The 72,089-nt window shown below is 35.4% G+C and overlaps 1 protein-coding gene across 3 annotated transcripts; it reads right to left on the minus strand.

The window, feature by feature from the left end:
- Nucleotides 1-11,481: 11,481 nt before the first annotated feature.
- On the minus strand, nucleotides 11,482-46,088 carry LOC145690395 (transcriptional adapter 3-A-like). 3 transcript variants are annotated; one of them, XM_081765236.1, is made up of 3 exons: nucleotides 45,932-46,066; nucleotides 22,545-22,590; nucleotides 11,482-13,769 (listed from the first exon to the last, which is right to left on the minus strand). In XM_081765236.1, the coding sequence occupies exon 3, from the start codon at nucleotides 13,216-13,218 to the stop codon at nucleotides 11,845-11,847; it is 1,374 nt and encodes a 457-aa protein (XP_081621362.1). In that variant the 5' UTR covers nucleotides 13,219-13,769; nucleotides 22,545-22,590; nucleotides 45,932-46,066; the 3' UTR covers nucleotides 11,482-11,844. The 3 variants fall into 3 exon arrangements, with proteins under 3 accessions (XP_081621362.1, XP_081621360.1, XP_081621361.1); XM_081765234.1 differs by lacking the exon at nucleotides 22,545-22,590 and having other exon boundaries at nucleotides 45,932-46,088; XM_081765235.1 differs by lacking the exons at nucleotides 22,545-22,590; nucleotides 45,932-46,066 and adding an exon at nucleotides 37,354-37,464.
- Nucleotides 46,089-72,089: the final 26,001 nt, after the last annotated feature.

Below are 72,089 nucleotides of genomic sequence, written 5' to 3' on the forward strand. Positions count from 1 at the left end.
TAATTATACTATAATTTTTCTTTTAAGAACGGAAACTGTGAAGGTGAATGGGTATATTCTCTGTGGCTTGAAAGGATAAGATTATGACGGAAGTTGGAAGAAAATACTGAATAGACTGATCGTGTTTAGAAAGAATGGACAAGGGCTACTAAGTGATGCAGCTGCAATTAGTGATGTAATGCTAATTTTCTAGGTGGGTATACGCTCTATCCCTTGTCTTTCTCTCACACACATATATTATATATTTTAATACTATTAGTCTTTGCACTATTAAGATTTAAAGTTCACAGTTCATAAGAAAGTTATGAAACATCCTTGCTTATAGGTAACTCACAGTGGCTCTCCATGCGTATCGGTTGCATAACAAACAGGATATATGAAGTAACAAGTCTGAATGGAGAGCTATGTTTTGGAGAACAGGTACCGAACCACTTAACCTATCAACCAGAGACTAAGAAAAAGATTACCTATAATGTTATAGATTAATTTAAGACCTTATTTAGCTCTCTGCGTTAAGTAGATCAGGCTGTAGAAGGGGTTGTACTTGTATGACTTATAACTATAAGAAGCAAAAAGACTTGGACCAAAGTTGTTTTCACCACCTTGCTCATTCCTTTGGTCCTATCACTATGACACTTTCAAAGGATGTATTTAATGTATAGTCATTGAGGGGAAGACTGACAGTTGGGGAATACCGACACTTCTAAGCTTACAGCACTGTTAATTCTACATGGGAGTGAAGATGTTGGCGTAATCAGTACTAAATGAAACTGTAGGGATGTGTGAAATGTATATTTGTAAAAGTTTAAAAATAAGTAGAATAATCTGACCAGAAAAGTCGAAGTTTATAAGGTAATGTGTGAGAGACATGTGCAAAGTTAAGGGTCATTATAAAATTTGGGTCTGTTTTGCTAAGCTCTTGTTTGAAAGTAAAAGCTGTATTGTTCAGTACTTACAGTGGACAGTATACGTTTGAAAGGTGTGCAGTCATAGGTAATAGGCTCATCAGTGTGCAGTGTTTCTAACTTGCATAAAATATAGTTAAGTGGAACATATGCATTCGGGATACTTCAGACACTCACATTTGGGACACTTTCGACAGGTGCTTTTTGTCCCTTTCGTTGTGATTTTTAATAACGATATATCACAAATACTAAATTAGTATTAACATATAGATAATAGAACGTCTGCTTCCTGTTTCCATTGCATGAGATGCCCCTGGAATTTCAACAAATTGTCAGTAACCATAGAGGCTGTAAAGAAAGCAATGCTACTTGCTACTGCTTGAAAAGATTTGAATCCCTCGGATACGTTACGTGACAAGTTATTCAGTTACCTGGAAGAAACATTTTGGAGAACATACAATTGCTAAAGAAGATATACATGCACTAGAAGAAAAGTTAATTATATCAGACGCTTATGGGTTCACTCAAGAACATATGTAAAACGAAGGACAATAGTTCCAAACTTTTAACATCTGCACAGAAAATTAGTAAAATAGGAAAATAATAAATAATACACATAAAAGAATGAACATATACTAAAAATATTGCAAAACACAGTAACAAAAATGAGAAAAATCAATAAGAAAATTATTGTGCTATCTGCTGAAGTTGGTTTTAGGGCAAAAACAATTCCCTTGATTGGTTTCAATGTGTAAAAGATTTTCAGCAGATTAACGAGACTGTGCTCCTCATCCAGACAATTTCCTTCTTTGTGTGTCAACAGTGTGAAATCTCGGACAAATATGAGTATAAATTTTGCTCTTTCCTCTATATGAAACTAACACTAATATTATAATCTATAACAATACTTTTGATAACATATGATTAATATAAATTTATAAATAATCTTCATGAAGTACAGAATTTTTATGCTGTCTGCACTATCTCACATTTAGCATATTACGTATTCTTTAAAAGAAATTCTTGTTTCATATATTTCTAGTAACTGAATAAATTTTTCGATTATTCTTGTCCTCGCTTGTAACTCGGTGACATTTTAAATATTTTCTGTAGCTGTAAATAACGTTATTCTACATTGTAAACCTATAGATTCCCGTGTTTAAAGCCCATAAACTACTTTACGAAGAGTAATGTGCGTTGTGGAATTATTAGTGACATCATCATAGTACGTAAGGTTTTAATGTTGATGTCTATATTACCGCAACAACCTGTCGGTCTTCCCCATAGAGTTGGGGAAGTCCCACACTTCTTCATCGTTCATTCCAATTGTGGCTCCATAGCCACACATTGCTTTTGTGTATCATGTATTGTTATCTGTGAAGTAGTTGAAATAGTATACTTGACCATGGGCTATAATTAGTCTATTTAATAATTCGTTACAATCTTGTAGTAGTGCAAATGTCCTTAGAGTGTCCGTAATGTCCCAAATGACCATACACACAAATACACATATCTCGTTTGAGTTAAAATGTTGAGTACATTTGGAGTAATTTAAGATTGAAATTTTGAATTTTAACATTGTAAATCTGTCACGGACCGCAGCCTACTGGCAACTGTAATAATCAGGGCCATAACCAAGAAGAGATTAATCGCCTTCAATCTGTAGTTTGTCCATCCTGCAGCTTACAACCTCTCTCTTTCTCTCTCTCCCAAATTGTGTTTAGTTGTTACTCTTTTGCCCGGAGAATGAATTTAACTTTCTTTTATCGGATCATAAATGCATTAAAATAGAAAGTTTAATTTTTGTTCGTTGCCGTATGACCGTTTCAGAATTGATGTCGAAATCAGTATCCGTATTAATACTAATATCAGCTGTTGGTACTTAGGCTACTGTGTCACTCAACTATTTAATTAAAACAATGACAGCTATGTCCCAATGAGCAAATAATTCATGACTTGAAACGTTAATAGCTAAGTATAAAGAATAGACAAATAAACAATACAATAATGCGAAGACAACCTATTTTCATGAGCTACCACACCTAGAACTTAGAATTTTAGATGTCTCGGAAAAGCAGTTAAATAAACTTGGATTATAGCACTGCCATAAGTACAAATCTAGTCCTTGTTGCGATCTTCAGACACGAAGCTTTATTTTGCTGCTTTTAATGCATTTCGATGGTTCCGGGATTCCACCTTAAAAAGTAGGTCAATATGTCATACAGCCACGGTGTTCAAAACTGACGCTAAACTTCAACAAATTCGGACAAAGGGGCGGCTCTTGAGGGAAGTCCATCGGGTCTAAGCAAATTTCAAGACAAATTGAAACCGAATTACACATATAACGTCTGCAGCGGCGTTATGATCGAATATTTTTCGTGTTTGCAACTTGGTCCGATAAGTTTTTTTTTTTTTTTCAATTAAATGTGTAATTTTTTATCAGAAGTGATTCAAATGAGCCGCTTCAACCAAACAGCAAATGGACACCTTGGAGAACATTTTTGAGGCCAATTTATGGTTGAATTAAGCCCTGATACCAGTGCCGAAGTTAGAGTCGGGTAGTATCGATATACCTATGTAAAACTTTAGTCCAATATTTTATTTCGATTCGAAGTTTAGATTTCCCATCAAGAACGATTTTTAAAAACCACAAACGACAATCTTTCCGAGAGAAATAGCTCAAGTGGTAAAGCATGGCTTCGCATTCGGTAGGTTATGGGTTCGATTCCCGCTGCCAACTCCTGACTGTGGTTTTCCTCAGTCCTACCAGGTAAATGCCGGGGTAGTACCTACTAAACAGGCTCTGGCCGATAGCTTCCCAAATCTTTTCTATTATTATTGTTGTTGTTGTTGTTAGATATCCAGTGTAAAAAATGGCCTCTGAGACGTATCTGGTGATTGTTAAATAAATGAAATAGAATAAAACAAATACGCACCCTGGAGAAAAAAGGAAAAATAGATAAGACAAAAAAAAAATGCTCTTTTCCTAAAAGTATTTCTTAAAAGAACTGAGTTCAGGTAGGTATCCAAAAAAAAAAAAAAAAAAAAAAAAAAAAAAAAAAAAAAAAATCTGCACACAATTCGTATGCAAAATTTTAATATTGATATATTGGAAACTAAGGGTGTTTTTTTTTAATTGCCCTTAACAAGAAAATAAAAAGTCACACCCCTCTGCCCTCATTTGGCATCACCATCCGGATCCAAAACGCATCTGGAGTGGTCTATGGTCCATGCTTGACTTGTCTAATAATAATAAATAAATAAATAAATAAAAAACGGGTTCAATGCATGTTATGAGCTTAATAAGCGTTTAAACACAACACTACTCCATGGTAGCGATTTGTACCATAAATCCCCAAAACGCTACTAAGCAAATGTCTTCGAAGTGATGGCTGTATTGAAATGATCGAAGATTGCAGTGACATGCACATACGCTACAAGTCTTTCCTGACTTTTGTTTTCTACCCCTTCCTTTTAACAAATTTTCTTTTTTTTTTTTATTTGAAAGAAAATGAAACAACGAAGAAATTGTTTATTTTTAACCCGTCCCGTTTTTGTGTAGTAGGTTGAAGAAAATCCATTACTAGTATCAGCTGCTGACTATTTATCCAAGTCAATCGCTCTTTTCATTGGTCAATTGCGGCTACAAATGCGGAGTACTAATCCGAGGTTCGCTATTGTATTTGGTGCTATTGGGATCGACGGTGAATGCTTCAAACTAGACCGATAATAGGGCATACGTTTTGTTATTTTTGTGGAGGTCAACGATTTCTTTGCTCACATATATTCATTTAATTTCCTCTGAACTCTTTAAACTAAAGACCACATTTTTTCTTAACTTCCTTCCGCGATTAGAAAGGAACTGGTTCCATCCCATATTGCCTTGCTCAAATTGTATCCAATCGATAGACTTTGAACTGAATTTGGAAGGTACAGAACGCATGTGACATCTTGAGGAAAAATCGCTGAATGTTCAGAGCGCCGTTTTCCATTATAGAAGAGATTCTCACAAAATTTAATTCCCAGACCCCGAAAACGCAAATATTTTAAAAGAATTTAGACATCATTCGCGGTAACAGCCTGACGACCAGTTGTTTAGTGATTTTTTCCTTTTGAAATAAAATACATGAAAAGCAGTAGTTGCTTGTTCCAATGAAGTGAGTATATTATAGATCGAATGTAGCGTATACCCGCGTACTTCCTAAATTTTAGGTGATTATACGATAGTTTCTAAAAATTAGAGGTTGATATACGCCGTATACCCGTGTATACACTCCATTACATCCCTGGCTGCAATGTATTCGACATGCAAACCAAGGTGGAAACTCATTGGAGAGGGCGAATCTCGCTAAGAATTTAAGCACTCTACTTTGTGGGCGAATAGTATATTCGGAGGGAAATTGCGCCCAAGTAGTTGGAGAGATGGGTTCCCCTTGGCCGAGAGCGGGGGAGGGCTGCAATTCATATGTAGTTAACTGTTAGCCCAAGATTCAAGAGTCCCCTTCCCTCTAGAAATTTCGTAAATAAAACACTGACTTAGCCTAGAAAATCCCTATTAAACAATGGCAAGCGTTGTCACAAGAGAAAACTATACTTAAAGAGACAAAGGAAAATATTCAAACCAGTTTTGGCGGTAATGTACCTTTAAAAATGTAGGTAAATACAAAACAATTTAATTTAATCGGTTATTTTATGATACTAAATGATGAATATTCTTGTCGGGATTTCGACGCCAAATACTCCAGTGTGTCTGACAAAACATCAAGACATTTCATTATTATTTTCTATGTTTCCAAGAAATACCTGATGACAAAGAAACTAAAACTTCTATCCCAAGTTGGCCAATGAAAAAAGAAAAAAAAAAGACCAGAGATACTCCCTGCTTACCTATGGTCGTTTCACAGCAGGCGTTATCCTCAGATAGCGAAAAAGCTTTTGTGTAGATAACAAAAAATCTCCAGTTTTCGAATTATACCTCTTCCTAACAAGGTGTTTACTTTGATCCAACCTCACACTCACAAACTCATTTCGACCTCACACTCACATCATATCTGATGTAACCTCACACTCACAAACTCATTTCGACCTCACGCTCACCTCAAGCTCGCTCAACCTCACGCTTATATAACAAGTCTCACCTCACGCTCACATCATTCTACCCTCACGGTCACTTAGTGAGGTTGAGGTCAAATGAGCGTGAGTTCCGAACTCGTGAGCGCCAACCTCATGAGTTTGGACACGTTTGCTCTGGTCACTGTTCGCCTCAATTGCTGCCTGAAGATAATCATTTTGTACTTGTGTTGTTCTTCCTGCATGTGGTGCGTCTTCTATTGTTTCGCCGGTTTTCAAACTTATTAAACCACCGCTGTACTGTTCGCGTAGTCACAATACCCTTACAAAAAGTATGGCATGTCTTCTACCCCGCCGTAGCAGCGTTTGATTTGTTTGAGCTCGTACAGCATACACGCACTTGCGACGCTCTGTAAAGGTCCCAGGAGTAACTAGGAGTATAAAAGTGCGGGGGAACGCGAGGGACGCGTCCCACCACCTACAAAAATATGTACGGCTTCCTCCGTAGTACTGAAAAAATACAATGAGCAAAGATATGCAGGAGGACGGCGGTGAAATCATGCCGCTACCTACCGTACCCCTACGTCTAAGAAGCATAGAAAGTGTTTCAAGGCAATAAAGTGCTTTCAATAAGAAAACCCAGAATGAAAGATTATTATATTTGTTCTGAACATATACTAATTTTTCAGAATTTTCTAAATAAAAGACACGGTTTTCATGGAAAAACATGTTTTTTGAACTCGTTTTTGAAAACAAACGAAGTCGTTCACATAAGGATATGAAAATTCATGGACTTGTTAAGATCGAGAAAATTTTGGGGACAGGTGCTTAATAGAAAGGCCGTGTCCAAAAGTGCATAGTGCACACTTCGAGGATGCACACTCGAAGTCTACAAAAGGAGTGCACACTAAATAGTGTACACTTCGTAAAATTAGCTTTTGATCAGCACTTGGTTACAGCGCCTCGTTGTGGTGGAATATGGAACATTGATGACAAAAGAAGGGAGAATTTCGCGTACTAGAAAAAATTAGCATGCTTTTTTTTTTCTTTAAATGAATGACTTTCCAGTTATATTAAAGATAAATAAACCGTACAGATTGACTATATGGGGTAACCATAAAATGTTTTAAGAGTTTTTTTCATGTATGCCAACAGCTTCAGCTTTGCCGTGCCTGCAAATATTTGTCATTTTGGGTATTTCACGCGCAGATTAACAAGAGCGGAGCATAAATGCAATACATATATAATATATGTGTGCGTTGTCTTATGTGCACAATAAACTCGTAACAGCATAAAAAACACTAAACTATTGGCGATATTCTACTTTATTAGGCATGCTTGCGGAGGGAATATTTAATAATCTCCCGAAAGAAGAGTAGCACTGGTGATTAGGGCGCTGAAGACACTTTTGCGAATTAGATTAGGAATTTTATTGCAACTGAAAGTAGGCAACGTACAAGAGCGTTAGGACACCGAGGGGAGCGGTATTTACAATAATGTGGCACAAAACTACTTTGGGAGAGGGTTGATACTGAGCATAATTGCTTCGTGTACGGTAGATTACACAACAATGACAGTATAATTGTAGTTCTACTGTATTCTTTCAGTTCAGGCATACTGATTGAACTCTTTCTACCATATTGCGCTAATATTGAAGTTCCTTAGATGTTATTCTTTCACTGTGAATTTATTGATTTTACCTGGAAATCATCGAAATAGTGTCTCCGTATTCTTAATCTACAGCAAAAGTTAACACATAGAAGGATGACAAGGAAAGAAATGGTAAAGTTGAACAACATGAGGACCAAAATTACAGGAAAAAGCTATTATGTCGCTATGAAATACCAATTTATAAGGATAATGCATACTCAAGGCGGATAACCATAATTAAAGTAGTATGGTAAAAATAACAAAAAAAAAGTGAGATTACTATCTTATAAGCCTGCTTGAATGGAGTTCTGTATATTGTATACACTTCAACATTTACGTGCATTTTACTACGCTTTCGGCGCCCTACATCTCTCTTGAAATATACTCTCCTACATGCTTCCCACTGCGAAAACGGTTATTCAGTAACGAAACAAATCCCCTCGTCCAAATATAAACGTAAAATAAACTACTAAAAATATAATAAGAATTTTATGAAAATTAAGAGACGGTTTTATGAAAAAATACAGTATGTAATGTAATGGCTCTCATTGTTCAACTATACGGAAGAAATTATTTGTTCATAATCTTTTAATACTGGGTACAGTAATGGGATTATATGAATTAAGAGGAAGGCAAGTCTTTACTTTGGACATTTCTTTCAATGAATCGTTCAATGAACCGATTCGTAACGAAGACGGAAAAGAAAGTGCTCTGCGGGGTTCCAAGCAGCCTTCACTCGCTAACACTCGCTCGTCAATATTATGTGAATTAAATATTATACTTTGGTACAAAAAGGAACCAACCTAGCTACTACCTTATATACAGTATATGGGTGAAGAGGCAACTTCTTAAAACCGAAACCGAGAGATCAAATCGCTAAATCGAAGAATAAAAAAAAATGAAATGGCAATAGTAAAGACTTACCAGGAGTAATTTGTGAAATCTTTGATAAACGTGGAGAAAGGAATTTTTGATCTGTATTTCACTTTTCGGTACCTGTCAAAAATACACAATGTACGGTAATTGGTATATTACAGTCTCTCTCAAGTGCAAGGAAATATGGTATCGTTGAAAGGAATTCGTTTAGAATTAAAACTATAAAATTAGGCTTATGTGTCTATGAATTAACATTTGCGGCTGCGGCTGTAGCTGTAGCTATAGAGAAATGAATAATCTATGTATACTATGCTAGAACTTAATATATTCATACACCATTAAAATTTGTCATTTACGTGCAAATAGCCGCATTACCGATAGTGCAACTATTTCAATTAAGCTACATAAACCATGTAATATTTAAGCACAAATGTCTTTATAGCATTATTAAAGAAACTATTTGTTTGTTTTCCCTATACTATTTTAAATTCTATTGCATACTCAAACAACATAACGTAAATACATTTGTTATTTGCGTAATATTTTTTATATTCGACTTGTAAAATCACTAACTTGTATGTTTATCAAGTAAATTATTATAAAATCAGTCCACAAATATATTTACTTAAACAAAAATATTAAGAATATGCCTATTAAAATTTTATTAGGTCATTCTACGAGAAATCGCCATATTAAGCACACAAGTATACTAACGTAGTGTATATCCTCGCACACTACGCACTATGCACTCGCACACTTGTGAACTTGGACCTTTTGACGCACACTACGTGACGTCACTTCCGGAAATAAGCGTACTTCAAATGTGCACTTGTATCTTTTGGACACAGCCAAAGATAACTAAGTAAGAGTCAACTAACGTCATGCTTTGTTTGCTGATGCATTGTTTCAACGACCCCTAGTGATGTGTGTATGAACCCTTGTCAGTACTTATCTTTTTACTTCAACGAACAGTTGGGTATGCTATTTAATCGTGTCGTAATATGGGCAAAATTGAATGCAAATCTGTGACTTGAGATCTTATCGTTTCATTCGCATAAACCAGTTGAATAGTGTGAAGAACATGCAACTGCTATAAAATGCGGGACAGAAACTGTAATTCAGAGTCGAAGAAAGTGTTTAAGTGATTATTTTGATAGAAGAGTGGTTACTGCTAAAAATCGCTCGCTAATCGGGCGAAGCAATGTGTCTGGCTCTTTATAGATACTCACAAAGTGGTGTAGATGTTACACGGAAACGGAGTGACCGTTTAACAGTAACAGCCTCCCGTAAGGACAAGTTCACTGGAAAAATGAGCAAATAGAAATTATGTTAACCGCTCTGGAAAGACCATTTCCAATCGGTATCAAATAGAATGGTGTCCATGCATCTTCATATCTATGGCCTTACGGGTAGGATTGCGGAAAAGAAGCCATTCTTTCAAGCAGACAACACTAGAAACATATAATACAGGACTTTAAAAAATAAATAAGACTAAAATGAATAGAAGAGGCACTCTGGACCGACATATGTGAGTTTCAACGTTTCGCTCTCCAATGCTAGAAGTTTGTGCGTCGTCGTCCCGAAGACCGCTTTTATCCCGACCTACTGTACGGCACGGGGTGGTACGTCACTGTTTGGGGATACTTGGCACACTACGAAGTTGATAATTTAGTTAGAATTTATGGAATGATGAATTAAAACGTGTTTCACAAGGTTTAAGTGAGGATAGAATTCCATTAGGAACGCGGATTTGGGGCAGGACGGGATTCTTCCTAGCTATGCAGAATTATTTGCAATGCTTACACCACCAATAAACGGAATGTTCTCCAGTTGCCGGATTTGTTACCCATCGAGCTTTCTAAAACTGTACTTGACAGAACAGTCCATAAATAGATGGCAACGAAAACTGAAGGTCTTTGGAGGGCTATCCCGAGCAGCATAGTTTCGCAAAGGTTGGGTAAATTATTCAAACAAATCCCTGGAATTTTTAAAGCCCTTATCAAGGGTAATTGTTGGCATAGCTTTGAACGCGAAAATATTCAATAAATCTATCCACATGTTTCAATTTCTTTACATGAGCAATAAGATTTATTTTACAAAACAAGCCCAGCAAGTTGGGTTTTCTATTTTTTTAATTCTGAAAAATCAGTAGTGTGCTCAGAGTCTTCACAATGACTTAAATCGTACATCCCGAATTTTGTAAGGTAAAATACAGGTACTATCTGTAATTAGTAAACAACTTGGCCAATAAAAGTGCTTAGAAGCTGAGGTCACTTAGGTCTCCAAATCTGCCTTCAAATAACTTTAAGGTTCTCCTGTAGAAAGGCTAAAGAAGTTATTTGAGCTTAAAACAGAGAATATAAAGTCAACATTAGAATAATGGCGTTTGACCTCGTTACATAGGATCATTACATAATGACATATAGTTTTGAAAACAGTTCCACTTGAAGAAATCGTGAATATGATTTAAATAAAACTACTTTATAGTACTTCTGAAGTAATAATGTTTGCGGTCACTGTTTGTGTTAAGTAATGGTTAGAAAAAGAACTTGCTGTCCCTCTGTTGAACACTAAAATCTACATCTTCCTCTTTGTCAAAATTATACCCTTTCAGAAACACTCCAAAATTTGACTTTGGTCCCGGTATCTGACAGGAGGAGTTAGATTTCAAGGGTCATTTATCAGAAACAATATGAAGATAGATAAATGTACAAGAAATATTTTTCTTAGCAAGTATTATTTAGTTTATTAAAGTATAGTTTATTTCAAAACATAAAGTCCTTGTTACATATCTTCTGAATGAACTTCTATTCTCGTGCTGGATATAATTAAGATGTTAGTAGGTCTTCAACCAAGAGCCCTCTAAGAATTTTCGTAATTTATTCACTGTTAAATAAATGCCGGCAGGTGAGTTTCACGTACATCAAGCTTGACGCTCCCAATTAGTGTTATCGCGCCGTAAGAAATAAAAATGCCACCATTACACTTGAAAAATTCTACGTTATCTCATCATATACGTACGACTAAGAACACCATAATGGAAATGAGAATGATGCAGCAAAAAAATAATACATCAATGTTCTATTTTCTCTTGCAGGCAGTAACAAATAAATATTATTTGTAGATTGTGGCTTAATACAGGCTTTTCACTAGAAAAGTGAATTACAAGACTTTCCCAATACTTATTATATAGGCCTTTTACAATAAATCTGATGGCTATTAGAAAGACAGTAATTACAGAAAATTACAAGTTACAAAGAAGGTCACTCTTTAATTACGAGAATTGAAATTACAAATGGATTTCTGAAGTTGGCATTTATCACAAATTTCAGATCTTTGAAGGTTACACGTCTAACTTTTTTAATATTGACTGTCTCTCTTTTAAAACTTTCCAAGCATGTTCCTTTTCCTTCGGTAAGAAAGGCTTCTTAGTTTGCTTAGCACTCAGTAATTTTCGATAAATATCAGTAATTTCTTGGTCAATGATTTGAAGTTTCCTTTTGTACTCTTGACGTAAATTTTCCTGGTTAGCTAGTTTTAACAACAACTTCAGTTGCTGAAGGTTGTGCTGAGATATGGTTTTCAACTGACCTTGACATCTTTTCAACTCAGTCAAAATTTCATCATCCGCTTGATTCTCCGGTGGTTCAACTGCAAGTAAAAGATTTTCTTCAATCTCCTTTCCTACTCTTTTCTCAAAACCTACTCCTTTTACTGTGGATGAATTAGATGAAGCGTTTTCTGTAACTTTCTCGTTTTCCATATACTTATGGACTGGATTCATTATGTCTTCATCTGTGAGAGCTGAAACTATTTTGTGGGATAATAAATTTCTACCACCTTCCGTAATTTTCTTATCAGGCCTACTCAACATACCTGATACTTCAGAATAAATATATTTGTTTCGATGTTGATCTGATGACTGTACTTGTTCCTCCAGTAGGTCTTCCTGAGCCCATCGCAATGTATAATGCCGTCCTAGATTAGGTATTTTCTGATATTCAGCATCGTCTTGGTGGGCAAGAATTTGATTTTCCAACATATTTATATCATCTCCAGTGATTTCGTTACAGTAAGGCTCTACTGAAGACCAGAACTTCTTAAGATAATCATTCTTTGCAACTGCCACCTTCGGAAGTTCTTGATGAGGGACATTACTTAAATCAGCTTCCGATTGACAAAATGTAGAACGTGCAACACAATTTAGATTACAACTTTTAATTTTTGAAATTTTAGTAGAAACTGATGTTTCATACGATTCTCTTGTTTTCTCGGTTATGTTTTTGAACTTTTTCTCCGGTCGTTCATCCTGTTTCACTCTTTTGTTACCAGGTGGGCCAGATTTTCCAAATGATACCTTTCCCTTTTTATTTTTCTTTTCATCTATGATATTTATCGAAGATATTTCTCCTTGCAACGCTCTTATTCTAACAGCTACAGAGGACAACAATGTTTCGAGTTCCAACTGCAACGTATCGAGATCTTCCATCCTCACCCCTTCCTCTTCAGCGCGATCTAATATTGCCGTATATCGAGGAAGCATCCGAACACTGTTTATAGTTTCCAACTGGGGGAAAGTAAGTAGGCCTTTTAACCAGTCAGAACATGCATTTTTCTTCTGTTTCCTGATCCTATGTTTTGCTTTAATAATATCTCCATTGCTTTTGGGTTTTCTGGAGATTTTGCTGGATACCTGTTTTCCTTTCCTCATCATCATGGTTTCTTGACACCACACTTTTATTGGTAAAATTACATATGTTAACCTCCACCCTTCACTAAATAAATGATCGAGAAAAACACATTGTCATTTGCTCTATTCGCTAGTTAACAGGAACGACTTAACAAATAAGTACTTCTAACAAATAAGCTTTAAGTACTTCTTGTTCTGAATGAACATAACATTCTGGAATTCAAACTACTAAATCTTTAGTCTGATATGCTTGTAGTGTAGTTATTACATTAAAAAAACAAAATATTCGAAAAAAGTATACCACAATGTATTAGTATCTAACAAATAAATTTCGTTTTGTTTCCAAGAGCAACACTATGATCTGGTGTTTGTTTGCCCAGAACAGAAACACTAGCGCACTGTTATAAAGCAATTTTGTCTCTAAGAATAGCACTGGAAATAGTTAATGAGGTCTGAAAGATTGACGTTCTTCTAGTTGCTCAATTCCCCTTTACTGGATTAGCCTTTCCGTATTCTTTGGGTCAGTTCCTAGAATAATACAGCAACATATCCAAATGTGTCCAGTTTTCAGAGACAAACTAGAAAAAAAGATTTAAAAAATCATTAATACAAAATACAAACAAAACTCTCTTGTACTAACACTTGAAACAAAGAGCAAGAAATCAATAATCCTAGTTTTGAATATGGATGCAAAACTAAACATTAATAATTAATGTAACATCTTACATTTGCATGAAATGCAGTAATACCTAATAATCATTATAAATATTATTTTCCACTGACACTTGCATGCAAAGAATGTATCAGTATCCGACTGAAAATTATTAGCAGTATTTTTTAACATAATACACGTGGAAAAGAGTGTATAATAGAGCGGGCCAAATTCTTTTTTTAATTTCCATTGGCACGTTGCGGAAAAGTTGCCTTGTGTTAGTGGTTATCAACACAGAAAATTTGTATTTTTTTGGTCAATCCTTTTCTTTGACTCATGGGACTTGAATATTTTTATAGCTGCGGCTATGCAATCCACATTACACTAAAAAGAAAACTGTGCTGCACCCAGCTCAGCTATAACCTTTGGTTCTTTGGTTGAAGCATTCTAAGGATGAAAATAAAACGCAAAAGGAAAGTAAGACGCGATATTGTTCCTACGTGGTTAAAAATTCTAATCATGTTTTCAAAACACATTATAAATAGGGATGACCATTTCCGGAAAAATAATTTTCAGGTTTCCGGAAAATTTTCCGTTTCCTGCTTTCGGAAAATATCAGTGCATCGTGTACCGGAAACCTTCCGTTTTTATTATTTTGAAGATGATTCCCGCTTTTTAGGAAAATATAACTGAAGAGAAATCCTTTTCTATCTTAGGATGGAGAGTAAGATTTCGGTCTATGTATAAGGATAGTTACTGGCTTGACCTTATATAATACTTAGTAGCATATTTTACTACAGATCTTTTCTACATATTGCTTCAGTCCTTGTACGACGGATAAAAGTTAGTGTTTCTAGAACTTGGAAATATATGAAGCAATTATAGTACCGGTGTGAAAAGAATACTGATATGCCAACCTTTGAATAATGCAAAGTGTCCGTCTACCGTTCCGACCTCTCAACTTTTGAACTTACATACTGTGAAACATTTTCGAGAATCTTACGGGATAAGTAGGGAGGAAAGCAAACAACTTTTGTTTCATCCTGCTTAATCAATAAAGCAATTCCATAAATTTGAAAATATTACCACTTAAATTACTACACTAATTTTAAGAACCACAAAGTGACACACATTACACAATTAGTCACTTAAGTATTTCTAACGGATTGATGTCTTGACGACCATCCATCATATTTCGACAAGGGCATGACACTTCAAAAAAATATGCAATTCGATAACAATAATAAATTGATGCATTCTTGTGCCCATTGCCCAATTTAAACAAGATTACAGCCGTTTTGTCTTTGATTATTTAATTCCTAACGTAAACAACAATTTTGAAAATGAAAAAGGATGAAAAGTCTAATACAATTTCAAAATTTCATATCCGTTATACATGAAATTTCTTGGAAACTAAATAACTAGTTAATTTTGAACAAATTCTATAATGTGAATATTTAACGTAGGAAATAGTAGTCAAGGTCAAACTAGAGTGGATAATACATTTTTCGAAGCGAACTTCAGAAAGTTAAGGTTGTCAATTATTCTTTGAAATATTTTGTTAACTCCGTAAAATTATTCCAGTCCTTTCATTTAAGCACATCATCTGAGAAATTTATCCTTCATTTGATTTCCATGTTTTTAAATCTTTGTTTGAAAAGAGAGAGAGAGAGATTATAGAGAACGTCTAAGTTAATGGTTGGCAGTATTTAACTCTTAATACCTTTGGAAAATTGTTTCAAAATCAGAATTCAAGAATTCTTGAATCTACATTCTGCATGTTTACAAACATTAAATAGCATATATTTCCAATTCTGCGCAGCGGCTAGTTTACAGGAGCTTCGCGAATTGTTCCAGGATTTTCAGTGAAATGACACTTGGTTTAAGACTACATTGCTTTAGAACAGTGAGATCGCAACGATATTTTAATGCCGTGGTAGGAAGGACATCGAAGAGACACTACTGAAATTTGAAACATTTTAATCTAACCCCACTATATGTGCAAGTATTAGGTCTACATTCTCAATTGGGTCGCCATGGAAAATTTCGAAACTAAGGACAGTGAAAGAAAGAAAAAAGTTTCGAAGCTTCTATTATATATGCTTCTACTATATATACTGCAATATATATTCCAATGTAGTTTGTAGGCATAGCTTGGAGGGAAAGTTTATGAATCTTATAGAATGTTTTTTATTGGATCCTTGAGTTCATTGTTTAATGGCACCTTCATAACAGTAATTGCAACTGCAGGAATTAAGATCCACAGTCCTTTCATCCTTTACGTAGTGTTATTGAAAAAGCTGTTTCACACTATTTAACAACTATAAATAATTTTAAAATGCAGTGAAACGCAAAGATTCCTGACATGGTTCCACTTTCTATATACATATATATACTGTACGTTGAATTATACAGGTATCATACATTTAATGTCAATATTGGAGTGCACATAAAAATAGTTAATGAATTAGAATCTTTGTACTCATTATTTAAACAAACTTTTATATGGTAATTTCAAATATAAAATATGCGTAAGGTAATTTAATCTTTTTTTCTCTATGTGGACTGTTCATAGAAAGCAATTCCATACAATTTAAGCGCTAGTAATAATTTACAAAATAAAATAAGAGGAAAAAGGCGGAGGGAAAAAAGAGTCCATTAAATTCTTAACTTTGCTAGTCGTGTACAATAACATTTTGGCAAAATTTATTTATTATTCATAACCTATTTCAAAAAACTTCAGTTGTATGTCTTGCTCTCATGTGGTATCATAGACCATATTCTTTCCATACTTAATTGCAGAAAAGAAGTATACACATTTGGAAGCTAAAGCATTCTATTCACGTCTGCAATGCTTCCGAATGTTCGACTTCTCCATTTCCTTACGTATGACTATTACCTTACGAGATCTCAACAAGCGTATCACTGAACTGTGAATGTGAAATATGTAGTTCTTTTAACTACTGCCAGGGGTTTGTCCTCAGGGCCACGCATAATCACGGATTCCCCGAAACACGCATGATCGAGAATTTTCCGGTACATTCGAATGATCCGAAAGCTCCCACGCACACAGAAAACAATACGTGATTAAGCAATTATTTAAGCAGATGTAGCAGGAAGGAATGTTTCTACGCAGAGTCGCTCGACCTGTGCTCTCTTATCCATTGTTAGGTTTGAGTTGCGTTTCTAGAGTTTTACTTCGTTTGTTTGTCTTCGCGTAGCACTTTTTGTTATTTCTTTTAACCGGACGTTGGTCGCGGTCCATTTTATCACACGGTTAATCGCGGGTAAGCCAAGCGCTCCATCGGGTTACCAGATGCTCTGCTTTCAGGTTATATGTCGTCATTTTTTAGCCCTGTCCTTCCATCCTTTCTTCTTTTCTAAATGCCTTGTTTTTTTTTTCTTCAAACCATCCTATTTTGTTATTAAAATGTTACACACACACACACACACACACACACACACACACATATATATATATATATATATATATATATATATATATATATATATATCCAGGGTGGGCCATTTTAATTAATCCACGGAAATATCTGAAAAATGATAAAACATAAAAGAAATTTTTGAAGTACACGTTATATATTGCTAAGGGGGAAAACTAATTCCGCCAAAAGTACCCCTCCCCGCCCCCCTAAATGGGGGTAACGGGGGGTAACTTTGAAATGTCAAATGGGAACATGGGTCGAGTAATACCTCGTTCGAAAGGTCTTGGAAAACTAAGTAACGCTGTAGCAAAAGGTGTTCCATATTGTGCACCGGTTTCAAAATGGCCGCCATAATATGGTTCGGATACTCCAGTACCCGTAATGTGAAAACCATGGAAGGTAAATGAATGGAACAAAATTGAAATACGTAAATATCATAGGGCATATCGAACGGTGTGGTCCCTGTGATCCCAGTGGCCTCCCTAAAGGGGTCTTGGGGGCTAACTTCAAAATTTCAAATAGTAACATGAGTCGAGTGGTACCTCGTTCGATAAATCTTGCAAAATCTAACATATTGCAGGAGAAAACGATTGATGTGAAATGGCAGTGTTCTCAAAAGGCCGCCGAAACATAGTATCCGTGTCAGAGAAAAGGTTTAGTACCCGTAGTATGAAAGCGATTGGAGATAAATCAACAAAAGAAAAACTGGAGTAGCTAACTGACGTAAGGCACATCGAGAGGTGTTGTCGGGGTGACTCCAAGGGCCAACTGAAAGGTATCCGGGGCCAACTTGAAAATTTCAAATAGCAGCTTGAAGCGAGTAACATCACGTTACATAGACAAATTAATATCAAACAGCTTCTGTAAGAAAATTTTCGACATGAGACACCGTTTTCAAAATGATCGCAAAGACATGTTGACTGTGTCTAAGAAAACGTCTAGTGCCCATAGTATGAATACGGTTAGACATAAATGAAAATAACGAAAATTAAATAGGAAAACCACGGAGGCGTTCCAAGGCTCGAGAATAATACAACAGAGATAAAAATATTAGAGTAAAATTGCCATAATGTATAGAGAGAAATCCAAGTCCTGCAAAACAATCTCTCCCTGCGCTCTGTATGTGAGTGGGGTGGAAAGTAAAGTGAAAGTTCAAACGAGAACTCTACTTTAATTCGTAAATTAAGGCTAACCTTACAAATAGGTATGGTGTGGTTGAAACATTTGTCTGTAAGGATGACGCTGTAGTGACTAAAAAAAGAGAAACTTTTATGCAATGCGTGCTGGTTATTCAGAAAGCATTTCGGGGATATACGTACACACCAGGGTGGAAAAAAAATCATGATTTTTTTTAAAAAAAAATCATTTTTGATGATTTTTTTGATTTAAATCGATTTTTTTGATTTAAATCAAATCTTTCTCCTCGTATAATACAAGTCGCGAACTGAAGGAAAAACATTAGGGATTAGTATTAAATGTTCATTATGCCATTTAAGTGAAAGTGTTGGGGTTGAATTTTGAATTAATCCCCAATCGTTAACCTGTATCAATCCCAAACATTTTTTTTAAACAATTTTAAATTATGGCTTTTTTTTTTTTTTTTGTAAATTATAGACTTTCAGTCAAGCATCATTCCTATTTATCCTGGGATCATGGTTCATACCTCCTTCTCTTCAGAATAGAACAGCCTTTAAAACGATAACATTCACGTTTTCCCTATCATGTTCCTGAAGCGGAAAATTTTGAGAGAAGTCGAGATTTTTTCTGATTTTTTTTTCCAAATTTTGATCCCCTCTGCACTCACCTATGTTAATGCATAGATCTCAAAATCAACTGGGAAATACTAAGGGTGTACTAAATGTGTGTACAAAATTTCAAGCATCTATCTTGAATAGTAAGGGCGGGAAAAATATTTAACAATGAACTAAGAACATCCCCACATACCCCAGATGAACCGGATGTAATATAAAAATTTCCTCAGACATCCTTATTTATCCTAGGATCATGATTTGTACATTATTCTCTTCAGAATAAAACAGTTTCAAACGGTACCATTCAAATATCTCCATCGTGTAGGCTACCTGGGGCTGGAAAATCACGAGAAAAGGGATTTTCTGTTAAGAAATATCCCATTTTTAACTTTTTACTCCTCTGTACCGCCTCTGTTTAAAGGCAAAGATCTGAAACAAATCTAAAAAAATACTAAGGGGTGCAGTGAATGAGTGTCCAAAATTTCAAACTTCTAGATGCAAAAGTACGCCCGCGAAAAATAATATCCCCAGATTCTCGTATAAAGCAGGATCTCAGGTAACAGTTTCCTGAGACATCCCTATTTATCCTAAGATCATGGTTAGTACATCATTCTCTTCAGAATAGAAGATGGTACCATTCATATGTCTCCATCTTAGGCGGGAAAATCGTGAAGAAAGCTTTTTTTTTTTCACGCAGAAATACGAAACCATCTAAAAAATAGTAAGGGTGAACTGAACGAGTGTGCAGAATTTGTCTTTTGAATGCAAAATGTAGGCCCGCCAAAAAATAATAAAAATAGGCACAACAGAAAATATCTTTTTTTAAATTTATTACGTCATCACATCCTATGTCTTTACGCAAAGATGCGTGAAGCATATGTAACATGCTCTACAATGCCTTCGAGAAAACAAAGTAAAAACTTTATTGGTACTTTTTTAATCGAATAATGGAGATTTTATCCTAGTACCTAAAAATAGGTGATAAATTTAAAAGGTTACGCGTTAAGGAAAAAGTACAGCAACGCTTATCAAAGTGACACTTTTTTTTCCCCCACAAAAGTTACTGATATTAGGCAGGGGCATATTTTTAAGGAAATTGTAGTTAGCTTGCGGTATGAAATACATAAATTTTGCCCAAAGTTATAAAATAAAAAAAAAAAAAATTCGAGAGGGGATAGGACACTTCTAAATACCCCCTATTATCTGGGAACAAATATATAGACGCGCACACAAAAGAATCTTCGTCTTAAATGTCGATGGTGATTTCCCCGTTGGAATAGTTAACGATTTACAATATAAGCCCTATGTTACGAAGAGAAGAAAACAGGATTGCCCTGTTACCCGTTCAAAACGGGATTTTCCCTAATCATCCTCTGCATGACACTTGTTTTCATACAATGCTGTACCTACTGTATATTTGAATCTCATTGTATTATGATCTTCCGTAATCGAACTAACAGACGGGACTTCACTTATTTTCACTTTCAATTATTTCGGAATTTGATTTAAATCAACGATTTTTATTAAAAAAATCAAGTGATTTAAATCAGACTGATTTAAATCAATCCACCCTGGTACACACCGTTTCGTCCCTCAAGCTCACAATATGACATGAATGCTAATAGTTAATCAAAATGTAACTGTGGCCATCCGCGTTAACTTAGTGCACCAATTCTCTATGCATGAAGTCTGCCTTCCAAACAGCATTGGGTAGGTCAAGCGTACGCCCGAACCGTTGTCCGGTCGGACATTGAAATTTTGAAGTTAGCCCACAAGACCCCTTCAGGGAGGCCACTGGGATCACAGGGATTACATCATTCGATATGCCTTATGATATTTAATTATTTCAATTTTGTTCCATTGATTTACCTTCCATGGTTTTCATACTACGGGTACTGGAGTTTCCGAACCATATTATGGCGGCCATTTTGAAACTGGTGCACAATATGAGACATCTTTTGGTACAGCGTTACTTAGTTTTCCAAGACTTTTCGAACGAGGTATTACTCGACCCATGTTCCCATTTGACATTTCAAAGTTACCACCCGTTACCCCCATTTAGGGGGGGCGGGGAGGGGTACTTTTGGCGGAATTGGTTTTCCCCCTTAGCAATATATAACGTGTACTTCAAAAATTTCTTCTATGTTTTATCATTTTTCAGATATTTCCGTGGATTAATTAAAATGGCCCACCCTGTAGATATATATATATATATATATATATATATATATATATATATATATATATATATATATATATATATATATATAACTATCTTTCGGTAACTTTAACTCAGCTTGACGAATAATGATGGGATGATTGCCGGAATGAAGAAAATGGAAGGTAACGGGAGAACCCCGAGAAAACTCACACACGCTATTTGTATTTCACAATGCCCACATGATATGAACTGCAATCTCACGCAGAAGAAATGAACGCTTTACAATGAACCACCGCAGCAAGAAAAAAACTTTTAAAGTTTATGGGTTTACAAAGTTATGTATACTTGCAGTATAAAAAAAAAACAAAAAAAAACAAAAAAAAAAAAAAAAAAAAAAAAGACAAAACAAATTAAATTAGTAACATAATCATCATAACAAATCATAATCATAACAAAATCCTTAAAAACGTTTAAGAACATGTGTAAAATCATCAATTAAACATTGATAATCCTTAATCTAATTATCTGGTTTTAAAATTTTATGCCTTGAGGTAATCTCTTACTTTGTCAAACCAAAGGCCAGAGGAAAAGGGGGCTGACATAATTTGTACGTGAGAGATACTAGCGACCATCGTTTTTGGATTTCCAAGTGCGTCTGACTTTGAAATTTTGCGCCCGGATATCAGGGTTGTTGGGATTTTTCCGCAGCCCAAAATTCCCCAATGGATTTTCCGGGTAAAACCCAAAATGCCCACCTCAGAAAATAGACTTCAAACTTGGATTGAAATTATAATCTTAATACGATTATAATTACTTTCTTTAATCGTACTTCTTAGTTTATGCCTAGTTACAAAATTGGCATAACGTATGTATTTACTACCGGAACAGAATACCATTAAAAACCGAAAAGGTTTGGGAATCATTCATTCAATTTTGTTTGTGATCGATCAAATTCGCTGTAACACTGTTCAACTGTAATCTGTTATATAAAAATGAAAACAATCTTGTATGTGCGCGTAACACGAGAACACGGTTAAAGAGTTGGGAATGAATTTTTGGATGAATTTATCACATAGCTCGAACTAAATTATTATCAGATTACTTTGAATAAAATGCGTGTTATATGGGGGGAGCGGATGGTCAAAACCTATGCAAAAATCCTAGTACCTTATGATATTTTTTATGTAAACTTCCTATTAAAACCAAGTCGATCCGTGTCCCAGTGTTTTTGAGTTTCCATTTTAAGTGGGGATGGGATACATTTTCTATAATTTAAAAAGCATTACACGGGGAAACGGTTAAGGAGTTTGAAATGAAGTTTTGAACATACAATAGTTAGTACCTACCTTCAGCAGGAATTTTACCTATATTTCTTTGATTCAAGGGCGCATCCTAGGAGAAGAGATAGAGGAAGTTTAAAATTCATGTAAAAAAAAATACAGCATGTAACGGGCACGTCAGGTTGGAAGATGAAATCTGGTGTATAAATTCCCCACTAAAAGTAAGGAGACACGTTTCTAACCCCCATCTCTCATGTCATCTCCATAGCAACGATTTCAGAAGAAACCATAGGAAATATTAACCGTGTGTTGAATAAGACGGACACTTCACCGAAGAAAAGAGAAATAAAAACATTCCAGAGAAAATGAAATGTCTTTAAAATGAGATGACATGAGTATGGCCGTTAGACTAGGAAAGAAAGAAAGGAAAAGAAAGAAGAAGAAGAAGAGGAAAGAAAGAGAAGAAAGAAAACAGTATATAACTTGTCGACATAAAAGAATAACCCTGAGAGAAAACAATAAAAAAAAGTAACTCTGCAATTTAAATTATTTCACTATTTCTCTTTTTTTTTTAATCAGTCACTGTTTCAACGATTACTCCATTTTCTTCTGTGCTATACAGCACTGAATATATGTATATATCTAGATCATATTTAGAGGAGTAATAATATATTACTTCATAATTTCGATTGATACTGTTTTCAGTGCATGCCTAAATTGGGTATTGATTTTACTCTCATGTATATATATTCATTCACTATTGAAATATTCTTTATAACCAAATCGGAGTAAATCCACACCATCACATCAACCTAAAATACATAAATACACAAATAAATTAAAATCTTACTAAACTACCATTAGTTGCTAGGATGCATTGGTCTACAAATTATAGAAAATAAAGAAACATTTTTCCAGCTGGAAGTTTTATTTACATTTAATAATTTGACATATTCAAATAAAAAAAAAAAATATTAATCTCCGAAATAAACACATTAATATTTTCCAAAATGGAAATACCTCCGTCCACAATGGAAGTAAACAGGGAAATGGTTTTAGCAGTATTTCACATAAAATTTGCAGTATCAAATGATTTTCAAAACAGTTAATGGTTAAACAAAAAAAGTCTTTTATGGCTTTACTAGACAAAGAAAGTTTCATGAAATTTTTAAATAACATTGAGTGAAATTGCACAAAAAAAAAAAAAAAAAAAAAAAAAAAAAATTCTGAACTTTAATTCTCAGGGTAGTGTTCCATCGCATTAAATATATTGAAATTTTCTACATTCTTCCAAAATTATTGCAGAACAATGTATACATCTTTAGTCCAACTATTTGTGAATAAGACGGTGTATTTATGAATAAAATGTAGTAAATCACAGTTCCTGTAAATTATTAATTCCTTGCCACTACTTGTTTCACTGTAATTTGGGCATACTTAAATTCAAGGTGACTCATAATCTATATATCTTCTTAGTACATTATTCCTGTCTATTCAAATTAATATAGTAATTTATTTCCAAACTTTATTTTGATTCCGGCATATTGGGATATCTGCGTTAACCTGTCACTATTTGCACTTCTCGAATAAATTGGATGTGATTTCGCACTATTGCAACTCCAAATGAATAACTAGGGAAACACTGTTCTATAAAGATGAATGCACTAAATTGACGCAAATTAAACTTTCAATTTGGGTGTTGGAGTTTTCTTTTGGGATGGAATGATTATTACGGATTCTTCACTGATTACGAAAATTTTCATATTCCTGAAGGTACTCTCGCCCGTACAGAGAAATCATGTACAAAAATATTGACTTTACATTGCAACATCGAATATAAATGTTAATATTTTAATTTTCCATCAATTGATTTCGAATAGAGGTTAAAATTTTGTAACATAGATAATTCCAGAAAATGTCGTCAGTATACCCATCGCTGATTAAGTGAGACGGCGCAGAAAATTGAGATTGAGGTGCGAACAAGCAATTTACAAAAAAAAAAAAAAAAAAAAGGTTCCTTATTTGATTAACTAGAAGTCTTAAACATAGGTATTACGGTATGAAAACAAAATTTCTGGTAATTACATCTACCTACAGCTATACAGTCTCGGTCTAGTAAAAGGGTATATTAAGTTAGTTACAAAAATATTATAGCAAGAGCTTTTAAATTCGTAATAACAGAAGCTTGTATATCTATACAGTAGTATTCTCGTATGGACGATAAATATTAAAAATTAAAAATAATACATAAAATAAAAAATACTTCCACAAATCTCCAACCCAAGGTTTTTTTTAAATCAATAACAGTTTCTTTTAACTCATCCACGTATATTTACAAAATTAAAAAAAAAATCATGTTAATTGTGTACGCAGGTGATTAATATTCCTCCTTATTGGTGATTAGCTACGCCTAGCTGATGTTAAGGATACTATTTTGCTATAACTGGCAGAAATATAATCTGTGGAACCACTATGAATATCGGATTAGAGGTATATTTAATGGAGACTAATTTCTCAGCAATATGGAAACGACTTCCAAGATCATGAACCCATTTCGGAACCAAAATCCCTGAACTTCAGTTATAAGTCCCCTTAAATGAAATATATATATATCATGTCTGTTAGAGATGTCTCTATTATAAATATTAAAAAAAGTACTTATATCAAGGAATATACAAATGGCAAAAAAATTTAGTTCGAGGAAAGAGATAAGAAAGGAAAAAAAAATCAAAGAGCGAACATCGAATGCCTCCAAGCCGATAAAATATCAAGTAACTTTAAAATTTATCCTTTCCCCAATTCCAAATAACGCTAGCTTCTTATATTTTGAATAATCGGCGTCTTGGAGTCATCGTTGATCAGAGATACAAGGAAAAGAACCGAAGTAGCAAATGAAAAACCGAACAATTTTAGGTCGTCGAAGATGATAAAACTTGCAACCATTTGTTGACTTAAACCGAAACAATTTAACATAAACCCCAAAAACGTACGGTCCTCACAATACAGACCGATTATACTATCCTGAAACCCGCTAGAAGTCTGTGACCAAGCAGAGATACGAAGGAGGACTACCGTTAGAAAGCTCCCCCTTAGTACCTGCGCTCTAGTTATTCCGTCTCCGCTAGACGACCTTCAGAATTAGAATTTACAGAAAAAAATTCTATATAACAAACAATCTTCGTTACCACCAAAAGTCGGTTAAAAGCAAAGGAGACAATAGAAAGGAAAATTTTCAAAAAAAAAAATCTCGTTCAATAAAAATGTAAGTAAATAAATAATATAATCAAAAGATGAACTAAGTAAACATATTCTTTTTCTCTAAATCATCATCATTATCAATTCTTCATCCCGACATTTGACATTAGATTAGCGTTATTTTCAAAGCAGTCAGAATGTCAGCAGGCTTCAATAAGAGATAAAGTACATGTCCGGATGAAAGCTTGGAAATTAAATCGGATAGTTATAGTACAAGTCCATCGGTGATGTAAAATAATGTTAAACTTTCCCACTGTGAGTTCACACACATGTCCCCCACATCACGACATCGCTCTGCCCCGAAGGAACCATGACAAATGCCATGAAGTATACAAGAAGATGAAAACTTCCTCTCACATGAAAACAAAGTAGGAAGAAAATACTTAATGCTTATATTTAAGAAAACTAGGAAAAAAAAAAAAAAAAAAAAACTGGAAAATACCGAAACAAAAAAAAAAAATCTATAGGATGTGTTAACCTGTATTACTTTTCCTCACCGAATCTTCCTCGTTATTGGAAATATTGTAACTGTATGGTATAATAACATTACTAAATAATATGCGGACGTATTATGAAGTTTCGCAAGATATCAATACGCATCGAAATTATTACACTATTTCCCTTTACTTACACACCGAATTGCAACTAAATTCCACTCAACCCAATCTTATGAATTAGCTTTTCCGAAATTATAATAATATTCAACGATAGGTCTGGGAGACTCCGATCGCATTCACACACTCATTCACTTGATCTAGTGGCCTCTCATATGTATATTCATTACTGGGCTTATATTTTTATATGTTGGGTTCCTATTATATTCTTAATATTCATAATCACAAATCAACATATCTATATTCTCAAGTACTAGTCAATACTACGGAACACCAACCAATTCACAAAATAGCCCATAGGCTCGATAATCCTATACTATAATATGCTTTTATAAATATATATGCCACTATTTGTATTGTAATAAAGGTTATCATATGTACACAATACCACCGGGGTATTGTATACATATAATAAAAAATGTATATAAATACTCTACGAAAACTCCCGTTCCATTCATCTAAACTAATATTATGTATCATTCCTACTACTTTCAGCTCTTCACATCTTACCATACTACTTCGAAAATTGCTAATTAAATTTCAGGCTTACCTTCCAATAAACAAAGCATTACAGATTTACTGCGAAAACTAACCGATACGCACACTATTCGGTAAAATATTCTGCTATTTCTATCAATAACTTCTGTTGAATATCCTTGTATTTACTATCTATTAATTTGCTCTGTATATCAACAATCAGCTTTGAATACGACGCTGCTAGCGCCACATCTACAACTACGAACGGATCCTAAACTATCCAAGCACAACGAAGCGATTTAATTACTGCAATAGTTAACTATTTACGTAATAACAGATAAAATTTTTAATGACACGTTAAGCACTCTCGAATACCACTTTGTCCAAGGAAAATGAATGTTCAATATACACACAACGACTCGTTATCAAAATTTTCGAACACCTGGATTTCCTCACTAAATTACAGTGGTTCACATCCCTTCGCCATCACTAAATTATTCATGATGCAGTCTATCACCATCCCCGCGAGACAAAGAAACATCGCACAGCGAAGACACACGCATGGGAACTCACAGTACGAACCAGACTAAATATATATATATACGGAAATTCGAATTCAGAGTGGTTACTAACACGAGAATAACCCGGCACTAAAATTTCAATACAGAAGTGACCATGTCAACGGGCTAATCATATATAAACAAACTATGAGTCCATTATAATCACCAGTGTGTATCCCAACCAAAGCAATAATAAATATACACTACAAACTTATACACTACACATAAAAATATCATTATCCAAATAATTATGAATCTCTGATGGATGGCGGGATTAAAATTCTTGCTATTGTTAAAAATATATATTATATGACGAAACCATCTTTGAATTGTTTTGAATAAATAAAAAAAAAAATTAGAAAATGGGGAGAGAGAGTGTAGGTTAAGGTCCTACTGTTTCATAATGTTCTGATGTTAAGGAAACAACAACACAAAACTCACCTAGGAACTGAAGGTTCCTACGGAGGAAATGAAAACTTAGCCAGCTACATTACACCCTGTTTGGCACTCAACACCCTCTTTAGCCCCGCATGGCTACGTGTTCAATTTTCACATAAGCAATACTTCGTACCATTTTGAACTTGAGTCACATAAAATAATAATAATAATAATAATAATAATGTTTGCTTTCAGTTTTACATAAATCAAACGTGAGCGAGAGTAAAGGTAAATCAGAAGAATTTTATAGTTCAACGATTAGACATGTTCAATAATTTCCAAATATGGCTGTCCTTATTCACTCAACGAAGTCTGAATTTTACGATCGCAAAACACTATGTCTGTCTATCTGTGAATTTTGATTATTCGAACATATCTGTTGTACTTACAGTTTGAAGACCTAGTCACTCATCTGACGCAAATTCAATGCCGGAAACCTTTTTTAAAACTGAAAAAGTTTGATAGCCAAAAAGTGCTTGTTAATTCCACCACGGTATATGAAGAAAAGACGCTTCTACATCTCTTCCTCTCAGCTTCTAGAAATCTGGAAGCTAAAATCTAACCAATGACATTTCTTCTATCCACCTGTGGCAGATGTTACGAAGAAAAATATATCCGCTAGCATTTGCTAGTAATTATTTAACCTATATTTATTCAATAAATATAAAGGATTCTGTAAATAATAATCTGTACTATTATGGTCCCAAAGAAAGAAAATTTGATGCTACAGATCTTTTACGTTTAATTATTAACTGAAATTTCTGTTTTCTTGGTAAAGCGCTGATGCTTAAGAAAGCACAAAAAAATCTATACGGTAAAAAGGAAAGAGTGGGGGGTATGAAAATATTTTTTTTCTCTAATTACTGTAACGATAAGTTACACGTTACTTCCTGTTTCTGAAAATTTCAACTTTAAGGGAAGAAATGGGATATTTTCTATAATCTGTTTCTCCACATTTAAAGCTACGTCTATTGTTTGTGATCGCGTCAGGGAAATGGTTGAACAGTTTGAAATGACTTCTAGAACATAGTATCTATCTCAGGCTGGGATATTATCATATAACTTCCGATAAAAAGAGTATTCCAAAAAGAGAAGAGGTTAAAAATTCATGCCAGAAATACAGCTTCTTACTACTCTTTCATTAACAGGAGTATCCTGATGGGGAGAGGAGTCTCAAACATTTTTTCTGAACATAATTCTTCCCGTGCAAAAAACACAGTTCAGCTAGTATGGAATCAAAAGTAATACGGCTACATTTCCTTTATTTTTGTTACATACTTGGGTATTAATATAAACAAATGTTTTTCTCTATGTATCAGTTAATCACAAATCGAGAACGCTTCACTTGAAAAAGGAAATTATTAAAGATCCACTTCTATCTTCTCAATTATTGTAGGTCACAAAATCCCTTTAATCGTAAAATCTATTTTAAGAAACCAAAGTGGCAACTGAAAATCAGAAAAAAATCCATTTTCAACAGTTCAGTTCCTAAAAAAAAGTCTTTCTTTTGGAAAAACAATATCCATTTAATAAGGCCATTTTATATCTTTGACTCCTGAACTTGAGGCAGAATCCCATTATTTGCCTGGCGTATTTTGAGAGAAACTCAGGGTGGCTGGCTCAGAGATTTGAATCATAAGTGTAAGAGTGGATTTTATTCCTACTCTGAATTACATAAAATTATCACCTCCTTGTTACTATAGAAAATTCATTATTCGCCTCTTCTGGAAATCGAAATATAACCGAGTGTCAGTGGTGCAATGTGTGTCCGACGAAACGGGTATGGGATATCACGGATACCTTGGGCATTATTTTGTCTTTCTTTTTTTGTTATTTCTAAGTTTACTTCAATGTTTCATGATCATGGACCACGGATACGGGAGACTGATGATATGGATAATAATGGTAGCATGACAAATGTGGTATGAAACGGAAGAACGTCGACAAAACCCATACACATGATGTTTGTCCATCATAAAACGCACTTGGCGGAAGCTAGGATTGAACTAGAACCCGTGCCAGATGTGAACTACCGCAGTCCCACAAGGAAATTCCATAGTTTTATGCATACAGTAAAACATATATGCTTAAGTGGTATATTAAGTATGAATATAGCTTTAAATATACGTATAAAATTCAATAAAACCCAACCCACTGTGCTGAGCCTTTAAAAAAAACCTAGGTTTTTGAGAACTCTGTCTGATACATATATATATATAGTCTCTATGACTTTATCATTCTTGAATCACCGGACCAATCTCGATCAAATTTTCAACTTAGATGAGCTTCGGACGTGAGATGCTTTGTCATAACACTTTGTTAGTGCAACTTATTGTACGGGGAGGGGGAGAGACATTTTAGAAGATCCGATATATGTAAATGTTCCAAACTGACCAATATTAGTGTCAAATCCAAAGTTTTCGGTGTCGCTGATTTGAACAGTGACACTTCGAACCCGTTTACGTTCAAATTCAGCCCCGTAATTTGGGAGAGGTGATACATAAAAATGACTGACATTAGTGTCGAATCCATTGTCCTAGGGGTCTCTGTGAAGAACAGTGACACATCCGATCCCGTTTAATTCCAAAATCAGCACTGCAACCTGGTAGAGACGGAGGAAGGAGATATATATATATAAACGATCGAAAATGACCAATATCAGTGTCGAATATATGTTTTTCGTAGTGGCTGAGATTAACAGTGACACTTCCGATGAAGCGCCACGCAACATGGAAGGGTTGGGGGTGATATATATATATATATATATATATATATATATATATATATATATATATATATATATATATATATATATATGTGTGTGTGTGTGTGTGTGTGTGTGTGTGTGTGTGTGTGTGTGTAAAATCATCGAAAATGACTGATTTTGTTGCCGAATTCATAGTTTTTGGGGTCACTGAGATGAACAAGACACTTCCGTTATCTCGCCCCGCAACATGGTTTAGGGGAGGGTGTGAACATGTACTTCAACGGAGTGATTTTTATCTTTGTTGGTAGTGAGTTGGTGTTAGCAGTCTTCTGTTAAGATTCATGGTCGTAAAGTATTGTAATTTGGTTGGTGGCGCGACATTGTTGGTCGAAAGAATGAAAAAAAAATCACTTTAACGTTCCACGATTGAGGCTAAGGAAGATGGAATGTTATCTGGTGCGTGTATGTTGTGTATGTGACATGGTAGTTGAAAGCAGTGTCCTGTACAGGCCGGGCGCGCCCGTTTGGCCCGGCGGATTACCGACCCGGGCACTGTGAAAGACGGATAGGAAACTAGTCTTGTCAGCCTATGTTAATCGTAATGCGTTTGGGAAACTAACTCTTTATTCAAGACTCTAAAGTACTGTAGTACTAATACTACTATTACTACTACTACTACGACCACTGCTAATACTAATTGAACTGCTACGATTTCACGTCAGAGTTGATATGTCTGGTGGTACAGAATTACCTTCTAAATACAGAAAAAATCGAAGAAATTAATGCTAGTTAGTATGGCCTGTCTGCGTAGAATATGAACCGATGCTTGATCTACGAGGAACAACGGTGGCTCAGTAGGTAAAGCACACACATCTGGTGCTAGAGGTCGTCGGATTGGTTGCTGGTCGTGCTGTGTCAGCTCTGTAGTGGACAAACATCGTGTGCGTGTAGTTTTTGGGTTGATCCCATTTCCTCCGTTTTCATTCCACCAAATCATCCCATCATCCATACGTGTTCAACCGTAGTTACCTAAAAACGTATGATAAAAAAATGAAATGAAATCTTTGAGTTTTACGCCCCACGGTTATGCCGGCTAGGCTAAAGGAGATGGTAATGATAAGAAATGAATGAAATGGTGGAATGAAGAAAGTGGTATGATATTACAAATGAGTAACCCGTTTCCAAACGAGTCCTTGTCTCCAAATTTTGGAAATTGAGTTATTGGTATTGTTGGATTCCTCCCGTAAATCTGCACGGGATTATATACTTGTTACTCGAATGAAACGATTCTAAACTCACTAAAAATAAATATAAAACTTTGGTCCAGTTCCAAAGGGACTCTTGTCTATTCAATATTGTACGTTCTTTTACAGTTGTGTTCTACAGAATCAAAATCCCTCTTGTCCACTGAACTCTCCTATCCAAAGTATGTGTCCATTTCCAAAGCGGATTTTGTCCATTGTTTCTTTGAAACATAAGTATCCACCGTAATTTATGTATAAAAACGCATTCGTTTTGCATTACATAGTAAATTATTATTATACGCATTGACAAGAATACTTTTGAAATAATATCAAAAGAGCAACGAAATTTGACGAAAAAGAAATTTAGACACTCAAAGAAGCTTATTTCACTTCCAAAATGTAACCATAAAGAGAGAAAATACATTCATTGTTCAGCTTAAACTTTGCAAGATGTCCGTAGATTCCAGTAGATGTATCCAAACAACAGTCCTATGAAACGATTAAAATTGATCAGGATAACCTTATTTTTAGGTATACTACAAGTGAATAACCGAAACTTCTTAGAGTTAAGGACGAAAAAAAGCAAAAAGGAAAAAATGGAAAAAGTGTGTGTTACAATTTGCTGTATTAGAATCTTTTTACGTATTACAATGTTTTTTTTTTTTTTTTTTTTCTTGAAAATTAAATTGGTATGTTTTCAGACACGTTCTATTATAGTGTTCCAGGGTCTCTCCTGATATATGTGAAGAAGTGATTTGACTATTTGAAGAAGTGTTTTTCATATGTATTACAATGTTTTTTGAAAATTAAATTGGTAGGTTTTCAGATACAAAAACAAACAGGTTCTTATCCATATTCTACAGAAACAAAATGTCCATTGTCCTCTACACAGTTCCAAACCACTTCATGTCCAAACATTTTTTTTTTCAATTTTAGAATAGCATAGTTATTGTGTGCATGCGCTGCATTAATTAAATATTTATATATTACTTCAGCAAAGCATACTAAAATATTGCAAGTTTTCGTTAAAAAAAAAAAAAATATCAGTTTTTTTCAGAATCCCAATATTTTTTCTTGGTCGACAAGGACCTCTTTGGAAATGGGGTACTCAAATATGATTACAAAATATAATGATCAAATAAGTCACCACGACGCCAGTCTATTAGGTACTCCTGGCACGGTGGCTTATTTGTTTGAGCGTTCACCTCTGCTGCATGGGTCCCTGGTTCGATCCCAGATCGTGAAAAGTGAACCTTGTGGTGGACAAACGTGTACGTGGGTTCCCTCGGGATTCTCCCGTTTAGTCTTACTTTATTCATTCCGCCATTTTATTTATTTCTCATCGTCACCGTCTCCTTTAACTTGGCCGGCATAATTGAGGGACGTAAAACTCAAGATTTCACTTTTTGGTTTTCGTATTACTAGTAATAGTAGTAGTGCTATTCGCTGTCGTATTAGTATAGTAATGAGTAGTAGTAATGGTAGCAATAGTGGAATTAGCACTAGCATTCCTAATTGTAATAGCAATAGTAGTATTAGCAGTAGTAGTTGTAGTATTAGTATTACATACGGTGCAGAGGTTTTACATATCTTCTCTGTTACTCGTAACGCACTAATTAGTATAGTGTACTTTTACGTCCATCAGTTGTTTTTCTTATAATAAACATGGCTGGACATAGCAAGCACAGATAACAAATAGACAGACAGAATAGGGATATAGAAAGCAAACTTTGGGTAACCTTTCACACGATTTACCCATTCCAGAAGGACAAATAGACATTGCAGTGTTATGAGACACATTTCCTATTTTCCATTGTATATTGAAGGGTTGGCTTGACTTATCAGACTTGGTTGTTTTCAGGCCGGTTTTGCCTGTTTTGTTTGCGCCCGGCAAGTTTAGGGTCCGGCCCGTTCCCCGCCCGGCTCGAAATTCGGGCCGGGCCTGGATTTGCAGGTCCCTGGTTGAGAGTTATTCGGTCACGTGGTACTTACAAATAGTACTTTTTTACTACTTGTTGGAGATCGATGTAATAATTCCGTGAGTATTTGTTCGTGATGTGCATGAGTTGAAATTTGTCATTTGGATATTGAAATACTGCTGGTTTTATGGTATTTTGGTAAGGAGATCAATGAAAATGAAAGCAGGAAAGGTCAGGTCATTACAATCTTTTGAATTGTGCAATTTGAAATTACCTTATTGTTTCTCTTCTTTTCTTTCTTTATTTCTTTTCTTTAGCCAAATAACAACTACAATCCGCGAATATTACTCATTACATAAAAAAAAAAAAAAAAAAAAAAAAACAGTGAATTTTATTTGATATTTTTTTGTGGGGAGTGGGTGGAATTTACAGTCGTGTTCCTACTTAAAATACCATTTTAGCATTCATGCTCTATTGTGCGCATGAAAGTAGTGAAGTCTCGTGTGGGGCTGCGATGGCTCACCTCTAGCGCATTTTCATGCTTCGGTTCCAACTCACTCAGTGAGCTTTCTGGTGAACACTGTATGGATGGGTGTTTTCGGAGTTCTGTTTCTTTCCACTTCTGTCATGCCATGATTATCACTGATCTCATTATCACCACTGAACTAAACTTTAAAACAAAAATGAAAAGAAAAGTCAACAAGGGAATTCGTAAAATCCTATCCCTGACACTCGCTTACATTTGGATTTATATAAACAAGGAAGTAGACAGTTTTGTAGAATAACAAAGAGGTCGGTAATTGTATATAATACAGAATAGGAATAAAATCCGATATTACTCTCAGGATTCAGAACCGTGGTCCAGCCATCATGTTGAAAGATTGCTTTAGTTTCTTCTCAAAACACAAAAGGGAAATACTGGAATCGTGCCTCAACTTTATAAGATAGAGATCAGAAAATTCTTGGAAAAAAGATTTTTTATCTCTTCTTTTATGAAAACACTATCCATAACAGAGAATTTTTTCCTTTTTCATGGAGTGAAATGTTGAAAATGAATTTTTGTTTTATTTATTATTTCCAGGTGCCAATCTTCTTTCCTACAATCAATTTTACGATTAAAAGACCTTTGTAATCTATGATAATTGTACTGTATTTATCACACACTAGCAGGTACGCAGGAAAAATTTGTAACTGCAATCTGATTGCCATTAATGTTGCGAAGATAGAAATGAAATGAAATCTTTGAATTTTACGTCCAACGGTTATGCCGGTTAGGCTAAAGGAGACGGTGATGATGAATAATGAAAGAAATGGTGGAATGAAGAAAGTGGGAGGAAACGGGAGAACCCCGAGAAAACCCACGCACACGGTGTTTGTCCACCACTAAGATTTCACTTGCTAAGATCGAACCCAGGACCCCCAGCACCAGAGGTGAACGCTCTACCACTGAGCCACCGCGAGGTAATTAGGTAAGGGTAACTATGAGATAGGTTTCACAACTTTCCCACGTTAGTCAGTGTACATTACTTTTGAAAGCAGTTAACCTAAGCAGTAGTTTATGTTGCCAATAGAGTAATAATTTGCTGCCAAGAAATTTCCTGTCACCTCATAAGTTGATGACTAAATATAAAATTTGTGTTCACATAATTTCCCTCTAAAAGGGTAGTTATGAGACACCGGGTGGGTAGTTATGAGATACATCTTTTCCCAGCTTTCTGTGTGATACTGAGGTATAAAGGAATCCAATTTTGAGGCAAAGAAGTCTTCCTTATTTTATATTTATTACATAAATATATACAAAAATTTATTACAAAAAATAACTAAGAAAGTGAAAATAACTACTGATGTTATTCTAACTTTTTGTGAGTTGATTGTAATAAGCCTGTAGGTTAATAGGCTATATTAGATAGTTTCATTTTACAAAATAGGCTTTTGAAACAAATTTTGACAAACTTCTAGGCTGTTCAGTAAAAGCAACTTAGGCTACTTCTATTTCTGTATGTTTTAGTGTATTGATATGCAGCCTAGGCTATTTTCAAAAAATAATATAGGGCTATAACTTTGAAAGTAGCTAAAAAAAGAGATTATATTACTACCTTGAAACTTAAAGTACTAGGATACAGAAACAGATTCCAGCATCCGTCTCATAATTACCAGGCACAAATTAACCTGTAACTGCTGACCTACCAGACTACCAGCAACACCCACTGGTTTCACAATAGTGATGTTACTGCACGAGTAAACGTGAAAGTTAATTATAGGATTTCAAATTTCAAAACATTTTGTTTTGAATGAGTTTGTTAAAGAAAGTGGTACATCCAAACTTTTGTAAACTGAAATTTAAAAGTGTAGACAGAGTATTGTGAAGGATGGTACTAAACGACTGTGCTCCTCATTTGTATATATTCTGCAGTGGTTGAAGATCAGTGAGGGGTGTCTTATAATTAGCCTTCATAGGCATTTTTTTAATGATTACCCTCACTGACCGTGTATCTTTAGTAGTTCCCTTTTCTGCGCTGAGCAACTAACTGACACATTAAGAAAGACATTTTATTATTTCTTTGCGCTAATACGCATATATGTATACTTCTGGTCAAAAAAATCTTAATTACTTTTGATGGAATAAATCCGTAGAAACGACCGTAGATGACTTCCCTAAGGACTGACAAATTTTCTTTGCATTTCTGTCACATACACAGTGCTCATACACTACTTGGAAAACCTGGAAATCTCAGGGAAATTGATTTTGGAAGAAAAAATCCTGGATAATTCATGGAAATCGAGTTCAATATTTTTGTATATTTTGAATGTATTCAAATATGGAACAGTTTTCAATATTTTATTTATTTTAATTGTTTATTTTCTTGTGACTCAGTATTTAAATCCAATCGTTCATTAGGAAGAAGGGTAGCCATTCTTAATATAAATATATTCTTAAAATTTATATGTTCTCTTTCTGTTAATTTCTTCTACTAGACCTGGAAATTGCAAAATATAATATCTGGAAAATTCAGGTTAATTGAGTTCAAGTGTTTTGTATGAACCCTGATATACAGTTGGAAATTGAACAATAGTATTATGCAGGCATACTTCAGTCAGGTTGACTGTATGGCGTACGATCTAAACATGGCTACAATACAGGAAATTACTGAAATTTTAACTTGAAAATTTCATTTGTCATCTGTAATTCAAACATAGAACAATTAAAAAAAAAAAAGAAATAAAAGTAACTACGTTTTTTTTTTTTTTTTTTTTTTTTTTTTTTTTTTTTTTTTTTTTTTTAAGAGAATTGAATATTTCAAGAATCAAGTAAAATGACATTTACTTGCACTGTCAGTATTACGACCTTCATGACTGTAAAATTGTATGTTAGAAGGTAATAGAACATGAAGTAAATCAAAATTTGAAGAACTGATGTACGCCTACGTAGTCCTTTGTTACTTATTCTCTTTTATACTTTTTTCTAAGTAACGTTATCTATTGTTTGAGAAGTCCTATTGTTAGTTAACTCAGTAATTAATAAAGAAAATAAAAATGCAAATACTGATGCGAACAACTGAAAATGAAGAATCTGTTTTCCCAAAATATGAATTGGTTACATCTATCATAAAATTAAGACTCAGTTTACTATTATAAGGAGACCCAGTGATAGAGTGCTCACCTTTGATACGGATCCCTGATACCAGTGATGATTACGGAGGTGTCCGTAGAGAGTTTCCACAGGGAACTACGGAGTTTTCCACGGGGCAGATCTCCAATCATGCTCAAAAAGGGTTAGTAGTATTCTCGCAATACTACTTCAACCTCTTGCGTATAGAAATTTCTTTTACGAAGAAATCGTCAGAAATCATCGATGTCCGGTTCGATTTCACCTTGCGCCAAGTGGGCTTTGTGGTAGACAAAGATCGTATACTTGGGTTTTTTCAGAATTCACCCATTTCCTCCAACCCTCATTCAACGATTTTATTTATTATCTCAGACTTCCTTAGCCTCGGAGCGTATTCATGACGTTAAACAAACAAACAAACAAGAAAACAAAAAAAGCTAAATGTCGTATACCAACAACACTTTCTGTCAGGAAAAGCAGTAATTTTTTGAAATTGAAAAATAATACTGATGTTCCACACTGTTCAAATACCCTTACTTATTCTAAATTAATATTCTGGCAACTGATGGAATGATTTTAATATTGACTCAGCTAAAACTATTGCTGTCTTAAAGTTTCAGCAGACTATATTCACGTGACTCAGAGATCTTAAAATTGATTTTTTTTTTTTTTTTTTTACCGGTATCAAGAGAAGGAAATATAGAGTATAGGGCTATTTTCTTCTCCTGTAAAACCTTTAGCAGCATGTACAGGTATATGCAAAATAATTTAAACGTCTTTTTAATCTGATGTGTTTTTCAAAATATTTCCGTTTTCTTTATATCCTCTAAATTTTGGAAAGTTTCCACAGTAGGAAAGGCTAATGACGAACATGTTTTTAATGTTTATGCTAATTATTGATCATGAAAAAGGAAAAAAATCTCTGTATATGGATAGTGTTTATAAAAGAAGAGATTAAGAATCTTTTCTTTTCCAAGAAGTTTCTGATCTCTATTTTATGAAATTGAGAAACGATTCCAGTATTTCCCTTTTGTGTTTGAGAGGAAACAAAAGCAATGTTTCAACATGATAGCTGGACCACGGTTCTGAATCCTGAGAGTAATATCGGATTCTATTCCTAGTCCGTATTATATAGAATTACCGACCTCTTTGTTATTCTACAAAACTGTCTACTTTCTTCTTTGTATAAATCCAAATGTTAGCGAGTGTCAGGGATAGGATTTTTACGAATTCCTTGTTGACTTTTCTTTTCATTTTTGTTTTAAAGTTTAGTTCAATGGTGATAATGAGATCAGTGATAATCATGGCATGACAGAAGTGGGAAGAAACAGAACGCCGAAAACACCCATCCACACAGTGTTTGTTCACCAGAAAGCTCACTGGGTGAGTTGGAACCGAACCATGAAAATGCGCTAGAGGTGAGCCACCGCAGCCCCACACGAGACTTCACTACTTTCATGTGCACAATAGAGCATTAATGCTAAAATGGTATTTTGAGTAGGAACACGACTGTAAATTCCACCCACTCCCCCAAAAAGTATCGAATAGAACTCACTGCGTTTTTTTTTTAACGTAATGAGCAATATTCGCGGATTGTTAGTTCTTATTCGGCTAAAGAAAAGAAATCTTAAAAAAAAAAAAAAAAAAAAAAAAAAAAAAAATAGCATTCGTGTTTTTCAGTAGCCACCTAGCAGAAGTTGATTTGTTTTAAGGTTTGTTCGTGTTTTATGGCATATATCGACACACTTTTATCCATATATATCCACTGTATTTATACCGAACCCCTATACAGTGACTATGTACTATTAATGCAACCCCTCCACTAAGAAATAATTTCTAATGCAATAAGTGTGAATATTTCGCATAATATATATTCAAACGTACACCCTCCATTCCAAAAGAAACCGAACGTTTTAAAAAAACAAAAAAGCAATGTACATTTTGGAACAAATCATTTTTATTAATCAATGTATTTCCCTTCTGCATCGATACACATATTTGCACGCTCCAACAAGTTGTCAAACGACTTCTCCATGTCCTTTATTGGAATGGTCTTTAGGACGGCGGTCGTCGCCTTCCCAATGGCATCAATCGATGCGTGCCACTTTCCTTTCATCGCCAAATGCAGTTTCGGGAACAGATAGAAATCGCACGGAGCGAGATCTGGTGAATAGGGCGGATGATGCAACCGAATAATGTGATTTTTGACCAAAAATTCAGTTACAAGTCGCGAACGATGTGATGGTGCATTATCGTCCAAAAGAGTCCAACTGCCGATTTCGCGATATTCGGGCCAAATACGACGAATTCTTGCCAGCAAACGCTTCATGACGCCCAAGTAAAACTCTCCAGTGACTGTCTGGCCGGGCTGAACAAATTTTTTGTGGATAATTCCTTTTGAATCGTAAAAACAAATCAGCATCACCTTAACTTTTGACTTCACCAAGCGACTTTTTTTGGGTGTTCCTTTATCCGGCGCTCTCCATTTAGCACTTTGCCGCTTTGTTTCGGGCTCATATTCAAAACACCACGTCTCGTCACCAGTTACAATCGATTTCAAGAAGTTTCGATCCTGCCGAGCTCTTTTAACGATGTCTTTGCAATGCGCAATTCGATCAACTTTTTGGTCTTCGGTGAGTTTGTGTGGTACAAACCGCGAATTAACCTTCTTAAGGCCCAAAACTTCGGTCAAAATGCGGTATGTGGTTGTTTGAGGAATGCCTAATTCCATTTCTATAACTTTCACCGACGATTTTTTGTTATGTTTGCTGAATTCACGCACTTTTTCGATGTTTTCTTCCGATAATCCGGTTCTGGGACGGCCTGATCTTTCGTCATCATCCAGCGTCTCTCTACCCGATTTGAATCGCCTGAACCACTCGTAAACTTGCGTACGGGATAGACACTCATCACCATATGCATTTTGTAGCATTTGGTGCGTTTCACTAAAAGTTTTACCCAGTTTAACACAAAACTCAATTGCAGCCCGTTGTTTAAAACTCATTTTCCGACCGATGTGCACAACACACTGACAGTTGAAACGCAATAACTTTGTTGCCGTGCATCCAAATGTCATGACATTTATACCAGTTGTCAATGAGGGACTACGCCATCTACCGGTAAAATATTACAACAGATGGCACTAGTGGTACTATTTGTTTTCAAAAGTTCGGTTTCTTTTGGAATGGAGGGTGTATGCAACAAAGACGACTGACACCTTTCACGAATCCTATAAGTTTCGTTAATTGTCTTTAGCGTGTAGTATTTAACGTTTTGAAGTTTAGATGTACTAATTTTGCACAGTAATACAATATAAATGCATACGTATTTAGGAAGAAGCAAAGAAAGCATGGAGACAAGAAACATTTGTGATGAACAGTTATAGCAGAGCCAGCAAGGGGAAAGTCTTTGACAGCTCGCAGTGACGCTGTCACTACTCACATCTTAAGGATTGTTTGGTGCATCTATAGCAGGGTGGAAAATATCGTTTTTTCAAAAAATAATTTTTGATTTTTTTAAAAATTTAAATCAAACCATTCTCCTTGTATAATACACGACGCGAACTGAAAAAAACAAAAAAAAAAAAAAAAACAAAACATATGGATTAGTATTAAATATTAATTACGCCATTAAGTGAAAGTGTTGGAGTTGAAATTTGAATTAATCCCCAATCTATTTCAATCCCAAATAATGTTCCTTAAGCAATAAGGAAAAAGTACACAATGTTTATCAATATGACACTTTTTTTTTTTCACAAAAGTTACTGTGGGCAGGGGCACATTTTTAAAAAATCGGAACTAGCTTGCTGCACGAAATACATAATTTTCGCCTAAAATTATAAAATCTAAAATTTTTTTAGTTTCGGAGAGGGGATCGCACCCCTCGAAATATGCCCCTATTATCTAGAAACAAACAAACAGAGGCGCGCACAAAATTATTTTCGTCCATGGTGATTTCCCCGTTGGAAGAGTTAACGATTTAAAAACTTTATGTTACGGAGAGAAGAAAGCAGGATTCCCCCGTTTGCCCTTCAAAACGGGATCATTCCTCGTTTTCATGCTGTACATACATTTGAGTCTCATTGTATTATGATTTTTATCTTCCATAATCGAAATAACAGAACAGAAACGAGGTTTACTTATTTTTACTTTAAATTAATTTATTTCGGAATTTGATTTAAATCAGATTGAATTAAACCTATCCATCCTGATCTACAGTGGCAATTTCATTAATGGTGTAAGACAGAGTGACTGTGGTTGGTAACAATAGTGCCGAAGTAGAGGCTCTTTGCGCCCATGGTAAGAAACGTCACAGATCAACTCTTGTTGGCCCTGTTTTAGAAGTGAAAAGCAAAAATGAAACGGAGTTTTTGGAGGAAAGGTTTATTAAAGTAACAACAAATAATAAGAAATACAACGTTGAAAACAAGTTTATACAGGAGCATGCTGTCCCACCATTAGACGAAGACAACCCCGACAATTACATGATCCTTTCTTGACCAGAATTCACACTTCTTCCGTAAATTTTGCAAAACTGAATTTTGCATAAAACGAACAGGGGTGTTAACTGCTCTAACCCGAGAACAATTTTAGATTTATCGGGTGAGTTGGAGAATTTATTTAGGTTTGTGAGGAAAAGCGAGTGAAAGTCGTAACCGCACCAGCTGTAGTTAAGAAAGTGCTGGTTGTAGGGTTTCTTGTTGAACGCGGCACTGTATGTGAACGCGGAAGGGACTACTTGGCAGAGAAATACATTAGTTATGATGTGGTGGCGGAAAAGGAAGTGAGGAAATGACGCGTATATGTCAAGGTAGACATATAGTGTTTCAGTTTTATAGAATTATTCAAAAACTGAAGTGTCAGTTTCTGAAATCGTGTGAAGGACACCTAATCCGCTAGGTGGCCACACTACAGCGGAATACTTCTGAAAAGTACAGAAGCTGTATTTAAGGTTTACAAGTGAAGCGTTACGAGCACTAGTATGAAACCACGACAAAAGCTATTGAAACTCTTATCATCGCCAAACCGCACATGTTTCCAATATCCTCACGTGCGTACTTACTGTCGCTGACGCGCCTTACTCCATCGGATGCACCCAACGCTATCATGCCGGCCCACCAGCTTCGCTCTGACTCAGATTAGATAGCTTTTGTGCTCTTTAGGGATTACATTGCACAGGCTGGTTCGTGTTTTTGCACTCTAGTTTTAAATCCATACACCCAAGTATGGAATTAAATTATACGCAAGTAATTTCCTACTCTAAATGATAAAACCTTACACGTCTTCTCGGAATGTAACTCACTTCTAACTCAACCTTACCTAGCGTACACCGGTTTACTTTTCACGTACCACCAGAACGAATTGTAGAAAAATGATATAATTCTTTCACTCATTTTCTTCTTCGTGTCCCCTGAAAGGCTTCCCATGAGAGACATGAAAATATCTCACTTACTATTGATAATATTCAAGGGGACCACTAGAAGTAATTGTTCAAAAATTACAATTCTTTAACAATTTGCGTATAGATACGGCTTTGGGATATATAGCATAAAAACTAAAGTGAAGAAACACAAGCCAACCTGTAATAGGTCGCCACTAAACAGTACGAACGCTATCAAACCGAATTACGAAACGGCGAAGCAGGCCGGCTCACACTGTAGCGCGTCTAACGGGAACAGACACGTCGGCGCTGATGGGTATACGTGCAAGCGAGGACTGTGGAAACAAGTTGGTCTTTGGCAATGATACGACTTATAAAAGTAGTTAACATGGCTAGTGTGCAGTTTATGCCGAACAAGTGATTTTGTCATTGAAAGTGGTATTCGAGGAACAGAATACCAGTCACTGAAACAGGTGCTGAATCGTTGTTTTTATACCTTCTGTTGAGAATGTTGTATTGGTGTTTTAGCGCTCGGTGGCAGTAATATTGTCTCCTGTGCTGTGGTTGGTTGGATTTGTTAATGTCGCTGATTGGTTGTTATGTACTCTTGAGTGATCATGCTGTATGTTTGAATTTGGAAGTTGAACATGTGCCTTATTTTGGTGAAAGAAAGAGAAGGTAGTGAAGTGTGTCAACTGAAGTTGGTTCGTTCTTGTAATATTGTACAGGATTTAAACAAACCGTTTTGCGTTTTTTTTTTTTTTTTTTTTTTGTTTGTTTGTTTAAACATGCTTGTGATGCTGAAGTGAATATTGTGTGAATTGATTAACATTGAAAAGAGTTTGTTTGGTGGACGCAAATTTAATGTCGTCGAATGCGCCGTAGTCAAAGTTGGATAGTCGGTGGTATTTGCCGTGAAATTAATTTATGAATGTAGTGAAAACTCTCGCAGTGATGATTCTCTTTTAAAAATTATGTCTAAGCATGTATATCCTGACTTCCGTTATTGCTGATTATTGGTAGGGGTACGTGGGTTTGGATGAGAAAAGGGGGACTCATATGACTGTGGATCATTCGCATAATTTAGTTGATCCCGAGAGTGGTGCACATACAACGTCTATCGAGAATGTGTGGTTGCATTTAAAGAGTAATTTAAATTTAAGTCATCGTTCTGATAATTTAACGCTTCATCTTGCTTATTACTTATGGAAGAGAAGGTTTGCTGCTGGTTGTCCGATTGGTGAAATGTATTTCATTTTTCTTCGTCATGCTGGATTCATTTATAATTACGATGAAATGAAAATGAAATCTTTGAGTTTTACGTTCCAAGCTTATGCCAGTTAGCCTAAGAAGACGGTGATTATGAGAAATGAATGAAATGGTGGAATGAAGAAAGTGGGAGGAAACGGGAGAACCCCGAGAAAACCCACGCACACGGTGTTTGTCCACCACAAAGTTCACTTGGCGGGGGCTGAAATCGAACCTGGGACCACAAGCACCAGAGGTGAACGCTCTACCACTGAGCCACCGCGGCCCTGATCTCAAAATCGATTACCACCGTTTCACCTGAATTGATTTCTCGGAAGATTTTAGCGTCAGTTCTCAAAGTTATTGCCCTTGTACGTAGCAATTGAAGAGTAAATTCTTGGTGAGTGTGGTAGATCATTTGGTTAGCAATCTATTATCATTGTTATGATATATCTTAGTTTGCTGGTGAAGTTAGATTACGATAGCTTATTAGCTGGTCTGCAAAACTTGTCCAGAATTTACTTTTCGATTGCTTCGATTCATTGGATTATTTTTGGGAAAAGATCTCTGAACTGTTCCGAGGAATCGGTTCCAATGAATATTCGGCGTCAAGTGCACCCTTACCCTTATCATTTATTCATACAAATAACGCTATACTTATAAACGTGAAATACAGGTTCTATATAATGTGTAGAAATATGCTAATAGTGGAACTAGCATCTAATAGAGCCATCTTCCATATCATTTTATCACTCACGTAGAGCACTGGATTTTACGGCATTACTGTTGTATCGCCGGACTAATTTGAAAATCGAAAAAAGTACCAAAATATACTGCATTCGGTTGTATTACATTAAGTTGTGTTAGATCATATTGTTGGGCGTGCAATTTTACTGTACGGATCCATATTATAAGTAACAGTAGTAGTAGGAACTGTTAGAAGGCCCGCAAGTGTTGGTTCGGTTCTGCTCTCGCCCTAAACGGGCAAATCAAAGATTTGCCAAATTGTCCTGTACAGTTTACAATCTACGGATCCGTCTAGTAAAACAAGTGTAGACCTACCTCTTCGCGAAGTAGTTTATCTGCCTGCACATAAGTGCCAGTTACATTAAAAACAACGAACATATACAACCACTTTTCCTATTCCCCTTTCCTGACTACCACTCATTCTCCCTTTCTAACTGAAATAAAGGCTTGTGTATAGCCCGCTCCCCCCAGTTCTTTGTCACCGGAACTGGAAGTCACTACTACTACTTATATCGAGAACAGAACCCAACCAACCCCTGCGGGGCTTCTAACCCGTTCCTACTACTACTACCACTATTGCTACTAACTACCACTACTACTACTACTACTATTCCTACTAACTACTACTGCTACTGGTACTACTACTACTTATACTAAAACTTCCTTACCACAAGATTTACATCTTAAATCTTTATAACATGCGATTCCGATTCATTATGAACTAGTATGAATAGTTAGAATCGCAATGATTCGTTAAAAATCACTGGGGGGAGCGGGCTATACTCAATCCGAAATAAATTCTCGGCAAAAGTGCACTTTATGCAAAACAAGTAATTTTACCATGCTGTTGACATGAAGCAAAGCAGAGAGGTTAGCTTAGGGTTAGGGAAGTATAAACCCATTTTCTTAAAGTTAACAGTGTAATTGCTCGTATTCTAGCGGTTCCTATGAATTTTCTCCATAAAATGCACTCTTAGCAAATTCTGCAATTGACCCGGTAAATTTCCTAATAATTGGTCCGGCGATACAGCAGTAAACCCGATTTTACACTAGTAACCCTACCTTGTAAACCTAAAACCTAATTCTGTTGTTGCAGCGTAATCTGACCAAATATAGTTCATTTTGATACATTTTTGAGTTTCGTGTGGTCTAGCGATACAGCATTAATGCCCAGGATAGAACCAAAACATACAAGAAATCGGTTTCAAACCGTCGTTTTCAATTAAGTACTACTCAACTATACACTCTTTTAACTTACCCTATTTCAACTTTATTTTCGTACTGGTTTTACTTTTTCTTTGTTCCAAATCTAAGAATACTAATTAAATAATGAAACAAAACCATAACATTTCCTCGATTGAATCTTGTTTTCCTCAACCACACTATGCTTTCAAAGGAAGAAAAACAAATCAATATCAGAAGCTCTTGACAGCGTTGCCAGGGACATCACATAAATTAGCCAAATTGAAAGGACTTTCCTGCAACTTAAGTTACGATTTGCGTCAATTCATCGTAACAGTTGTAAATTATTTTATAATTAGAAGCACAGCAGTTATAATATTTTTTTGTGTAGTGTTTCTGAAAGTAATACTACATAGACTGTTACCTAATGATTATTTATTATATACTAGAACTACTAAGGACTTCTCTCCGTTGCTTCCGAATGCGATTGCGATTGCGAATGCGTATTTCTAAGCACGTGTAAATAAATAGGAGTGCCTCGACTAGTTCCGACCTGCGAATTGCGAAAACCGACGAAAGGATGCGAATGCGAACGACCCCAACATGCAGGGATTGATTGTCCGAACTCGTGCGAACGGAGAGTTGTCTGGAGGAAAATTGAGCGCTACGTGAGAGAAGAAAGTTTGTTTTGCGTGAAAGCAGACGACGTTGCGAGGTGCGAAGATAAAAATAAAAATGGAAATAGATATTGATGCTTTAATAAATTGTGTATTTGATAAAGTTCCATTGTGAACCAAGCTCATCCAGATTACCACAAACGACAAATCGTAAACAAATTACGGGCAGATGTAAGTAAAGAACTTGGTTTGGAAGGAGGTATATATATATATATATATATAATTTTCTTTGTTTTCTCTTTAAAATATGAAGATTTAATTAATACACGAACCGCAACTTTTTTTTTCAATTTAAATTTCCTCTTCGTTCCTCAAATAATGATTTTACGAACACATGTAATTATTCACTAATATGTGTGAAACAGCAAAAAAGGGTTTTTTACTCCTAGAGAAAATTTTCTTCGAAAGTTGGTTGATTTTCCAATCTCTAATTTTATTTAATTACTTTATTTTAAAGTGAAAATAGCGGTTACCACAGAAGCATAATAATAACAAGAACGACATATTTTGCACATAAAGGAAATTTATTATTATTATTATTATTATTATTATTATTATTATTATTATTATTATTATTATTATTATTATTATTATTATTATTATTATTACTATTATTATTATTATTATTATTATTATTATTATTATTATTATTATTATTATTATTATTCCTCTGAAAACTTTAAGATATGAATTTTAAAGCAAAAATATATCACATTGAAGGTTTGAAAGAAACACTGCAAGTTGGTTCGCATTCACAAAACTTCGGATGTAATGCAGGCACATTAATTCGCAGTTCGCATTCGCATTCGCGTTCGCAGTCGCATTCGGATGCAATGGAGGCGCAGCCTAAGAAAAGGATCATGTAACGCAAGGCACAAGTTCCAAAACAATTATAGGGTCATTCCGTATCATTCTTTCCCAAAATCTGCGTACAAGAACAAAACGCAGTGGGTTCTGTGGCGGACAAACACCGTGCTCATGTGCATTCTCGTTATTGTCCTGTTTCCTCCCACTTTCTTCATTCTATCATTTTTCAGTCATCTCCCATCATCACCGTCTCCGTTAGGTCGTGCCTTCATTGCTTCCGAATGCGATTGCGAATGCGAATAAGGGGATCTTCTACCATCTCCGCTTAGATTTCTAACTCTCCATTTGATAACATATAAAATTTAATATGGTAATTTCTAACAAAGTATTGCAGGTAATACCTTGAAATTTTTAATACAAATACACAAGACCCATATAAATCCAACCACGGTCTCCAATTTACGTTACATGCGTTAGATTAATTGCAATATATTCTTCAGTAAGTTTGGCAACAGAGAATAAAAAGTATGCTGCAGAGGGGAGAGGGCTGACCATCTGTTTGCTTGTTAGCTGCTTTTAAAAGGACGCTCTTACCAGAAAAATCACGTTGTGATTCTCACTTCTCAGTGGTTAGAATGGTCTGGACTGGAAGAGTCCAAAACGTCTTCTTTCTTCCTTTCACGGTTTGTTTGTTTCTTCCACCCCCTGCTGTCACAAGAAGACAACTTGTTTCGGAAAGCACTTTGAATTAGTAGCGAAAAGCCAAACTGAATGACACCACGGATGGATTAAAGGGAGGGGCGGTCACTCCCTCCGAGAACATTTGAATACTTTGAATAATCGGAGTAAGAAACTAGAAATTGCGTAATCTAATAAGAAAAGTTTGGTGAAGTATACAAATCAAGACGCATTTTAAGTGTCACAGCATTGTACTCTCATCCCCTCCCCTCCCAATTCCCTTCTGAAGAAGTTCTCTTTTGTTTCTCTGTTCCATATTAGCATTTACACTTACACTTTCATTATCCAGTATTGATTTTTACCATACCATCTGCACAGAAGGCGAATAAGGTTTACGAGTCCTTCCTGCACCCTTTTTTAAAAATTGCTAATTATAATAAAATTTATCGAAAAAATTCATCTCAACGATAAAGACTTATACACATTCATTATTGCAATTTTAAAATAAACTCGCCGCCTGTCGCGTATGCTAGCGATCTAATATATACGAATAGATGAAAAGTTAGTTTGAAGCGTATTGTTTTTCTGTAATTAAGTCCGAATTCATATTTGTTTCTATTGTTGCATCGACAAAAGTGAGTGCTAAATCGATTTAGGCTCGTTGGTCTTTGCGAGGTCCCTCAAGATGCAAGGCCGTGGGCAGTCGCCCACTACTTGAAACGCCTCTGCACTAGAGGTCTGCACGTGCTCGGGCCTACAAAGAATGTATCACTTCGGGCCCGGGAGGGGTTCGGGCAGTAGCGTCATTTCAGATTTGGCTTGGGGGGCCAAGACCCCTTGATATATGTAAAATTTCGCGTTTTTCACTGATTTACTACTATGCTATTGATAAAATTATATAAATCTCAAATTCGGGAGGGGGGGCAAATGCCTCTCCCTGTCCTCCTAAATGACGCCCCTGGGTTCGGGCTGTGAATTTTTAAATATACAACCATATTTCTTGGACTTTTTCTGGCCTAACTTTGTAAATATAGTGTAAAACGATACAAATTGCACCGTTCTTTCTGGAGGAATTTTAAAACACAACTGCAAAATCAAACCTCGAATTGCTGTAAATAAAAATACAATTTTGCAAAGAAATAATTAAGTTTCTGCAATTCGGGCTCATTTGATTATCACAGAGCTCAGTCCGGGCTAGGGCCTAAATGCTAAGACATATTTTGGACTCGGGTCGGGCCTCACATTGTAAATTCACGGGCCGGGCCCGGGCTGAAAATTCCGGCCCGTGCAGACCTCTGCTCTGCACCCGCACACATTCCTTCCTAGTCCAGAAAATCTCCTCCCCTCCGCATCGTCAATAATGGTAAATTTGTTCCTCGTATATTTGCTTATTATTGTAAGAGAAGTTCAAACCAGAACTCTAAAATTTGTTCGTTCTCTGGGGTAATGTGAGTAATGCAAATTAAGTAAGATATGCGTAATATACAAATGTCAGAAAAACTTGATATCAATTTGAATAACCTTTTACGTAATGTTTATTTTAGAAATAATAAACTTATGCAAGTATATCGAGGCATCTGAAATTTAATGTTAAATAGTGGCGAGTGAGCCAGAAGGGGCGTGCACTATTCAGTTAGTCAAAGAACTCATATATGTAGCTTGAAAGCTAATACTATTTAAACCAATATTGAATTAGACAAATTTAATCACTCTGGCCACAGAAAAGGCGTCATCTTCTATGGCCCACCCATCGCATGATGGGAATGAAATGCAGAGGAAAAAAAAGACAAATTTGTAAAAAGTAGGATAACCATAATTGGAAATAGTGTGTGTATTTTTTAAGGAGGAAACCCAGAAGTACATTCTCGATATAATAATAATAATAATAATAATAATAATAATAATAATAATAATAATAATAATAATAATAATAATAATAATAATAATCTTTCACACTTCAATCATAGGTTGATGCGCAAGAAGGAAATTTTAAACTTTTCTCTCCCCTGGGAGAGCTGTTTTATAATTTGATAAGGTCTCTTCTTCGTAACTGCATCTATCCCTGGTCGGGCCGCGGTGGGTCAGTGGTAGAGCGTTCACCTCTAATGCATGGCGTCCTTAGTTCGATCTCAGCTCGCACCAAGTGAACTTTGTGGAGGACAAACACCATGTGTGGGGGTTTTCTCGGGGGTCTCCCGTTTTCTTCCACTTTCTGCATTCCAGCATTTCCTTCTTTTCACAACATCACTAGCTCCTTTAACCTACCAGGCATAACTGTGGGACGTAAAACTTATAGATTTTTCTATCCTTGATCTTCCACTTCCTGGTTTTTCTTCTGCCTTTTCCCCTATCAACACGGTGATCCAATCGGAGTGCCGAATAAGATGTCCAAGCATGCTGTTTCTTTTTTTTTTTTCTATTATCTTCATGATCTGTCGTCCTTCATTAGCTTCCTTTAGTGGGGCGCGGTAATTTTGGCACCGGAAATTTTGACACCAGTAGTTTTGACACGGTAATTTTGGCACCGGTAATTTTGGCACCAAGAAACGAAGCAAACGGAAATTTTGGCACCATTTATAATTGAAGTACAGAAAAAATGTGAGAAAATACTCTGAATGTAATAGATATTTAAATTCACATGTTATTAACTAGGACTGTTCCAGCACGACGAATCAAACCAGTGACGAATGTACAGCCAGCGACAAAATTTCTTTCTCTTCTGTAAAATTTATTTGCCTATAACTTTGGAATTGATGGACTGATTTGAGAAGTTTTCTGTAATTTATGGAAAACTTCATCTTCTTTGAGTTGCAGAAGACTGCACTATGTTCACTGCACTGGGTTTGTATTTTACTTCCAAGTGCAAACAGTAACAGCTGATTCGAACCATGGAAATTGAAGTACAGAGAAAAATATAGAAAATACTCTGGATATAACAGTTATTTACGTTCACATGTTAATGACTAGAACTGTATCAGCACGAATAATGAAACCAGGGACGAATGTACAAACACCAGTAAAAGGTAATATTGGTAGCTTCATTAGGTATTCAAAGCAAGTCAAAATGGAAATTATTGAACTCTTAACTAAGAAAACTTAAATACACACTTACGCAAGAAAAATTAACAAATCAATAAATGAATTTCAATAACACATGATTTGCAATAATATATGGTTCACAATAATCCCAATTGTAAAACATTGCACCTTTTCTTTACATCTTTAACTTTTGTTGTACACAACATTAAATGAAACAGCATGCAAAAATTCTTGCATGCTCTTTGTTCCAGCATTGTAGGTCAAGCACAAATTTTGAAGTCTTTTCTGCAAATGCTCATAGATCCGCTTCGTTTTCTTGGCTGGACGCTCCCCTACAGCAATCTGCAAAAGCAGTGTCGAGACCATGGTTTCATCCTGCTGGATGCATTGGATTAATTCCCAGATTGACGGATGAGAGACTCCAACCAGATGTTTGAATTTGTTATTCCAGGATTCGCACATGTTGTTTGTTCTCGGTTCGCTATTTACTGTGACGTCGTGAACATTCCATACTTCTGGAGGAAAAATAGGGCGCACATTTCTCAGACGGATGTTATCGTCGTTTCTTCCAAAGGCCCGAACACGCCGGTATGTACCGGAAACGTAGGTCTGGTCGAAGTAATCCACAAGCCCTATTGCTTCTTCTGCAGCCTCTTCTCCAAGCAGTTGCATCCCTTGACGTACATCTTGTATTGGAAGAAAAGCAAGACCGTGCAATTTTCCACAAAATATACAAAATTCCTCATCCTCTTTGTAGAGATTCGTAAGCCCAAGTTATTGAATTTTCCTCCACGTAGACTGAGCTAAGTGGAAGAAACAACCTCGTACACGAATGGAATCACGGAACGTTGTCTTGATTGCATTCATTGCTGCTATTTCAAAATCCATAACAACGTTTTCAGGTTCAGGGAAAAGAGACAGTTCGTTGCATCGTTGAATTACGGCTCGAAACAATTTCTCGCACGAAGCTTGAGTCTTTCGTTTCATCAGAGCATACACTTTTGTGATGGACGTTTGTCCTATCGGCACTCGGATTACATACACTTGGGTGAAGTGTTTAGGAGCCATATAAAAGTGACCGTCCATAAGCCATATTTCACTGCTGGATAATTCTCTTCGACAATTTTCTGTTCCAAAAATGATACGTCTAGATTCAGCTTCCGCTTCATTGTCATTTATGTTTTTGGCTCCGATCCTTTAGTGAGTGTCCATTCCCCTGAAAGAGCAAACAAAGGAAATTAGAATTGTTGGTACACCACCAGGAGATCTAATATAGTTATGTATGAACTTAAAGCAACTTAAAGCAGATATAATTTTCGGTAAATTTCAGAAAACTACTCAAATCAGTCCATTAATTCCAAAGTTATAAGCAAAATAAATTTTACAGAAGAGAAAGAAATTTTGTCGCTGACTGTACATTCGTCACTGGTTTGATTCGTCGCGTTGGAGCAATTCTAGTTAATAACATGTAAATTTAAATATCTATTACATTAAGAGTATTTTCTCACATTTTCTGTACTTCTATTATAAATGGTGCCAAACTTTCCATTTGCTTCATTTCTTGGTGCCAAAATTACCGATGCCAAAATTACCGTGTCAAAACTACTGGTGCCAAAATTTCCGGTGCCAAAATTTCCGCCTTTCTCCTTTAGTACGTCTTCATTCCTTTTCCTTATACAGTATTATTATTATTACACAACCACACAAAATAAATAAAAGTTCTGTGCACTGGACCCCAGGGTATTGATTCGATGTATTTTGGTACCCAGAACCCAAATTTCGAAACTCCAGGACGATTTGACCGTGTCAACTTTGTTTTATGGGCGAAGAACGTAAGTGCTCTTTTACGTTTGCTTATGTTTATCGCCCATTTAAAAAAATATCACGGTCAATCGTCCTGGGGTTTCGAAATTTGGATTCTGGGTACCAAAATATTTTGAATCCATACCCTGGGGTCTGGTGCACAGAACTTTTATTTTTTTGTGTAGCTGTGTTATTATTATTATTATTATTATTATTATTATTATTATTATTATTATTATTATTATTATTATTTTCCATGCGTACATTTTCTCGAAAATATCCTCCCCCTAAGAGATGATCAACAATTCATTCCTGAATAGTACTCAGCTTCTTTTCCTACTAATGACTATTTAGGAGTTTTTGCTTAGCTGAATCTCGTTATATTGTGTCTCCATTGTACGTAGAATAGGATTCGATTGCCAGTGTAAGCTCACAACTTCCGAAGTTAAGTCAACATCGTGAAAGAAATGGAGAACTATCCGAATAAAGTGGTAGCGATCTCTGGCCAAGAAAGACGAAAGGATTGTTTGATGTCATTGCACTGATCACGATCTTCTAGGTTGTGAATGTTTACCAGCTGCCATGTCCAGGCCCCTGTGGGCTGTATTGCTGAGTTTAGATTTTAGACTAATAAACAGCTGTCTTTAGAAAATAACCTTGTAACACAAATATGATAGTCCTGAGTTCCGAACCATAGTGTCAAGTGGTATAAATCTCACTTGGGTGGTAAAATATGTTATTAGACATTCGTGGAAATCAATTGCTCTGTTAAAATATTTCAGTTTTCTAACATTGTTATTAAGCATTAATAATTAATTATTATTAAGAAGAAGCTGAAAATCGAGAAACATGGAAGAAATATTTCAAGGTCCAAACTGAAAATTAAGAAGAAACGAAAAAAATCTCATCAGTCCCAGGACCGGCCAAAAGGCAGAATACTTAATAATAATAATAATAATAATAATAATAATAATAATAATAATAATAATAATAATAATAATAATAATAATAATAATAATAATTTTAAAATTTCGTTCTTGATTATAAGAATACATTATACATTATAAAAGTCGTATACAAAGAAATGTATACATCCTAGAAATAGTATATACATATCAACGAAGTACCTTACTACTGTCAAACAACATTTGTACTGTGTATACATTTATACACAGACTATAGACTGTGTATATGTAATTCTATAGACTGTCACGTCTTTTAATCACGTGGCTCCCCAGCTTGGCTCACAACGATGAGCAAACGCCAATGATTTGAGTATTCTAGTAGGGAATCGAACCTAGAATCACGCGAACGGGAGTCAAAAGTTCTAACCACAAGACTATGGAACCCCTTAGTATGACGTTATGCTTGAAATTCAAATGATTCTACCAAAAACAATTATCAACGAAATAGTTTATTACATCTCTAACACATTACATTTATACTGTGCATACATCTATATTAATTACATTATGAAAAGGAGTAGAATGACTATATGCCTGAAATTAAAATGATCCTACAAAAAGCATATTTTTCAACGAAATACCTTCCTATTGTCATGTATACGGGTAATTTTATTCGTGGGTGGAAGGAGGAGTCGCCCGAAGTAAGGAAAAAATACAATACTCTCCTATCTGATAATTGAAATCATGAATAAATTTTATTATTATTCTTTCTGTATATGTTCATTTTCGAGTTAATCATTCCATATCGGACTCCCGAAGAAAAAAAACTATCAAAACAACTTATTGACCGTGCTGATAGCGACTACTCCCCGTCACGACACCGTTTTTCAGTTTTGTTAGTGTTAGGAAAAAGAAGAGTGAGAAAGAAGAGTAGCAGAGGGAGGCAGAGAAGAAAAGAAAAAGAGAAAGAAGAAAGATAAAGGATTGGAGGAGAAAGGATTACTGGATAATTCAGGAAATATAGTAGTGAACTTGAATGGTTATTAACGAAGGATCAATTCCGAAGTGATCCGGAAATAGACACATGTCCATAAATACGAGCCTGATCTGGGTCCAGGCGACTGCACAAGAGGGAGTTGTCCAAACCCAGCCCAAGCTAGGTGAAAATGGAATTTAATTGGTTGTAAGGTAATCCTGAATGGTAAATATTAACTATCCAGTCTCTGAACTCCATACTCTGAGATCGACCACACATATGAATTAGCTTGGCGAGACTTCTTTTTTGGAAGGAGAGAGTACCAAATTCTTTTCCTCTTTGATTCCTTCATTTTGTCACACTTCTTGCAACACAGATATTATAGCACAACGACAGTAGAATTTCCAGTAAGTGCACTTTGCAGTTCGTTTCAAGACTATTCTAAAACTCAAGGGTCACAAAATCACCCTCCCCTCTTTCCCTTTTCGAAGGGATCTTTCGGGGGGAAAGGTGAAAAATGTGGAAACAATTGGATACAATTACTAAGAACATTTTCCTTCTTCCTTCACAAGTCTCTTGTTTATGGTCATTTCGTCTTGTGTGATAAGGCGGAATTCAGAACACAAAATTGCAACGCTCCAGATTCCCTACCCAAATTGTCACGCGGTTCGTATGTCAGTCTTCGAGTTTCTTCAAAGAATGTTACATTATCTGCTATGAGATCTGCAAACGATCTCCATTGTATAACTGCTATCTCGATAGAGGCAGTGGACAAAACTGAGGACAAAGCTGCCCAAAACAAGTTTTGGCAAAAAAAAAAAAAAAAAAAAAAAGAAGAAGAAGAAGAAACAGGGACAACATTTGTTTTTAGCCAGAAGCGCTCATAAATCACTACCACGTGACGCGAAGACTGTTAGGGCTAGAGGTTCAGCAGAGAGCTCTCAATTTCTGGAGAAATTCTATCCTCTACGTTGCCAAGTGTAAACGGAAGTATACATTATAATTAATCTAAATTGATCTGGGGCATTAAATCAAAAACAGAAACCATGAACATATAGGTATTGCTGTTGGAAAATATCATGGAAAATTTTGAGACGGTAAGTGCAATATCTTGTTAAATATTCACATAGAAATATCTACGTGTTATCTTATAGGGATCCTGAAACACTTGCAAGTGGGTAGACATCCCCTTAAGTAAGAATGTCTCTGAAAGCTACAATGTGAAATATTTTTGCTTGAAACTTTGTACCTTAAAGTTTGAGAGCCTAAATAACAATCGTATCTATTAATTTCCTTTGTGTGCAAAATAAAATAAATGTCGCTTTCGGTATTATTATGCTTCCGTGGTAACCGATACTATTTTCACTCAGTAACGTCATTTCAGATTTGGCTTAGGAGGGCAAGACACCTTATAACATTATATGTCAAATTTCGCGTTTTTCACTGATTTACTGCTATTCTGTTGATAAAATCTATATTTAAATCTCAAACACAAGGGGGGTAAATGTCCCTCTCTGTTTTCCTAAATGACGCCCCTGTTTTCACTTTTAAAATAAATTAACTAATTAAAATTAGAGATTACAGAATCAACCTACTTTCGAAGAAAATTTTCTCCGTGAGTAAAGAAACCCATTTTTGCTATTTCAAATATATTTGTCAATAATTACATGTATTCGTAAAATCTTTATTTGAGGAACAAAAAGGAAATATAAATTGAATAAAATGTTGTGGTTCGTGTATTAATTAAATCTTCATATTTTAAAGACCAAATAATAGGAAATACACATATCTTCAACTCAAATTTTCTTGCTTACATCTGTTCATAATTTGTTGAAATGTCGTTCGTGTAATCTGGTTGAGATGGTTCCACAATGAAACTTTTTCAAAAACACAATTTATTAAGGCATCAACATCTTCATTTTTATTTTTATTTTTATTTATTTTTTTTCAACTCCGCACCTCACAACGTCGTCTGCTTTCACGCAAAACAAACTTTCTTTTCTCACGTAGCGCTCAATTCCTCTGCAGACGACTCTCCATGCGACTATTCGGACGAACAATCCCAGCATATTGGGATCGATCGCATTCGCATCTTAGTCAGTTTTCTCAATTCGCAGGTAGGAACTACTCGAGGCACTCCAATTTTTTTTTACACGTGCTGGGAAATTCTCATTCGCAATCGGATTCGGAAGCAATAGAGGTGCGGCCTAAGACATGAAGTACATGGCCTCTGAAAAGTACAAATGCTAGGGCCCGAGCAGGCGTGTCTGTACAAAGCAGCCAAGTCAGCGACGTTGTGTATACGCGTAAACAAGGATGGTGAAAATACATTTTATATGACATTGAATACATGCCTTCTGTGTTGCAAACTTTGCGGCAATTGTATGATCACTTTGTACACTGCCTTGACATAGCACTTAATTCCATGATGTATTTCTTACGGAGTACTATGTGGTACAAGGCACACTGTACATTTCTACTCCGAAAAATCTGCGGATCCAAAAGAGAAATCTTGGGTACCCATTGTTTGTGTTTACATTGTGTTGTTATTCGATTTCGAACGTCTATGTTGGAAAGAGACATGAAGGGACTAAATTGTTTTATACGCTGCTGAAGTCGTCTGCTGTGAATTTGACTGGGCGCAGCCATATTGGTTACAAACAATCTGTTGTTAAGGTGGTTGTTAAGGCAGCTTAAATGACGTTGTATGTCGCAGTTGTGAGTCTTGTGAAAGACGAACTTGAAATTATGAATATGAGGCTACATATTTAACGAATAGCAGTGAATATATTTACTTTATACTTGCAGAAAGGCCATATTTATCATAATATGAAACAAAATTGCTCCACATTTTAATGCCATCAATCGCCAATAACTTGCTGGACAAGAAGTGAGTGAGAATCCCACGCATGTATATGAGCGCCCCTTAATAATAATTTTAGATTGTTTACTTAAAATTATTGAAAATTGTTATGCTATATACTTCTGTCATATAGTTTGTTTGCTTCAGTGAAAATGTTTAATATGGAAGAAACTTGATTTTTATAAAATTAATGATCAGATATTCCGAACAAAGGAATGCAGCGCTAGGATAACCAATGCATTTTAAAATATACAATTAGGAACACATAATCTTCGAAACTTAGCATCTTCGTGGAAATAATTTCCTAATTTATTCTTCATCCTTTTGTTAGCGGGTGTTTATTCTTTGTTTGGCACTGTTAAAGTTGAAACGCGTCACCAGAAATAATAAATTGAAAGGTATAACTCTCTAACTATCTTATATAATGCCCTAATGTTATCTTTTTTTTTTTTTTGCCTCTACCACAAGCTGCGTACAGATTTGTAACATTCCAGACTATACATGTATTAAAATTCATAAGAAGAATACGTAACAACTTACGCTGGGTGGTCACTTCACGTAACACTACATCTATGATGATTAAGGGCAACTTGAAACTCAAGCGCATGTAAGTATGCATCTCTTGGGATCAGGTAGATCAGTGAAGTTGGGTATGCGTGAAAGAAAGACAGGTATACGAGAAGCGTACACTAACCAGGGCTAGACTAATCACTACAAGTGGATTTGTATTTCAATTTCTTAATAACTAAGGCACATTTTTAACTCTGTCTCTATGTTCTCCCTCTACATATATAATTTTCTTGCACAGAAGTATGTTCGTAGATTAGACAAATTTTACACATACTTTTTCAAAAAATGATCCTGTATTTTTCATGCATACTTAGCGTAGATCGATAGGATCGAGCAATTATAAACGGGATGAGACAAAGTAACAAGTCCGGTTTAAACTTTACTATATTACCTGTACTATACTCTTACCAACATTCATATGGTAAGGTTAGGTTAGCTTGTGATTGCTTAAATGCGGTTGTTTTACATATATGTGTAACGCCATTTACCAATTTTAAAATCACCCATTGCCTGTAAATCTCAATTGTATCAAGAGTTTCAAATTTTTACACATATATGTAACAACAAAGGTAAAATTGTTAACGAACTTACGCTGGTGAGAATCGGAAAGAGCGGAGGCAGGTGACAATCACACCTCATGCTGGGGCAGGCATTGTCGAAGATTATAGTATGCCTTTAAAGGTGTGATTCAATTGTCAGTTTGCTAAGAAACGATTTTACAATGTTCTGAGTATTAATATATATTAAACAGCCAAATTAGCCTAAAAATGTCACAAACAAACGAACAAAAAAAAAAAAAAAAAAAAAAGATAGAGCAAGGGAGCTTTTGCTAAAAATATGTGTATTTTAATTTCTTTCTGGCAGAATATGCAAGGAGAGAAAGTGTTCTTCAAAAAGATTGAGATATATCTGTTCGCCCAATAAGTAATTAATTATTATATCGCTTATTGTACAGTATGGCTTTGTTTTTGTTTCTCTTTAATATGTTATATAGTACCAAATTTCACAAAATTAAATCCCCACGTTAAGCGGGTTTGCATATCCAGGCTCCTAACTATGAAAAATTTTACGCTCACTCCAACCTCAATCATTTCACGAATTCAACCTGTTTTACGTATGTTATTAGGACATAATATTGATTGTGATTTATTCTAAAAACACTTTTATACATTGCAAGAGCTGTAACGTCCAAATATTTACTGAGAACTCATAGTCGTATCGGAATAAACAAAAGAGAGTATGGAACAGTAAACTGCTTTCATAAAAGGCAAAAGAAGATGTGCAAAGGCATACAAAGCGGTCGAGTGGTTTGGGTCGATATACTACCACTCACATGTTTGTGTGTTCAAACCCGGTAGCAAGTTGTTTCTTTTTTAAGTGTCTTCCTATTTTCATCCGGAGGCTGAAAATATTTCTTTGAGTAACTCATTGAAAACTTCTTTTGTTTCAAATTCGATTAGAACGGAACATTATATGAATTGCGAATCTTAAATCCATAGCTTAAAAAAAATGAAGTATACTCACTACTCCATTATCCTCTAATTTGTAACGAAAAACTATTTATAAACAGTGGTGACTTCAGAAAATTATCCACGAGGGAATTTCAATATGCGGGTGGAGGGCAAACATTGGTAGTCCACATTGAGCACGATCGAATATATGGTCCTGAAGGCGGAAATTTCTTAGCTCGAGAGGAGTCTCAAATTCTCCCTCAGATCACGTCCTGAAAGCATCATTGCTTAAAAGCTTTTCGTAACAAATATAATATTACACTTGTTTCTCGTTCTACATTTTGAATTGGTAAAATCATAACTTATAGAGGATTATAATATAAGCATAAAAATTACAATATCAATCATGTATAAATTATCCTGTAAGTTACGAGCTTTGGGTCAGATTAAAACTCAAATATTTGTTTTCGGATTGCACTTAGAAGTAAGTCCTCTCTATATAATCCTGACTGGAAAGCCATGTATAACTCTAATTAATTAATCAATATTTATACAAATATTTTTTTATTTTACTATTTTTACTATTCAATATTATATACACTTCATTTCCAAAATCAAAATCTCGAAAATGTATATTGTACGAGTGCAGATTCACAAATAAATGCTTATTTATCATATATATTGGTCTCTATTCGAAATTCTATTTAATCGAATCCGACAAGAACACAGACAGAAACATCGAGAACAGGTGAAAAAAAACAGAGAAAAAAGTTCTGTAGCCGGCGAAGATTCGAACTTAGTTCGAAAGGTGCTTTATAAGCCGAACGCCTTAGATCACTCGGCTATGGTAACAACTAGTGATTTTAGCAAAGGCTTCGAGTAGTAGTTCTCATTACAGTATAACATTTTCTATTGCCTAAAATTTAAACCTAATTTACTTTGATATAATATATCTATTAATTTGTTTCATGAACACGTTATCGTTACTTTGATGAATGATGTATATTGTTGATATAGATTCTATTACACGTTCATTCGTAAATATTATAGAAAGTATCAGGGTTATTTATGATCTTTTATGGAAATTGACTAGCGCATGCGTAGTACACAGACAGTTCAATTGAAAGGCGAGGGAAGGCAACGCTAACACACTGTTAGAATGTTTCCCTCGCAAGCAGTAGTTCTCAACCGAGGGACGGCGGGACGCACTTCCTCCTCCTGGGGTGGCGTGAAGGGTTTACGAAGTCCCTTCGTTGTGTTATATTTCTTGAATGATTATGCACAATATCAAGCTACATCTTCTACACATTTGGAAGTGATAAATCGTAGTATAAATAAATCGTCCTCCACACACAGTGATTGTTGCTTTTCCAAGATTATAAACCGAAACACTTTTTATTTCAGCAGAATATAAAAGTTTCAATGGGAGGGGTTACAACCCCCTGGGTCTTTGATATGTCACCGCCTAAACTGTAACTTTCAAGTTAGAATCGAAAAATGGAGACATGTGACCTACTAAATATATTTTTAGTTCATTATACATTTTCATAAATAAAATATCTACAATTTCAATGACAGTAAATGCTAAGTAATTATTGTAAATCTTTGTACTTTCATTTTCCCTCTTTCTTCTCAACTGAGCTTGAAAAATGTAAAAATGAGAGGTTAAGAATTTCAAACATTACGTATATTTTAGCGTATTACGAAATTATATTTAATAGAATCCGGCAGGATCACAAACAGAAACGTCAAGAAAGAGGTAAAACCAAATTGCACTGTGGTGGGATTCGAACTACTCTTGAATGGTGCCTCAGAATCTCTAGCCGAATGCCTTAGTCCACTCGGCTAATGTGACAAGTTGAAAACGTAGTAAGCGTGTTTCATGTTCAATCTTTTGTTACAGTATGAAATTTATTTTGTATTTTCTGAAGTTTAAGCCTATTTTGGCCTGATGTAATAGTCTGTTGAAATTGTTTTATGTTTACGTTATTCTTTACTTTGATGAATGATGTTGTTAATATAGGTTCTATTACGTATTCGTTCATAAATATTACAACAATTGTCAGGATTATGTATGATCTTTCATGAAAATTGACTGGTGCATGCGCAGTAGAAACAGAAAGATGCACTTTACCGACATTTGTCATACACGCCAGAACGCAAATTTCTAACAGGTTCTGAAAATGCCTCGCTCTAAAGGTTGTGGAGAACTGTCTGTTGCTCTGAGAGGAGAAATCATAGGCCGAGCAAAAATGGGACAAACTGTGCCTCAGATTGCTAGAGATCTGGGATGTGACAAGAAAACGGTCAAGAAATGGGTTCAGCGACATGAAGAAGGTGGTGAATGGTTCAGGTCTCGGTCAAGAAGTGGAAGGCCAAAAGTGACAACTGCAGCTCAAGATCAAGCTTTAGTTACAGAAGTAATCAACAGACCTCTACGCCACACGTCAATTCTCTTGGACAAAGCCAGAGAATATAATTGTTCTCACGAAACAATAAGAAGAAGATTATTGGGGGCTGGTCTACACTGTTCAAGACCCGCTAGGAAGACTCTCCTGACTGAAACTCATAATGGAGTGGGAATGGAATGGGCACAGAATAACATAACGCAACCTAAGTCATATTGGGACTTACTCATCTGGACCGACGAGAAGGTTTTCAAGTCTAACCAAGAAGGCAGAATTACATTGTATAGACCGCGCGGAACCAGGTATGCTGAACAAAATATTATCAGAACTTCTAGTTCAGGGCGAATATCAGCACACTTTTGGGGATACATGACGGCTGCTGGTCCTGGAGATTTGGTTGCGGTGCCTGAGAGAATGAACAGCAGTGTTTACATTAATATCCTCGAAAATACGTTGTTACCGTCCTTAGAAAGAAACTTCCCCGAACAGGAAGAATATATATTTATGCATGACAACAGTGCTGTTCACACTTCCCGGCAAACACGAGAGTGGCTAAGTGAACATCCAGAGTTAATTTGTATTGAGTGGCCCCCTCTATCACCAGATTTAAACCCAATTGAACATCTGCGGGCCTACATGGTGCAAGAATGGGAAGAGAGACGTGAAGACAGAGACCAAACGTTTCTTCAAAATCATGTTATGGAACTGTGGCAACATTTTCGTGACACACCGTCGTATTGCTCGAGACTTGTATCTAGTATCCCCTCCAGACTTCAAGAAGTTACTGACTCTGGAGGTGACTACACGAAGTACTAGTGTGTCATTTTTTGTGTAAACATTTATTTAAGTTTCATTTATTTATTATATTTTTTCAAGAGCAATACTTTCGTTTTTCATTCTTTTCCTTTGCTTGTTCACTTATTAGTTCGTTAAAACGTTAAGGAAGAGTAGTATATCTTCAAAAAGTATTTGTGAATTTACTTTGAACGTTTCTAAGAATACATTTACTTTTTTTTTCTTACTCTATATCATGCCCAATATTACTTTTATTTCAGTTAATTAATAACTATTTCACATCTCGGATAAAAGTATTATTGTCATTTTAATGATGTTTTTCCTTTTGATTGTGTAATTTCTAGTTTCATTTAATTATCTCAATTCGAATGAATAAATCGCATTTTGTTTATTGTCCCTTCCTTAGCTAGGTTCGAATTCGAGAACAATGTGGTGTAATTTAAATTCTTTATTCTTCATATTGTGCAGTAATGACAATATTAATTATTTTTCATGAGTCCAGTTGATCAAACCTGGTGATTCTTTACGCAATGACAAGCGTAAAATACATTTTAGCTTTTCTTTATACTTCACAGCGATGAAACATTCTAACAGTGTGTTAGCGTTTCCTTCCTCGCCTTCCAATTGAACTGTCTGTGTACTGCCCATGCGCCAGTCAATTTCCATGAAAGATCATAAATAACCCTGATACTTTCTATAATATTTACGAAAGAACGTGTAATAGAATCTATATCAACAACATACATCATTCATCAAAGTAACGATAACGTGTTCATGAAACAAATTAATAGATATATTATATCAAAGTAAATTAGGTTTAAATTTTAGGCAATAGAAAATGTTATACTGTAATAAGAACTACTACTCGAAGCCTTTGCTAAAATCACTAGTTGTTACCATAGCCGAGTGATCTAAGGCGTTCGGCTTATAAAGCACCATTCGAACTAAGTTCGAATCTCCGCCGGCTACAGAACTTTTTTCTCTGTTTTTTTCACCTGTTCTCGATGTTTCTGTCAGTGTTCTTGTCGGATTCGATTAAATAGAATTTCGAATAGAGACCAATATATATGATAAATAAGCATTTATTTGTGAATCTGCACTCGTACAATATACATTTTCGAGATTTTGATTTTGGAAATGAAGTGTATATAATATTGAATAGTAAAAATAGTAAAATAAAAAAATATTTGTATAAATATTGATTAATTAATTAGAGTTATACATGGCTTTTCAATCAGGATTATATAGAGAGGACTTACTACTAAGTGCAATCCGAAAACAAAATTTGAGTTTTAATCTGACCCAAAGTTCGTAACTTACAGGATAATTTATACATGATTGATATTGTAATTTTTATGCTTATATTATAATCCTCTATAAGTTATGATTTTACCAATTCAAAATGTAGAACGAGAAACAAGTGTAATATTATATTTGTTACGAAAAGCTTTTAAGCAATGATGCTTTCAGGACGTGATCTGAGGGAGAATTTGAGACTCCTCTCGAGCTAAGAAATTTCCGCCTTCAGGACCATATATTCGATCGTGCTCAATGTGGACTACCAATGTTTGCCCTCCACCTGCATATTGAAATTCCCCCCGAGGATAATTTTCTGAAGTCACCACTGTTTATAAATAGTTTTTCGTTACAAATTAGAGGATAATGGAGTAGTGAGTATACTTCATTTTTTTTTTAAGCTATGGATTTAAGACTCGCAATTCATATAATGTTCCGTTCTAATCGAATTTGAAACAAAAGTAGTTTTCAATGAGTTACTCAAAGAAATATTTTCAGCCTCCGGATGAAAATAGGAAGACACTTAAAAAAGAAACAACTTGCTACCGGGTTTGAACACACAAACATGTGAGTGGTAGTGTATCGACCCAAACCACTCGACCGTTTTGTATGCTTTCGCACATGTTCTTTTGTTATTTGTGAAAGCAGTTTACTGTTTCATGCTCGCTTTTGTTTATTCCGATACGACTATGAGTTCTCAGTAAATGTTTGGACGTTACAGCTCTTGCAATGTATAAAAGTATTTTTAGAATAAATCACAATCAATATTATGTCCTAATAACATACGTAAAACAGGTTGAATTCGTGAAATGATTGAGGTTGGAGTGAGCGTAAAATTTTTCATAGTTAGGAGCCTGGATATGCAAACCCGCTTAACGTGGGGATTTAATTTTGTGAAATTTGGTACAATATTTCTAATTTCATTCTTGGGAAAACAAACAAAAAAATGCATGTACCTCTTAAACTGTTATGGTTATATCCGAAAACGAAACAAATCATTTTCATAGGCGAGTACCGTGTAAGCTTCTTCATATAACCCGCTTAAAGCTGGTTTGTTTGTAACCAGCTAGCTGAACAGGAAGCGGAAATGACGTTTACTTCACCAGCGTAAAGGCCGTAAAGAGAATTTTTACCGGAGGAGGCCTGCTTTCGAAGTTCCGCTACTGGTTCGAGGACAAATTAAATATCGATTAAGACACACACTTTTGTAATTTGTTGTGTATTAAACAAGTTTATCTAAAACTAATAATATTTGATATGAATCATTTGATATGAACTATAGCTCAAGAACGGTTAAATGGACTAGCTTTGAAGGCCATTGAAAATATTCCATTTCCTTGAAAGTACTGAATGAAAAAATATACGGATGCAGTAATACGATTTTTTTTTTCGAATTTAAACCCAGAAAAGTTTCTTTACAACATGAACTTTTCACTAACAAAGAAAACGAAAAGTTAAGCTAATTAGTATAATCGTATCACTAGAAAATACTGTGTAAATACTTTTCTAATGAAGCATAAGAACATACCACTTAATAAAAATCAAACCTGTGTTAATGTTAAATTTGAAGCTCATGAGTTTTATACTCTTTCGACTTTTAAGTTTCAATTGTACTTTTCAAAAAAGACATCTCGTGCTTATTTAATAAATAAGAAATGCTATTAATTGCACAGCCACACACAACAAAGGAAAGTTCTGTGTGCCCTACCCCAGGCTATGGATTTGATGTATTTTGTTACACAGATCCAAATCCCAGGATTATCAATTTTTCCAGTTTTATTTTCTTTTATCAGCAAAAAAAAAAAAAAAAAAAAAAAGGGCGATTTTAAGTAGGGAGGAATGCACGTAACAAAGCCATACTAAAAATAAATAAATAAATAAAAATTCTGCGCAGCGTACCCCATGGATTGGATTCGATGTATTTTGGTACATAGAATCCAAATTTCGAAACCGCAAGATGATTGATTGTCTATTTTGTTTTATGGGCGGAAACCTATGTGCTGTTTTACGTACAAAATTCCCTGAAGTTTTTCGCCTATAGGTGGCAACTCAAAAGCACGAATGTTATCTGACTTAGTCACAACATGAGCATATCAGGGGGACAAGAGGTGTAGCGAGTGGGTGCATCGGTAGGAAGCAGGCGCGTCAGTCACGTGGGTAATAATAAAGTAGTTGATTGTCATTAAGCTATACATAGGAATAGCCAATATCAAAATGTGAGACAATATTGATACATAAATACAAATGAAAATGAATTTAACTAAAGTAATGTTGAAATGGTATTACAAAATGAATGATAATAACGATATGCATAGCCTCACTAGGCTATACATATTAGCTCAACACGAGATTAGGAAATGTGTCACATTTCTATTGAACAATCGAAGTACTCCTGTAGAAAATAAAAGAGCGTTGTAACTAACCAATTGCACAACTTACTTTTAAATCAATCTGTATGTTCATTTGTTAGTGTGGCAGGCAACCTGTCACACCTTTTTAATTCCGAGTGTCTCATAAATATTCAACGATTTGGACAGTCGTAGATAGAGGAAATTTAAGACTCTTTGCTTCTAGTATTGTACGAATGGATATCTTGTCTGAGTTGTAAATTTTAGCGATTGCTTTTTACATACAGGACTACCATACATAATATACCATACAAAATTATACTCTGGAAAAAGACAAAATAAGATGATCTGACACAGTTATTAGGAAAGTGATTCTTTTTAGTTGTTTTAACAGATCTGCTACCCTTGGGAATCCACCACAAATATAACTAATATGCTTTTCCCACGATAACCTGTTGTCAAATAAATCCAGAAACTTTACTCATTTTGAGCCATCCTCAACAGCCTATGTTCTTTTAGACTAAAAGTCATATATTGTATTTTATTCTCATTAGGTAAAGAACATAGAGTTAAACCAAATCACAATCCGATCCCAGTATTCCATGTACTGATTCTTGTTGTACTCCGTACTTAACAGATTCAATACCAAACTTGTTATTTATAAAAACAATTTGCTCACAGTTTTCTAAGACTTGAATAATCTAATCCTGTGGTGTGCTAATTTTTTTCAGGAGAATTGTATGTTCAAAAGAATCAAAGACTTTGTTTAATAACAGAATATTGATTGAACAAAATCTCTATTGTCAAAGCTGACGCTTTCCTCTCTCTCTCTCTCTCTCTGTACATACATACATACACACACACACACACACACACACACACACACATATATATATATATATATATATATATATATATATATATATATATATATATATATATATAATACTTGTTTGAAATTCAATGTTTCATAACTAATGCTTTTAATGTTGACATACTAACCGCCGCGCTCGCCAACCGCAGCACAAGTAAGACAATGGCGTGCAAAAGAAATTCGCATGTCGTGTCTTATATAACGTCATATTTTATACCATTAATTTACGTAGCAAATGAAGTTATATTTATTCACCTGACGTCTTATGAAATTTCATGACCAACATTTGACGTCAAAAACGTCAGTGGGTATACTGCATCAATATTTGTAATAGTATAAGTATAGGATAAATATTTCCTACTCCATCAGGATCCTGCCGCCTATAGTCAAACAATTTGTCCTACCGACCAGATGCCGCGGTCGGATTGCCGGCTCCGGACACTGTCCCGTCGTCTTTCCGCGACGAGCAAAAACAGAGTCGTCCACCAAAAGAAAACAAAGACAGAACGTAATTTGTTTGTTGCTTTAAAATACGAATTAGTGCTTACATTTCCCTCCTTTAAAGCTTTCTCGAAACAGTCGGACGACGACTACAAAAAGACACTGCCGTCAATTTTTTTAAAAACGACGTCGGCACCACGTCGGTGAAAGTTTCAATATCGCGTACCAGCGGCAACGAGTCGAATTTTGGAAAATGAATATAGCCTTCATTTTCTTTAATGATGAAGTAAAAGTGGAAACTGAACGAAGGTTTTTCTTGTTGGTAGACACTAATTCCATTAAATAATATGTCTTGTGAAAATGGAATCGGCAGAAAGTCGGTATACAGCGGACAGAACGACCGCGTTAAATGATGGTTGTAAAGTCGCCGAAACGCTGACGGTATGTCGACCATAAAAAAATGTAAATGTATAAAAAGAAATGTAGTAGAGGGACTGCACGTAAAGGGTATATGAGAAGTAAATGTTTAAAATAAATACGAGAGAATCCTTGACAAACATTTTGGAAGAGGACGGCAAACACCGAACGGGCCGATCCCGGCAAATGTTATCGGAAAGACGCCGAAACGCTGGCGGCGTGCCGACAAGTAAAGGAGTCGAAAGAAGGTCCACAAACAGCGGATGGACCGACTTCGGCAAAGATGCTCGGAGAGGCGCCGAACCGCCTTTGCCACTGAAGAGCCTGATTGGAGAAATCGTCATCTGGTCGCGTTGGCTGTATGTTCCGTTCGCGTTCTTCATTTGTTACATGCTGATACAATGTGGGTGGATTGCTTCAAACAAAGTTTGTTGATTCTTATAGTCAAGTGAAGCTGAGTTTACATGTGGGAAATTATTTAATAATTTACATTATGCATATACATTTCAAATTGTTAACTGTTGTTGCGGATGAAAAAAAATGGCTATAGTATGTTCCCGCGCACTGGCGTCTCTGGCATGAAAAATTTGGGGGGACATCATAGAAAGTGATTTAAATGGTACTACCTATCCCAACCTGTTTATTAATTTCAATTCTATTTGTTACCTTTCTGCTTACCTTCACGGACCCCCTAAGGTATATCAAGAACTCGGTTACAATCGTTGGCTCAGTGGTAAAGCGTTCACCCCTGGTGCTTGGGCTCCCGGTTTCGATTTTCTAGGCGTTATCCCGTTTCCTTCCACTTTCTTCATTCCACTATTTTATTCATTACTCATCTTCACCGTCTCCTTTAGCTTCACGGGCATAACCGTGCAACGTAAAACTCAAAGGTTTCATTTCATTTTATTTTTCGATTATAATTGTTTCACAGCCTGAATATTACCAAATAAATATAATAATTATTATTTTTTCATTGTTTTTTTTTTGTAAATTTTTTTATTTATTTTTCTTTTTACATAAGTTTATTAAATATTCATGTAATATAATTGAAAAAATATTTGCAAATATTTATTTTCATTTTTTTGTTTAAAATATTTAATCAACTATTACCAGCAACTGAATAAATAGTTTCACATAAAACATAACAATATATTAATTTATCATATTTATATATGCTTTATAAAAAGATTCATTTCACATGGCTTTCGAGAAAAATAACAATTATGGATCATCTCAATTTTGTTTTTGGTATAGCAGCAATAGCATGCTGAACATTAAGTGCGGCCTTTCGCCCCGCTTTACTCTACTAGAGAAGAAATATCTCCTCCAGTTCCCTTCCGGGCGGCAACGTACCAAGAACTGAGGAAACGTTGTCACGTTGGACCGCAATGGATATACGTTGTACTAAGAAGGACGCTGAACGAACATCTCCAGAAACGATAGATATGCGTCTGCCTACCTCTCTGATAAAATCAAAGATTCTAGAACCCCATGCCCACTGCTCTCGATGGATATTGGAGCAAAAATAAATTTGTCGAGGAGATGTTCCGTTTATTTTTTCTTTTTACATAAGTTTATTAATTATTCATGTAATATAATTGAAAAAATATTTGCAAATATTTATTTTCATTTTTTGTTTAAAATATTTCCTTTACTTTTCTGCCTCTCTACGTCTAGCAACTTCTCCGGCATTCATAACAGTCAATGGGAGGCTTGAATGGGCAAATGTGTCCGAACATATAAAATCCCAAACTAGTGATTTGCCTCTCATCCAAGGTATTAATGTCATGCCGTCAGGTCGTTTACCATCAGAACGACAACAGCCTGACGGTTCACAAATGGAAGGAATTCCTGCCGTTGTGAGGGCTCTTAAAATGATGTTATTAACAGATGAATGTCTGGTGTTCCTGCCTATGCTCTTCATGCATGAGAGGCCATGCAGGCCGCGTTGGGTAACTTAATTCCCCGCAAGCTGGACAGCGATGTGGCTCACAAATATCTGAACCTAGTCTTAAGGCTACTGCGATTCGGAAGTTTTCATTAGACATGTGAAGACCTAATTGGGGGGAAGGTAACGCATTTAACCATGCCGCAGCATTGGGGGATGACGCAGCAAGAAGTCTAGCTTTATCCTCAGGAACAGTAACGGATTGTAGAAGAAGTTCATGAAAATGTGCTGCTATTTGTGTGTACCAAGATGACGGAAAACCTCTTTTGCTGATTTCTGGAAGGTCCGTATCTGTTATATTTATCCATTTAATTGAGCCTTCTTGAACTATTCCATCTGGGTCCAGGTGGTAACCTTGTGGAAGGAGAGCCTCGATTAAAGGAAGAGATCCGTGGTAGGACGCTAAAAAGGTAGGAATCGCCATATTAACGGTTCGTCGAATACCAAGACCTCCTAATCCAACAGGTATTATTATTATTTATATGATATTCTGTCGATAGTAATTTAAATTAAACTAGAATAAAATATTGCATATTTTGTATTTCAAAATTGTGGGGGCGTCCCCCTCGTCCCCTCACCCGTGCTCTCGCGCAATAGAAGGTTGGGTTACTATTGCATAATCGCTCTCAGCTACGCCCGAACAAGACACGCAATAAGAATAAGTGGGTAAGACTACGACTCAAGGTATTAGATTTGAGTTAATTGCAGTATCGCGGGACCAATTTTAGCAAATTTACCGGGTCAATTGGAGAATTTGTTTAAGTTTGTGAGGAAGAATGAGTGAAAGTCAGGTAATGGGAATAGAAAAAGTTAAGAAAGCGGTTGTTTTCGATGTAAGCTTCACTCTAGATGGAGGCGGAAAGACTATTTCACGGAGAGGTACACTTGATACGATATAGTGGCAGCGAAAGGCAGAGTGGAAGTGGTGCGTGTATGTCAAGGGAATGACATATCATGTGTGTTATATAGAACTTTTAAAAAATAGGTAGCGCGGTGGCTCAGTGGTAGAGCTTTCAGCTCCGGCAAAGAGTCTGCAAAGGGCATTTTTTATGATTTTCTACCGCTTGCCGCCTCGGCAAAAGGTCGGCAACGTTGAACAAGTAGATCGTCGTGTTACCGCGAACGGGTGCCGGCTACCGACTGGCGGCCTGCCACCGTCGACGGCGGCAATCTCTCTTGCCGGCCGCGACTTCCTGATGGGGTATAGTCTATCAATCTGTTTAAAAATATTGATCCGATAGACGTATTTGTATTTTCAGAAAAATGTAGTTATACCAGCATACATTCCACCTTACCAGCAACACACGCTATTAACCTATAACATATGACGGTTTTTTTTGTACGCTATGGAAAAAGGAAACTTTTCGGAAAAACAAAAGACAGAATTTTACGGAAAACAAAAAATTCCGGAACCTGGAAAACTATCTTCCAGAAAAACTTTAGGGAGGTGAATCTTTTTTTTTTAAAAAATAGGAGTTTTGAAAGTGTTTCCCAAAAAGGGTAATAAACTTTGGATTTTTTTCGAAAAATCGGAAAAAGTAAAGTATGAAAACGATAAATTTACAGAAAATTAAAAATATACGTTTTCGGATATTCCAAATACAAAAAATTGGAAAACGAAAAATCATTTGAAAAACCTGAAAGCAAAAAATTCTTCGATAGTCAGAAAATTTATTGGTAAACAGGAAAGCAGCAAAATTATCTTTCTGATTTTTTTGAAGATTATAGCTATTCATAAACTATATAACTTTGATAATAATTATTTTTCAATTATGTCATTTCATTTCATTTAATTGTACTTTTATACCACCAGTATACGTATAGAATGAATATTTGCTGAATCCAGTTGATGGTTGAGCAAATATTCATTTTAAACATATAGGGCCTTGCGTAGAGTTGTTTTAAGGTATGATTAGGGTCTTAGTAAAGATCTGACTA

Source organism: Thermobia domestica, chromosome 7, assembly GCF_964235325.1.
Source record: "Thermobia domestica chromosome 7, izTheDome1.hap1.1, whole genome shotgun sequence".
Taxonomy (NCBI): Eukaryota; Metazoa; Arthropoda; class Insecta; order Zygentoma; family Lepismatidae; genus Thermobia; species Thermobia domestica.

Coding starts and splice junctions, on each gene's coding strand:
- LOC145690395 (XM_081765234.1), bottom strand. CDS start 13,218: ATGATGATGAGGAAAGGAAAACAGGTATCCAGCAAAATCTCCAGAAAA.